We start from the raw sequence: 72,089 nt of genomic DNA, 5'->3' as shown, positions 1-72,089 counted from the left end.
TATGAATTTTGAAAATGTTCTCACACATCAATTCTGAAACTATTTCTTTCCATTTTATCTCTAAATTAGTTTCACTAATTCACTTTTGCATGTCTTTTGAATCCCGACTGTTCCTCCCCCCCCCCCCCGCAAAAACACATGAAATCGGGGCTCAATTGAGCCTACGAACTCGAAACAGTAGTTCCAGTGATGCTCCCAATGTCTATCTGATATCCGAGCTCGAAGACATATTCATCTGAATCAGGTATCGTTCGAAATGCCTCATCAAGGCTTGTTCGTAGATATTTTTAATCCAATTGGATACTTCTTTGAAATATCTGATGATCCAGTACATACTCTGGCAATCCTGTATTATCATGATCATGTCCAAATTTGATCCGTTCCTTGGTATGTTGCGAGCATACAGCATGCAAACATATCTCAGTGAATACACACATTTGGGGATTATTCCACTAGCAGAGCCTCTTCTCGTCCATGTTAGCATTACTTATTGCGCAGGTGCTAAGTTTGCCAAGCCACCTTATTCAGTCAACATCACGAGCGTTCAAGATTAGACAAAAGAAAAAGACTATACAAGGATCAAGAAAGTGTTGTTTGAAATAACACTTACCATGAACAAGAAGAGCCAACAACATGTGGTGGGGGCAAAAAAAAAAAGGCGTTCGTTCAATGCTACTACTAACTTGTGTTCTCAGCTCCTTGACTATCTCTAAATCATGTTTGTTTAGGTCCTGGGTCCAGCCCCAATCTTCCCGCCCCCATCCCAATGTATAGGAAATATAGCCACCTGGAACCATTTCATCATTGTTAGTTTAAGGTTACTCTCTATGGGAAAAAAAATTGATGTGTACAGACACACACGCACTTTAAAACCCCAATACTGCACCCTATAGAGGGAGGTGAGTCGTGGAATTTGCTTTTCTTCTTGTAGACACGGGGTTTTTGTGTGTGGGTAACCTACACGGCTACCTGTGTACCCCGAGACAAAGGTAAGGTTGTACAAGTTCGTGTTTGTACAAGTCATTATTCCGCCTCCCATCATGTTTGGTAGTTGAGCTGATAACGTATGTTTGCTCGGGACAAACACAAAGAAGTCCTTTGTCCTCATTTGATTTGTATTAAGCACGTCCTTCGTGTGAAAGACGTGGTATTATACGGTCCTGGGATGCCAACGAAATGAAAATTCCATCTTTTTTTTTTTTTTAAATTTTTGGAAAACCATTGCCAAAGACAGTCAATAAGAATGATTCAACATCACGAAGGAATGCATAAAATACGACGAAATTCGATACCATCATGATTTGAGAATGCGATTATTAGCGTATAAGAGCACGCGTCGAATGACCTGGCCAGGATCAAAGTTTTGGTCTCGAGTCCCAGCCTGGAGGGGGGGGGGGACGGGTGTGTCATTATTCGGCTTAAGGTAGAGATGGGCAAACTACGACCCATTTGGAGGTTCCATAGTGCCCGCCACAAATTTCAATGTAGTAGTACAAAAATTATCAATTTCAGTGAGGGATAGACGGCTTTTTCTTAGCCCAGGATATCAAGGAAACAGATATTTTCTGGTTACCACTGTGGTGGTCGAGTGGTCATGGTGACGTAGTCGCATCGCGGGGACCCGGGTTTGAGCCCCGCCGTCACCACAGTGGCAGTGTCGTCTTAACGCATGGGCCCACCCGGGGGCCTCAAGAGAAGAAGCAGTTGAATTTTCCAGGTAGGGCCTCAGAAAAATCACTTGGTCCGGGGACTCATGATGCTTTTAAGACAGCCCTGCACAGTGGTGATCGGCTGGCGTTGGTTTTCTGTGATTCCCAACTTCGAGGCACAAATGCGAGCCGATCTCTCGGTTAAAAAGGCATGCCACAGAGAGCAACAGGCCTACAAACAGTACAAATATTCAATCATTACACTTCACTCACTTCTCTTCTGAAACATAGATGGCAGCGCTGAAAAATCAGATACAACACTAGATACGCACTCAGACTGTTAGGCACACGCACACACGCTCACACTTCTGGCACAACTCACTAGGTAGTGAATTACCTGTGGCAATAGTCCTGAGTTGTGGTCGGTTTGAAAAAGAAAGAAAGATATTTTCTGGATATTATGCTGAAGGTGAACTCGGAAAGAAAAGCCATCTTGTCTCCACCGGGACTTTTCTTTCCGAGTTCACCTTAGCATAATATCCAGAAAATGTCTGTTTCTTGATTTGGGCTCAGAAAAAGCCATCTACCTCTCTCAACCGTCCCACCTGGGGGCCATTTCCTGAAGTTGAGAGAGCCTACTAATGCTTGTACTTCAGGCCACAGTGCGTGAATAAGGAAGGCAGGGTCGTGTTTCCAGTGGTGTAGGTGGTAGCATGCTTTGCCCGGTATACAATAGGGCCTGGGTTCGTGTCCCGGCGGAGACAAGATGGCTTTTCTTTCCGAGTTCATCTCAGATTACCCAGAAAATATCTGTTTAGTTGATATCAATTTTAGTGTTTAAAAAAAATTCATTTAAGGGGAAGATCCCCCCCCCCCTTTTTTGCACATGGAAAATATAGTTGTGAGAATTGGAATAGAAATTGATTCAAAAACGTTTGCATATGAAACCACTTGAGTGATCCATAAATATGCAGCGAGTCGCTTAAGCGATCTGCAAGTGTGTTCGGGCCGCTTGAGTGATCTGGTACGGGGTGGCGGGTTATTCAAGTGATCCGTATATATCCTGCGTGTCACTTAAGTGATGTGAAACTGCACCGCGGGTCATTTAAGTGATTTGAAACTACACCGCGGGTAGAGCATGTATGCCCTAAAACAGCGGTTCTTGACCTTAGTAAAAAAATTCTATGGTGGAGCCCCGTAGACCAATTTTTTAATTATTCATCAAAGTTACTGATTTTATTTTGAGTATTTAAAAATATTTATAATTATTTTTTTTTAATTTTGCTGTTTTTTTTTATTTTCCTCGAGCGGCTGCGGAGCCCCTGGAGAGTGCACAAGGAGCTCTAAGGGATCCGTGGAGCACCGGTTGAGAACCGCTGCCCTAGAACATCACATGTCTGGGAGGCTATGATTTTCAGCAGACCCTGCAAAGAACCAGGACATGTTGGCTGAAACTAGCCGGGCGGGGGGGGAGGGGGTTCTATTTATACAAATTTTTTCACTATAAATTTACTGAAAAATCAATTCAATAAGTAAAAAAGGGTTCCGCTCTTGGATGAGGGCGGAGCCCATTAAAAGATAGGCGGTCCATGAGAACAAAATATTATCCACGGGCACAAAAAGGGTAGGAAACACTGGTTATAGTTAATGCACCCGAAAAATTCACATCTCGGGACACTGACGTGTCACAGAGTCGTATCTCGAGCCAAAATCACATAAAAATATTTTTTTTATTATTATTATCACTATTATTATGAATGTATATTATATAAAGGAGATAACCCTATCTCACGCCTGAAGGGGCCGTAATGGCGCCGCCGCAACATTTTCCCTTTGACGCCCATTTCACCACGGCTTTCATTGGTCTCCACATTTTTTATTATTTTTTCACTATTATATATATATACGAATATATTTCATCTTAGAAACAGACTGTTGTGGTCCATCTCGCGGCGTCTTTTCTATTTGCCTTATCACTGATAACATCCGACGATAAGCAAAGCCGCAGGTGTTAGATCCTGATAATTCTCACCTTCTGAGCCCTAACGAGCCGCCAATAATTGTTCAAAGATGGCAAGAAAAAAAAAAAACAAAACAAGAAAGACTTGTTATGTAATATATATAAAAATGGAGGACGGGGAAGAAAGAGGGCCCGGGCTCTCTCTGATAAATGGAGCAGCAGGGCCGGATAGCAAGACAAGCGTATACGCGCATGAAACTAATGGCTCACCGGTCTCTTATCGTTTAACCAAAAACTTATCAACTTATCTCTAGAGATCTTAACGGGCAGCGGCGGCAATAAGATGGCGATTGGAGAGAGAGAGAAAAAAAGTACGACATCAATGTCTACATACGTGTAATAATAATAATAATAATAATGTTATTATTAATAACAATTTCTCCTCATTCCCACACTGTTTTCACAATATCTTACCGGTTGTCTTGACGAGTTATTAAATTAAGTTTCGTGTGTGTGTGTGTGTGGATAACTGTTATCATCATTAAAATTGCCCATTATCATCTTTATCGGAATTTTTGTATTTTAAACATTTCTGCTAGATTCAAAATAAATTTTTCATTTAAAAATATTGATTAATTGTTTTAATTCCATTAATTTATTAACAGGAATTTAATTTATTTATTTAGTTTATGGCTGAGAATAAAGTACTCATAGAAATGAGCAACTCCCGCTCTATAAGGAGTATTTTCACTATCTTCCAATTCTTTTCTTTGCTACTGGTGAAGGAACTTTATACAGTTCCGAAACGCGTATAAGCCATGGTTCCCTTTTTTCAATTTTGGGTCTACACACGTTGTTTTTTCCCCAGTATAAAGTACTCATAAACTGTAATAATTTTGTTTTGTTTTCTTGCAAGTTACGGTATTGATTAGGCCGCATTTTTCGATTTTTCCCGAAGGAATTAATTTCTCCTGCATTCCACACTTTTAGACAGGCATCTTCATCCCGTGGTTTGCAAACACCGTGGAGCTCCCTGAAACACCCATACTGCTCTACGCCCATATCTGATTTTGTGCTCGCGATCACTCGATCAGCATCCCGATTAAACACCTTGTACGCGAATTGCATTTAAGTATTAAAATTATTCTAATTTAATGCATTCGTACGTCGAACTTAAAGTAAGGGTGCTCTTATTTTGATGGTGGGTACAGGCAGTGCTCGTGACTAAAAAAAAAGTTGAAGACCGCAGGGCAGGGGTCTTCAAGTTTTTTTGTTTTTTTTTGCGGGCCAAATTAAAAACTTTTATAAAGCCCGCGGCATAACAAGTCAAACTGCGGCAATTAAAATTGGGGATTTATTTTATACTCATCGAGAGGTTAGTGCGCTAACCCATCGGTAGCAATTTTTTTCTGCGGTCATGTCACCGTTTTTGTTGTACCCCCAAAAATTCGAGTTAGCTAAGTTCGCCTATACATAAATTCACTAGGACTTGATATTATTTACAGCGGCTTCTCAACGGATATCCCAACGGGAGCCGTGTGTAGGGCCCAGAGTCAAATGGGGCCCCTTAATTTATTGAAAATTTTTTCTTATTAAAAAATATCAATTTTCATATAAACTGTGAAATTACTTGTTTCTTTAAATATAGAATCTGAAAATAATTTCTTTTATTGAATATTTATTTTCATTAATTCTGTAATTATTTCTCTCACTAATATCTTGAAATTATTATTTTTTTCAATTATTCTGAAATGGTTTGTTTTTCTTTAAATAATTCTGAAATAATTTGTTTGTCTTTGAATAAAATTTGAAAGGATTTTTTCTTCATTCTGAAACGATTTCTTTCTCTTTGAATAATTATGAATTATTCAAATTATAATTCATATAATAATTCATATAATAATTCATAGAATAATTCATATAGTAATTCATATAATAATTCATATAATAATTCATATAATAATTCATATAATAATTCATATAATTATTATTTTATCAGGTGTATATATTGTTTATAATTTGTGTTAATTGCATTTTTAATTGGGTTGCTGTATTTTTGAAATATATGACATCAATATTTTTATGGGTATCTTTTTCTCAGCCACCTCGTTGGGCATTTTGTCTGTTGTGGCGTTGTATTTGTATTTGTATTAAATGGTTTATTTTTCTTTGAATAATTCTGAAATAATTTCATTTTCTTTGAATAATTTTGAAATGATTTCATTTTCCTTGAATAATTCTGAACGGTTTCTTTTCTTTCAATAATGCTGAAATGGTTTTTCTTTTTTTGAATAATTGTGAAATGAATTCTTTTTCTTTGAATAAGAGATGGTTTCTTTTTCTTTCAATAAAACTGAAATGAATAAGAAAGTTTCTTTTTCCTTCAATAACACTGAAATGGTTTGTTTTTCTTTGAATAATTGTGAAAAGGTTTCTTTTTCTTTGAATAATTTTTAATTAATTCTGAATTTTCATCAATTATAAAACTATCTCCATGATTGGTGAAATAAATAGCTTTAAAATTAATTTCAAAAAACATGTTTAAATTAATGAGAGAGATAATTTTATAATTTATAAACATTTAGAATTAATAAAGAAAATTATTTTCAAAACGATGCAAAGAAATAATTTTAGAATTATTCAAAGAAAAATAAATAATTTCAAGAATTAATGACAGAGATAATTTCAGAATTTATTAGAGACATGATTTCATAATCAATGAGAGAGATAGTTAATCAGAGGAATAATTACGCTTACTTAACGAAAATTAACATTTTATAAAAGAAATAATTTGAGAATCTATGAAAATCCTCAAACAAAAAAAAGAAAGAAAGAAAGAAATCACAATAAATGTAAATTCATATTTATACTTTTTTTGCGGGAATTTTAATTTCCCGCATTTGAAAGAAAAAATTTCAACAAAACATTGAAGAGTGCGGCTGATCTGTTAAAACTAAAGTTTATGAAAAAAAAAAAAAACTAATCGAAATACATTCTTTTGTACTCCGCTGTTGCATACTGTTGATAAATTTTCGAAGTTAGTTTAATTGAATATTTTCCCCATGAAATTTATTTTGGAATTTTCGTCTCTAGGGATTTTGGTATTATCGGGATTTCACAGTCTTTTGGGATTTTGATGATGTCGTGATTTTTGTCGCGTCGCGTTGTAGGAATTGTGACTAGTCAGGATTTGTATGTGTAGGGATTTTGGTATCGTTGGAATTTAATCTGCAAGGATTTTGGTTTTTTTTCTGAATTTTGACTTGCCGGGATTTCTGTCTGTATTAATTTTGATAATGTCGGGATTTCGATCTGTAGGGATTTTGGTAATGTCGGGTTTTGTCGTAGTGAAGAATTTTGACTAGTGAAGATTTCTGTGTGAAGGAATTTTTTTACTGTCGGCGTTTCAGTCTGTCGGGATTTCGGTATTGTAATGATTTTGGCTGTTGGAATTATCACTCAGATCTGGGAAGAGATTATTCAGACTGGATCCGTGAGGCCATAAAAACGCCAATAGGATTTGCTACGAAACAGCCTCAGCCAATTTCACAAAAACAATCGATTTAAATCAAATTACCAGTAATTTCTCTTCACAAAAATGAAAGTACACGGCTTTAGAAGCTACTCAAACTAAAACTACTTCACTGAATCAGTCATTGACGATGGACAGACTATCATCCGTCTTTAACATCAGAGAAAAGCCCGATAAAATCCTTTCTGGACTAAGTATTCCCTTTCATCCGTGTCCTTTGATGGCCGGAAGGTTCATCCGCGGACAAACAAATAATAAAACATCCAAGATGTATATTTTCTTATCCCCCCGTCATCATATTAGTTACATCTGCAAATAATTACCCAAGTCTTGCTTGGCCCCCATCCATTCTTGGGAGGCAAAAACAACAAATAACATCTCGGTGGTTTTTTTTCTTTTTTTCACTAAAACATAAGAAAAGAAGTAAGTAAGAAAGCATCTAAGACGTTGGGGAGGGGGGGGGGCCCTCTATCCCAAAGGGTATTAGGGGGGGGGGGGCAAGAGCCAAAGTATTTAAGTATATATTATCGTCGGCCACCAGAAATCGTTAACGACGAAAATGAGAGGGACCGGCTGCTTAAAAATTGGCCAGCAAACGTGTTATTATGACGCGTCCAAACCCGATAAACGCTTCAATCTTATCGTTATTAGTTTTGGTTATCGAAACACCGCTTTGTTATCAACTCCTCACCGAAAAATTTTAATGATGTTTTCTTTTCTTTCTTCTTCTCGTTTTTATTCTTCTTGTTCTTACCTCGCGTATTATGCATTATATATAATATCTCCTCTATTTTTTATTTTATTTTGAAAGGTCGTGTAAAGAGATATGCACTTTGTTTTTTGATGCGCGCTTTGGGTCAGATGTCATATGTGACGTGGTTGGTGCTGGTGGTTTTTTTTTTTTTTTTTTGTCAAGTCCCCGAATGATGATTGGTTGGTGGTTGGTACATGGAAAAAAAAAAACATGTGGCTCTTTCATGGGAATTTCTTCTATTATTATTTTTGAGCCTGTCTTTAACTTTTCCATGAAAACATCAGAACAAAATACCCAGAGACGGAAAATAGATGAATTTTAACACGTTAATATAGCGCCACTAGCAAACAATGACTGAGTAAGTCAGCTGATAAATGATGACTGAGTGAGGCAGCTGGGAAACGTTGGCTGGGCAACGCCGTTTGGAAACAATCACTGAGTAACGCCGCTTGGAAACAATCACTGAGTAACGCCGCTTGGAAACAATCACTGAGTAACGCCGCTTGGAAACAATCACTAAGTAACGCCGCTTGGAAACAATCACTGAGTAACGCCGCTTGGAAACAATCACTGAGTAACGCCGCTTGGAAACAATCACGGAGTAACGCCGCTTGTAAACAATGGCTGAGAAAATTATGACTGAGTGAGGCAGCTGGCAAACGTTGGCTGGGTAACGCCGTTTGGAAACAATCGCTGAGTAACGCCGCTTGTAAACAATGGCTGAGAAAGGCAGCTGGTGTACGATGGACGAGTAACTTCGCTTATAATGGGCTGAATAAGGTCTGTAAACTATGGCTAAGTAAGCAGCTGGCAAACGGTGTCTGAATAACGTCACTTGTATACAATGACTGAGAAAGGCAGCAAGTTAACAATGGCTGAGAAAAGTAACTGGTAAACGATGGTTTAGTAAGGCAACTGGCAAACGATATGGCCGAGTAACACAGCTTACAAATAATTACTGAATAACATTACTTTTGAACAATGGCAGTTAAAGGCAGCTGGTGAACGATGGCCGTGTAACGTCATTTGTAAACAATGTCCGAGTAAAGCAGATGGCCAACGGTGGCTGAGTAACGCCGTTTGTACCCAATGGTTGAGTAAAGAAGCTGATAAACGATGGGTATATAAGGCAAGCTACTACTTCACCGCTAGTCAACTCCGGTCATATCGCCGTTTACTACCGATGGAATTCCGTCGGAAGTAAAAGCGCCATCTATCGGTGGTCACATCAGGTTGGCAGGGGTAAATAACTTGTTATCTATTTCCCTCACCCCCGATCGAACTCGCGGAGGTTAAAGAGCCTTCATAAACACCAGTCACTTACCACTTGTCCTTTCAAACCGAGCACAACTCAGGTCTATCACCACACACACATCCATGGGCTATTTACTACCTAGTGCCGGAAGTGTAACCGTGTGTGTGTACCTAACAGTCTGCGTATGTAGTGTTGTGTTTTATTTTTCAGTGCTGCCATCTTTATTTCAGAAGTGAAGTGAGTGATGTGTTATGATTGAATTACATTTGTCCTGTTTGTAAGTCTGTTGCTCTCTGTGGCGAGGCTTTTTAAGGGGGAGATGGGCTCGCATTCGCGCCTTGAAAAGTTGGGAACTACAGAAAACTTACTTCAACCAACCACCACTGTGGCAACGGTGGGGTTCGAACCCGGATCCTCGCGATGCGAGATAGTCATTATGACCACTCGACCACCACAGCGGCAGTCACTTACCAACCCTCCTGGGTAAATGGCTTACATCCCATAAGGGACAGAGCCTGGACTACGACTGGCCTTTAAGTCACTTACCACTGCACCATTAACGCGTGTATGTAAAACAACTGTAAAACCAGGCATGGCCGGCTCTGTCCCAGTGGAGGATGTAAGCTCTGTACCCTCGAGGGATTGCGCCATGCTGGGTATGTAAGACAACTGGCATCATTTAATCACGTACACCTGCTTCAAACAAACAAAGAGAAGTATGAATCTTCGACGTAACATTTTGATTAATACATACGTCTGTCTGCATAGGACGAAAATGTATTAAGATAACTGACAACACAATGCTAAGATCACTTGAATTGTAATAAAATGTCCGAATAGCAACGAATAAATGGTATAATAATAATTCGATACATTGAAGATAAAATGACTGTATTTAATTACTTCATTGACTGACACTTTGAAGGTGTTTGGTCAGTGAAACGGAACTCGTTCGTTGCAACATTTCACTTTAATGCGTGCACCAATGGAAAAAGTGGCCTCATTGTTTTATTGGTTACGTTTGATGGACATAATTTCGTTGTTTCTTAACTTGACAAGTTATTTCACGTTGTATTTCTTAATTTCTTTTTTCTCAACGTCTTTAAAATAACTGAAAAAGTATGCATTGAACATCAAGGGGACGGTTAAGCCACGATTGAAAATTGACCCAATAACCATGATTATAACAATGACAGAAGTGTTTTTTCATGTCATAGTTCGGATGTAGGGCATTGAATATACACAGTAATTGAATACGTGGGGTACTTGTTTATTGATTATCTGAAGTCGCAAACTACGTCGAATCCGAAAGAATTTGTTTAATCGAATTTTCTTTCTAACATTATGCACTTAAGGTTGCCTCGTGATCCACAATTTCACCTTTTTTTCTTCAGGGCTAAGTGAATTGTGCCGGAAGTGTGCATTGGCCTAACAGCCTGAGTGCGCATCTAGTATTTTGTGTGTAGTTATTGTCATCCTTTATATTTCAAGTTAAAAAACGAGTGAAGTTTGGCGATTGAATATCTGTGCAATTGTAGGCAATATGACTCGCATTTGTACTTCAAATTCGAAAAACCACAGAAAATAAACTTCAGCCGATCGTTGCTGTGCCTCTCGAGGAAGGAGGTGGGGGGGGGGGGAAGGTTCGAACCTGATGTCTTGATGCGAATCGATCATGATGCCCGCACGACCGCATAGCAACTCACAGGCACAAGGCCGGCAGGGTTAAACCAGGGAAGTCGTTGCAGTGAATATCTGTCGAACAATTCTCGCATACAATGAAAACCACTAAATGCATGTATTTAAAATTTTCATACACATTGTTGGTCCCTTTAAAAATCTGCCTGAAGTGGCGGGTTAAGCATCTTGGTGAGAACTCAGCTACTAACTACCTCGCCGCTCACAAAGAAAAAAGAAACTGATCAACTACAAAGAAGACTGACTGATAGCACAAGACCAATATAATGTCATGGAAATCGAACGATTTAAATTGAGGATGAAATCGATTATGAATTTTATCTGATTTATTATTGATTTCAATATGTGATTTAGGACTTTATACTCGAATTAAGATTTAATATGGAATATATAGGATTATATGTTTGATTTCCGATTATATACGTAGATTTGTGATCTCGCAATTGATTTTATAGTTGTTATAATTGTAATGTATATTTTGTAATGTATGCTTTTTTATGAATAAATTGCCAGAGGTATCCAGTCCGTGTGGACAATGAGCCGATATTGCGATATGGCGATGTGGCCTGGGTATCTTTCGGTTTGACGGTTACTGTCAGATCATCTTAGCAAATGGCAATCAATATAATCAAAACATACGTTTATACGACGTTTGGTTTCGGTCGCAATTAGCTCCTATACATTTTAACGTTAAAATAATTCATTTATTCGACGCAAAACCTCAATTATTCGACGAAAAGCATTTTTTTATTTAAAAAAAACTGGAAATTTTGGAAGAATTCGACGAGAATTTTAAATTTATGACAAAAGGTGATGTTGCAAAAAGAAATAAATATCCCCGATTCAACTTTAAAAACGATTATAAAGCAAAGAAACAAAACCAAAGACCCAGCTGCTGTTGGTTGCAAATCATCTACTGCCAAAAAAATTGAGAGTCCAAGATGGGAAATTTTTTCCCGAGAGTCGAGAAGATTTTTTTCGCATTTTTTTTCCAAATTTCATTTCTTTAAGTGATTTGAAATGCGCAATTCAATTTTTCCCCCTCAAATATGATTGAGATTATATTCTTTTATAACTGAATAATTAGAGATGCAATTAAACAATTAAACACATTAGAATTTTTTTATATTTTGTATGTCAAGGGAGGAGAAAGGGGAGTAAATTTTTTTAAAAAGTCTCAGTTATTCGACTTACACATTTATACGACGTTTTGACCCGGTCTCTTGAACGTCGTATAAACGAGAGGTTCCACTGTATAATCCAGTGGAGCGCAAACTTTTCTGTCCGTAGGCCAGATATGCGGTATTTCTGTCGCTCGCGGAATAGAAACTTTTGTGTATAGTGTGACCATATGACCTGTATTTTACGTGAGATTTTCGACGTCCCAAATTTTTTTATACAATTTACCTCTTATTATTTTCTGTTATTTTCAATGAGGCTTACTGGTACTTTTGAAATTAAGAATAAAGATTATTTTTTCAGGACGTACTCTACTCATAATTATCATAATATAATTAATATTATAGTCATATAACATATTTATGCCACATATTTGTCAATCATATACGTTTTGTTAGGGAAATTGCAAAGTTTCACCCATCGCGTCTTGTGGAAGCTCCCTACTTCCTGCCATTGGCGATGTTTCAACAATTTTAGCGATGGTTGCAACTTTACCTCCCTTTGACAATTTTTCTCGCTGTAATTGGAGAATTTACTTGCCTTTGAAAAATTTCTGACTATAATTAGCATTTAAACTTACATTTGACGGATTTTGGCGATAATTTGTGATATCCTGTATGGATCCCGATTTTATATTTTCCGTATTTTTATGAAATAGTCATGTGCGTATTGATAATTTTTCTACTGGAACACCTTTGAGGGGCCGGATGGAATACCATGGCTGGCCGTAGTTTGCCCATCACTAGTACAATCAATACATAATTACATTCAATAAATAATTCAATGGGATACAGATACAAAAGAAAATGAAGAATCAAGGAAACAAAGAAACAAAAACGGCCTCTTTACAAAGTCAAACAAGAGTAAAGAGTTAATTACAGACCTACAATAGGAGATAGAAACACAAAAAAAAGTGAATCGTTTATACACATCTGACAGCTCCGCACAAAAAACACCAATTCAAGATCAATCACGGCGATGATCGAAGAGCATTTTGTGTATTATCTTCATTATCTTCATCAGGAGAACGAACAAAAAAGAATCCGAGTCACGTCGGATTAACCGAGGATATACCAATATAAAAGGTCGCCACGATTTAAAGAAATATCTACGGTTTATAGCATTGATGATTCCCTTTTGAACGTCAATCTTTTCTTTTCCCTACCGTTAACATAGCTATAGGAGATGTGGAGGGCCCCCCCCCCCCCCAAACTGTCATTGGTAAGATGGATGACTGATAATGCTAGAAGCTAACACTGTACATAACTTATTACACGAGGGAGCTGAAAGAGGAGAGAAAAACCCTCAATGTTTGATCGCGTGTCCAAAGCCAATAAAGTGGCTATTGTACGTGTTGAAACCAGTGTCCGTTAAATGGTGGGTATATAAGTTGAATATCCATTATTTCATCTAAATCCTGTTGGAAATATTTTTTTTTTGGTTTCCGTTCGTATGAAGATTTTTAAAGAAGATAATCGTTCTGAGATGATTTTTTCCCAATGGAAAAGGTATCCAAGAGCCAGGGCCGTCCTTAAAAAGAACTTGGCCTAGTATAAAAACAATCGTGCGGGCCCCCTTCATGGTATACGAATAATTTTCTCTTATTTCTTATAGGTACAATGGAAATCCTCACTTCCCCCTAAAACTGCAAATTCCCATAACGGATATTTTTCTGTTAGCGGATACCTCCCGTTAAAGGACAGTTTTCTGAGTCCCGTGGAATAGGTCCCTAATTACAAACTGTTTCAACGTTTCTCACCCTGCCGGGGCCTAAAGAGCAGTGAAATGCAGATGGCGGCATTATAGCAATAATTGCACAGAAACAAACTTCATGTTAAGTTCACGACACGCACAGGCACATTCCAACATGCACCGATCCATTAAAAGTTCCGCGGAGGAATATGAATGAGATGAATGTCTGGTTTAGTTGTGGAATTATGTTTAATGGCATCAAAGATTAAGTGAAATTTTGTCGTTATAATAGAAGTTAACGTTTTTCAGACGTTTGAAATAGGATAAATATAATCAGATACGATCAAATTCTATACATGAAGTTGAAGTTATGATTAGAATGGCCATATTTTATCGAGAAAAACGCTGGAAATCGTGATCATTAAGGAAGACTGCTATATACCTTTGCACATTATTTTTCCAACTGCTTTTTTCCAATCAATTTTTACCGTAAAATTTCATTAAATTCATTTTTATCATGAAATATCATATAAATTTTAAATTACCTTTCTTTCTTACAATAATCATGAAATATGAATTTTTAAAAAGGCAAAAATGTCTCCAAGGCACAACGGAGTCTTGTACCTTGAGACATGGTAAAATTACAAACAAATAAAATAAAATACAAATGTTACAGGGAAAAATAATATAAGTATTTTTTAAAATATAAAATATCAAAATAATGGCACAAATATGATTATTTATATATACCTTTGTTTTATTTATATATTACAATGTTTCTAAATCTTTAGTTCCTTTTTATGTTCGCGATCACGAAATCGGACACGAAGCACTCTGGGTACTTCAGAGAGCACCGTGGTGCTCGCGAGCAACGGGTTAAATATGCCTGCCATAGACAAAGAGCTGAAACCACGTTCAGTTGTAAGGTTATGTATTTCTAATCTCTCGCACTGCAAAAACATCGGGTAAAAAGTGCAATTATAAAAGCCATTTCAAATGTTTCAAGGTTTGCCATGTTCAAGGGGTATATCGGTTTCCCCTACACATGGACATCACTAATTCTCGTCAAAAATACTTTCAGCGAAATAGCTTGTAAACAATGCGTAAAGTGCTGCAGCAAAAATTTGCGATGAATAAATTCGTTAGCGGACAAAATTTATGGTCCCATGGGCATGGCCTCCACATCCTAGAGCAGTATCCCTAGGCTGAGCTATTTTGCGGGCCCCCAGACCAGACTTTCATAGGCCCCCTTATGATGAATTTATAGCGTGAAAAAAAACAAAAAACGATGAGAATCATCGTGGGCGCCAGGGCTGGAGCCCAGTCAGCCCTACCCTTGTGGGGCCATGCCCATAGCTGTCCGTTATCAAGAGGTTCTACTATATACATATGCTTTGAACATTTTCCAAAAAACTTTGGGTCTGAAACTTTTCGATAGATGCTCTTAGTAGCCCCACCCATAGACTAAAGATACATATTATTATTACTCTGTGGCCCCCCAACCAGATTGTCATCAGTGTTGAGAAATGCTGGTTTAAGTTATACTCAGTTTATCACAAATTAAATCGACGATATCTTCCTTGTGGGGGATGAAATGTATCGTGGGGGGAAGCGTTAGCAATCACAGATACAGATAGAACAAATGATCCTGAGGGTTGGCTTAGTAAGGGAGCCAGTGCCGTCTTAACGCATGGGTCCACCCCGGCACGGCCCGGGAGCCTCAAGAGGGGGGCCTCATAAAAATAAGATCTGACTAAAATTTTCTAGATTTTACCAGGTAGGGCCTCAGAAAAATCACTTGGCACGGGGGCCCCATGATGCTCTTAAGACGGCCCAGAAGAGAACGCGCGATGAGACGAATAAGTTCGAGAAACGCTGCCGTAGTTGAAAAGCAGCCATCTTAATAATGGCGAAATTTTTTTTCTTTCTTTTTTAATTTAGGAGTGCGGATCCCCTCAAAATATGGGGTCCGATGCAGGCCCCATATTTTGCTACTTTTATACCTATAGCATACTCTCAAGGACGGCTCTGTCAAGAACGTTTATATATACAGGTGATTTTTCCTTGAAGAAGAAAATTTGTGTATTTTTCATAATTTCAATGTAAATGTGAAGGCGGTGGTGCCCTCTAGCGTTATCATTTTTCTTTCCTCTTTGGAAGTGGAATATTATTACGCCTGATGACCTAATATTATTGAGAAGTAAATTCTGATGACCGGGACATGAGCTTTGAGGATTGTGTGCGTATATATGATAATGATTATCCATGGAATTATCTAGATTCAAAATCAAACACTACAATAGATTCGGAACACACATGCAATTTTATGCGTCTTGCAGTCTGCTCAGAATATGCCATTATGCACGTGATTCTTCGCAAAAATCATGACTTAACGAGAGTGTGTTGTTTGTCTTTTTTTTCATTATTTTTCAACTATTTCTTGCATTAATTCTGGCCTTCCTCGATTAATTTTTAAATTAATATTTAATAATTTCTTCCATTAATTGTGACCATTTTCTATCTATTTTCAATGATTTCTTCTATTAATTCTATCATTTTTTCCCATTCATTTTTTCATTTTCCACTATTTCTTTCATTAATTTTTGGAATTTTTTCATTAATTTTAAAACTATCCATTTAATCAATTTTAAAATTATAATTTGTAATATTTGTTCATTTCTGTTATTTTGTTGATATTCTGCATACGCATTTTTCATAATTTTTGTGCATTCTGTAAGAATTTTATGCCGTCATGAATGCTGAAATCCCCACAATTAATTGATGACTCAAGCGGTCCAAAAAATGTCTTGCCCTGAGCCACCGAAATCGTCAAGATGCCTATAAAACCAGTAGCGCAACAGAAGGATTTACAACTACTATGTTCAAGTTGGATTTGTATAACCCAGGTCAGAAGAACTGCGACCCAAGTTTTGATTACGACCCATAGATTAAAAAACCCCTGCCTTAAATTATCAAACAATTGTATTTGGTAAATACTGTGCTCAAATGTCGAAATGTGATATAAGTCACTTTCTCAAAATTTCATAAGGACGAATTGGTAAATAAAATTTTGCAAAAATGTGATACTGTGGCTTTTTGACTTATTGCAATTTGCCTCCACCGAAAAAGATGGACGAAATTTCGTAACCTTCCATAATTGTCAGAAACATGACTCCAGAATACGGACCCAATTTTTTGGGAAAAGTGACTAGTGACATTTTGCCATCTGACAACAGAATTGATAGTCATTATTGACTTTTAACATCAGTACTGACCAAAATGTCCCCCCCCCCCCATTATAAGATCATCTGAAAATTTCTTGCCGTTTTAACTGCCAGAAGCAAAATAAAAGTATACAAATATCACATACCACCTTCAAAACGGCCCCACTTAATCGGATGACGGATAAACGGATACTCCGCTTAAATGGATGAAATCCTCTGGCACCAAAATTTCTCCCACAGAGGCAATGATAAAGTTCCTCGCTTAATATTATAATTTCAACGACTCTTCGCCGCGAAATCGAATACGATAAAACCTCTCATTTAAGGACACCGGTGGGATAAACAAATTCATCCATAAAAAGAGGGGTGACCGTTAATCGGGGGTTTGAAATGCATACGTTTGTTATACGACGTTATGCATTAACGTCAACTGTTAATGCACATCAACCACTATACACACATAATGTTTTTGTTGAATGAAACTTCTAGAATTGATGGGTGAGAGTAGGCCTATATATAAGTATTGGCCTCCACGTATTCAAGTTGTCTTCAATACGGACATTTAAATATTTTATTTTTGTTCTCTGTTGAGCCAATAGAGGACGCTAAGTTTCCTAATAAAAAGTGAAAATCTCAGGTATTGTTATCATTACAGCTCGTATTATGCGCTAAAAAAAGTGGCAAAACATGCACTAAAAAACGCCGAAGTAGGCACTAAAGATGCTGAAATATACCTTAAAAATGGAAAACAAGTACAATAAGAAAAAATATGCAAAAAAATGAAAAAAAAAATATGTATATTAAAAGCACTGAAGTATAAGGCCTAACCAGAGGTAGCCTAAAGGTAGGTTCAAGTGGAAGGTAGCTTAATCTAAGAGGAAAGAAAAATATGTGCAGTTAAAAATATGCATGCTAAAAAAAATGCGCAAAAAATGAAGAACACTTGTGTATTTAAAAGTGCAGAAATATTCACTTAAAAGTGCAGAAATATTCATTTAAAAATGCGTAAGAGAATATGCATTTATAAATGTCTAAAAATATGCCCTAAAATGAATAATATTCAATAGTTAAATATTTTCTCGAAAAAATTGAAGAAATTTGATTAAATTTGAAGAATGGAAGGATAAAAATAATCTTGCAAACATTAGTACAATGCCAGCAATAGACAAATGCAAAAAATATGCACTTTTGCAGATCCCGTCTGCCGACTGTAGATCCCATGGGCATCCAACACATTTCAGATCGACTTTTTAATTCAGCCCAATTACGATGAGTGCAGTCGGAAAGGCATTAAAATATACATAATCAGCCATTGGAAAATTTAAATCAAAGAATAACTGTCTCAGAGGAGAGAAATATAACAATCCGAAAATAACAATTCGAGTTTTTTTATACAAATACAACGCCACAACAGGCAAAGTGCCCAACGAGGTGGTTCAATTTTAACACTTCGGTACAGAATTAGTATATATTAGTAGGAGAGTTCCAAAATAAATCGAATCGCAATTTTTAGCATATTATGCACACAAAACGAGCGCCACCCGTTAATTCTATCTAAAATAAGAAAAATACAGAAAATTTTCCATATTACCAACAAGCTTATACTTTGAAATTATTGCTTTTTCAATAAAAAAACATGTTTCGATCGGTAATTAAATGTTCACAAGAGCCAGCAACAACTTGTACTTTTAACGTAATTAAAAGTTTCTCATTTTATCCTCTCTCTCTCTCTCTTCGGTACATATTGGATGAGCCAATCACAGGATGAATAAATAAATCACTCGGCAATTAGCAGTCAAAGCTACGGCACGCAAACCTCTATAAACAGATCATAAAGAAGAGAGAGAAAAAAGCGATATTTTTAAGGTGTAACAAATGCAAGCGAAGGTGTGATCAAAAGTTATAAGCAAAGGTAAGCCTTTAATGACACTCCTTAAAAAAAATTCAATTAGCCATCCCCTGATTTTTACGACATTTCGGGAAAATAGTCCCCAACCCTTTTTTTCTAGTATTTTTCCGATTTCAACAACCTCAATTGAGCCCTGATTGATGGCATTTTTAACTGAGCTTAACGATAATTGTGGGGTATCGCCCCTCATTAAGATCCCACAAGTGTTGTTATTATTGGCATTATTATCATCCTGAAATCAATTCTCTTCTTTAGCAATGCAAATGCATTTTTCGACAGCGTCTCGATAATGACAGCGGAATTTTGTACGTTGTAAAACACATTTCGGGGTGCAAAGAAAGATCGGTATTATGAATGAATATTACAGTGTTTTCAATCGACACGAATCCCCTTGATGAAAATCGGATCTGGGTCATAACTTCGACAGCTGCCATCTGGACATGGCCAAAATCCCGCAGCCGCAATCTCGACAATCCAAAATTCCAACAGTCAAAATCCAAGACACAATCTCGCAACAATCCCGACATGCCCAAGATTGCAAGCCGCAATCCTGACATGCCCGAAATTCCGACAGACCAAAATTCCAATAGCCCAAGTCCCGACAGAAATAATCCCATAATGCCGAAAATCCCTCAGCCAAAATCCCGACGGGCACAATCTTGCAACAATCTCGACACGACACGCCCCCAAAATCCCGACAAAGCAAAATTCCAACAGACAATCCCGATACCCGGTACAATCTCACCCCCGACAAGACCGAAATTCCGACATTTCTCACAATAAATTTAAGGGAAAATATTTTATTAACAGACTTTGAAAATTTATTAAAACGACGTGGCCTGAGCAGAATAAATGAAAATATTATGATCAAATAATTTTTTCCAATTACAAATTTTATTTCCAACAGATAAGTCGCAGTTTTTTCCTTCGAAAATTGTATTTATAGCCGTAGAAACCAAATTTGTTGCGGCACAAAATAACTTGATAAAAATGTGGCCTATCCGTTAGAAATTAAATTTGCAATTAAAATAATTATTTGATCGTGACATTTATTCATTCACCGCCGCTACATCCTACTGATAAATTTCCAAAGTCCACAATTAGTTAAATATTGTTTCATTAAACTTATTTTGAAATTCGATACATTTTGGTCCCACGGGATTTCGACGGAGTCAAGATTTTGGCTGCCGGGATAATGGCGGAACTCCACGGAAACAATAATAAACATTCCCAAGCACATCTTGAAACTCAATGTCCAAATTGAGAAACAATTGTTGATACTGAGAAACCATGGTGACTAAGCGCACGTCTTGAAACTCATTGTTGAGACCGACAAATCATTGTTGAAATTGAGAAACCATGGTGACTAGACACAGTTCTTGGAACTCATCGTTGAAACCGGAAAATTATTATTGAAACTGAGAAACCATGCGAATTATGCAGCCATCTTGAAACTCAATGTTGAAATCAAAAAATCATGGTGTCGAAGCACGCGTGTCCTGAAACTCCATGTTGAAACTGAGAAACCTCATTACTGAAACCAAGAAATTATGGTGTGTGACTAGGCGCACATCTTGAAACTCATTGTTGTGACCAAGAAATCATTGTTGAAATTCAGAAACCATGATGACTAAGCATACGTCTTGAAACTCATTATTGAAACCGGGAAACCATGGTGATTAAGCACACGTCTTGAAATTCATTGTTGAAACCGAGAAAACACGATGACTAGGCACACATGTTCAAACACTTTGTTGTAACCGAGAAACCATGGGAGACTGAGCGGGATCCGGAAATTTCGCCTCCGACATTTCGTCCCGGACATTTCGCGTACCCTGTCAGTATAAGTGACCAAGTGATTTGGTTGGTGACCATACACTTGAGTATAACTGAGCGTATGAGTGAGTGACTGTGTGAGCGACCGTAATTGACTGTGTGAGTGAATGACCAAGTGAGTGTACGATTGACTGTATAGGTCAGGGAAGCGCCCGAGTGGCGTGGTGGTAAGATACGCGTCTACCACTATGAAGGTTGCTGTTACTGTCCAGGGTTCGAACCGGAGGGAGGATATAGATAAGATATATTTTCCCTAACGAACTTAAGGCGACCACCAATAGACGGCGCCTTCATTTCCAACCCATCTCATTAATGGCAGTAAATTGCGATATGGTTGGAGTTTGGTAAAGTAGTGTATGAGTGGTGTGCGTGGCTATATGAATAGGAAAGTTGGTTACTGAATGACCAAATGAGTGATCACATGAGAAAGCGTGAGTGACTGTATGGTTGAGCGAAGACCATATCAATGATTGAGTGAGTGGTCGTAGGAGTGACCGCACGAATGACAACACTCGTGTGGTCCACACTTGCATACGATAAGGCCAAGTTGAAATGGCAGGGGCAAAATGTACTGGGGACGGAACGTGGAGCGGGGAACCGTTCCATGAACCAGACCTAAACAGACATCTTGAAACTCATTGTTAAAATGGAGAAATCATTATTTGAACTGAGGGAAAACGATTATTTATGAAAACGGGTGAAATGTCGGGGGCGAAATTTCCGTAAACCGGACCAAGCAAAAATCTTGAAACTCAGTGTTGAAACCAAGAAACCATTGTTGTCGTGCATTTCTCCTCCATTTCAGACATTTGCTGGAATAAAATTTTCGAAGTAGTCCATTTTTCGGGTACTGTTTGATAAATAATACACGCCTGTATATGCAAAATTCGGCCGAGATCCATCAAAAAGATTGTAGATTCATATCGAGAACAAACACACAGGAAATAGATTACAATACACACGGCAATATTTCCGGTTTTTTTACGATTTTTTAATATCAGTATTACATCTATTATTTATCTTCCATAATATTCAGAGAAAAAAAATAGAATTTTTTTTTCCTGTCTGTCTTGTATTGAATGTATAGCGGCAATTGTACGATACAGCGTTGCCTCTTCTTCTCCCTCATCTTTTTTTTTTTTGTTTGTGTGTGTGTTATAACCGTGTTTTCTCACTCCCACCCGTTGTATGTGGAGAGAGAGAGAGAGTGTTTGAGGTGAACACGGCCCCGTGTATTAGATGTATGAACATGGTCGATTAGTCGTCGGATCGTGCATTTCGGCAGATGATATCTACAAAAGCGGCATACAGAACCGTGTTATCTCCAACACCTGCATACAATGCATACACAGTCATCATCATCTCTCTATTGCGCAAACTCTGGTTCTTATAACCTTTAAGTAAAGTAGGCTTTTATCCTGCATCGGACCCTCCCATTTGCACCTTCTCTTTCCCCTCTTTCCCCTCTATTTCTTGTACTACTATTGTTATTATTACTGTTGTGGCCCCCATCTTGGTTTATTTCTTTCTTTTACTAATAGAATAATCATTGTATGGCTTTCTCGCCGATTTGTGTGGTTAGAATCCCTCCGTAAATATGAGAATTCGTTTATTTTGTAAAATTATTCATGACGCTTGTTCTCATAGTGTGGTCCGTGGATTCAGAGGCGTATTTATGGTTTTGCCGCGTGTGGGCTGGACGAATTTTGCCACCCCTTGTCCATTTTTTGACCACTCATTACTCGAATTTTAACCCCCCATCCCTGTAAATACGTCCGTGTCTTTTTTGGCCACTTACATGCTTGCGTACTCTCTAGGACATTCGCTTACTTGCGTACTCTCTAGGACATTCGCTTACTTGTGTACTCTCTTGGTCACTCGTGTGTTTGCGTAGTCTCTTGGTCACTCGCACGCTTGCGTACTCTCTTCGTCACTCGCATGTTTGCATACTCTCTTGATTACTCGCATGCTTGCGTACTCTCTTAGTTACTCGCATGCTGACGTAGGCTACTCTCTTGATTACTCGAATTCTGGCGTAGGCTACTCTCTAGGTCATCCGCTTGCTTGTGTCATAGTCACTCTCTTGCTCACGTACTGTCTTGGTCACTCGCACGTTTGCGTGCTCTCCAGGTCATTCTTTTGGTCGTTCACATGCTTACACACGCTCTGGGTCATTCTTTTTGCCGCTTATTGACTTGTTTCTTTGCTCTCTAGGTCACTCTCGTATTCACACGCTCTCTAGCTCAGTCGTTTGATCATTCAGATGCTCACACACTCTCTAAGTCACTCTTTAGGCCATTCACATGCTTGCAAACACTCTAGGTCACTCCCTGACTGGGAAGAGGCGGATTTATGGTAGTCTTTGAAAATTTTGTGGCCCTTCTCCCATTCTAATAATTTTCTTGGCTACTTTAAATTTGCCGTACGAGAAGAAAATGTGTTAGAACGGGAGCTCATGACCAGAAAAGAAATCAAGAAACACCGCCTTGAAGCCCTCTAATACCACCTCGAAGCTAAACCTAATATTATCACACCTTAACTGGAATTAAGGAAAAATGAATTAATGAAAATCAGGAATATTTTTACTGGTGACAGATCTTAATGACCGACTGAATAATCTCGGAATCTCCGGACCATTTTTAACTGTCCCTTTTCCAACATCTTACGTCTGCAAAAACTCATTTCGTGGAGAAATATTAAAGGGAGCGAAAACTGCCCACATCAAAATTAAATGGTGAGGAAAGAAACAAAATGTAATAGATAATTTAGAATGAATTAAAAAAAATTCATTGATTAGAAGGCCCCTGATTGGGGTCGGCGTTGACCAGGCCCCGTTTGACTCCCTCATCCTTATTACTATTGGAAATTTCCATTGAGGTATGATGCACAATCCTAAATTTTTTCCACCATTCAATTTCAGTTCTGTGTATGTGTAAACAGTTGAATCATTTGATCATTTTGGTCACACCACGGCCATTTTCTGCACACGGGGGCTAATTAGACCGGGACTTAAAATTCATTTGCCGATTCCGAACGGCGCCTTTTTTCTTAATACTCACCGAGAGGTTGGTGCGCTAACACCTCGGTGTGGGACTCCCTGCGGTAGCAATGTATTTTTGCGGTCATATCGCCGTTTCTGTTCACCTCTAAACATCCTTTGGTACTTTAGGCGAGTATCTTATCGACCTGGGCTGTTGCTTCCTGACCAGTTAAAAAATATCCCTCAAGTGCGTCGTTATCCCAGGGCTGTCATTTCAAATTTTTTCAGGGGGGGGGGGGCAAAGAGCATGTACTAAAGGTAATATATACGCATAACATATACCATTTGTAGTGTATTTTTAAAAGCCGGGGGAGGGGACGGGCCTGCGTTATCCCTTACTGCTAATTTCAAAATGTATCGTGGCTCCTTAAATCGGTTCCTTTGACACGGTGGTTGGGAATCACGGTTTTATTACTGCGTTTAAAAAATAAAAAAATAATTTAACAAAAACACGCCATGCTTTCTTGATCAGTCTCACGGCAATCAAAGGATGCCGCGGCACATCTTGTGCGAATTTTGTTGCCAAGGCTATTTAGCCCTCTCAACGGCATTGACGAGGTATATATATATCACCTTCTTAAAAGCCTTTCATCTTATCAATAACAAACCCAGATAGTTTGGAAAACTGATATCTCAACAGAACATATTTTCCCGTCCTTCTTGCTTTCACAGGGGATTTGGTTATTTCTGCTTTACAAATACAAATACAACGCCACAACAGGCAAAATGCCCAACGAGGTGGCTGAGAAAAGATGCCCATAACAAATATGGATGTGATATATTTCAAAAATACAGCAACCGAATTAAAAATGCAATTACAAACGATATAAAATATACACATGCTTTATAGCCATCTGGTGGCTCGTCGTCCATGAGCTATTAGCTGATCGGTTTCACCGTCCATTGCACGGTTCCGTTTGGCATATATACGCTCTAGCGAAGGAAAATCTCTATCTCCTCCGTAGCTTAGTGGTCAGAGCACTCGTCCGGCAATCGAGGGACCCGGGTTGGTTCGACTCCCGGTAGAGGCAGAGAAGAGTTTTTTCCTTCCTTAAAAAATTAACATCTCAAATAATAAATATCTTCACAACATCCAGTCTTCTGTATATCTTGTATTAACAAGTGGAGAGCAACATTCATGTCAGATATAAAATATATTGTTTGTAATGTTAACCTATACCGGATAAAGGGTCAAGTTGACGCATATTTAAAAAAATTAGAGTGCCTAAACCTACATTCACACAACTACAACAGAATATGTATTCAATTCTTTACAGTATACACAAATCACAACCATTTCCTTGAAACTTCAAAAACCAAATACAGCAGTATACGATATTTAACTTTGACCGCAGTTACGGATTGAATGGATATTCATATAATTCCGGTTCACAGTAGACAAAACCGGCACATTCTTTTGCCGATTGAATTAAATGATTAACCGAAGAACAAAAAAAAGGAATAATGATAGTAATGATTTCGAAACTTAATTAAGCACCGAATGAATCAGTGGCATCATTTCACACGGAACTTCCCTGTACTGTAACTGTTATTTTAAATGGAGCAGAACGATCTTTCTGAACGGCTATTCAGACGCATTATCATGGACAAAAAAAAAATATCATTATAATTATTTCTTTTTTTTTGTTTGTTTCGTTTAAATGTAAGTTCATTATTTTGTTGTTTCATTCAGTATCTTGTGTCTCTTTACACACACACACGCGTTTTTTTCTTTGTTTTAAGTTTTTTTTTTGCGCACGAATGGGTTCCCGATATCGTTATACGCACTGTATTACATTTTGTAGATATTTTTCTTCTTCGTCTTCAAAGAGAAGGAATTTTCGAATTTTTTTTGTTTCGTTTTTAGTGAATGGCTTTAGGAAGGAGGCACTAAAGTCTTTTTCTCTTTAGTCTTTTAATGATTCTTTTCATCGGTGACGTGGAACGTTCCGGGAACATCGCGCCAAGTTGTTTACGCATTACGAAATATTTGGAATATTTATAAGGGTTCCTTCTTTTTTTTTTTTTTGGATATAGACACACATTGTACATAAAAGAATTTAAGATTTGAATATATTAATATATATTTTTCTCTATAAGTGTAGTATTACGTATAGCATGCTCCTGGGATCACGTACGAATATTTTATGGTTGTTTAGATATTTCAATAGGCCTGTATTAGAGAAAAAATTCCCGGTGATCACTGCATTATTGGAGTATTGATAAGGTGGGTTGGGAATCGATTAAAATTTTTGTAATCAAAAAGTACCAGCTCTTTGGTTGGTCTATACCAGTGTTTCCCAAAGTGGGCAATATCGCCCCCTGGTGGGCGATGGAATGGTCCAAGGGGGTGATAGAACCTACTGATTTAACATAAGATCCTATGGGTTTACTTGAGTTGGGGGGGGGGCGATGAGAGGAAAAAATTTCTGATGAAGGGGGCGATGGAACAAAAAGTTTGGGACACTATGGTCTATACTGAGAATATACACACACACACAACAAATGATTAGATGAGGTAAAAATAAGATAGTGTAATGACAAGGGTGTTCTCCGATTCTTTGAATTGATGAGTAAAATGGCATATTCACGCAGTAAAGTTAATGAAAAATACATTCTCTAACATTTCATAAAAATTCATGAATTTAATACATCTTTCAGAAACAGAAAATTCAACAACAATAGTAATGAGAAGGTGAACGAAATTTTTTGAAGAGTGAAATTTCATCAAATTCAGTAAAAAATTAACACAAGACAACTTCCATTTCTTAGAAAACTGATCCTCTGGAGAGGTGGCTCCTTAACTTTTTAAAGATACAAACTAATGAGTGGAAAATTATTTCCAGACTTTATCGGGATGTGTTGCCTCGTGAACTTCATTTTCACTGCATGCAATCTATAAAAGCCATTTAAATAAACGAAAATCAACAATACTCGCATATGTGACCTTAAATAAGAAAACGAAGCCTATATAACGAGTTGTTTCGATCGATTATATCAAAGAATTTCTTTCCCCCCCATATGTTTTAAGTTTGTAGCACCATTGAAAATCATGTTAGAAATTCCAAATAGTACACCATAGCCCACTTGCCTGATCTGAAATCGATCTGACGACATCCCATAAGTATCACGATGCAGCGATGGCCGGAATCACTGTCCTAAAATTTTTTTTTAGTACAAATACAGTAGAACAGGGATCTTCAACATATGCTTTTGGCCGAGGCCCGCCAATCATTTGCAGAAAATAGTTGAAAACATTGAAAAACGATTAATTCTAGAGTTAATTCTAGAATGAGTAAAGAAATAATTCTAAAATGGAAGAAATAATTCTAAAATGGAAGAAATAAATAATTCTATAATGAATGAAAGAAAAAATTCTAAAATGAATGAAAGAAATAATTCTCTCTAAAATGAATGAAAGAAATAATTCTCTCTAAAATGAATGAAAGAAATAATTCTCTCTAAAATGAATGAAAGAAATAATTCTCTCTAAAATGAATGAAAGAAATAATTCTCTCTAAAATGAATGAAAGAAATAATTCTCTCTAAAATGAATGAAAGAAATAATTCTCTCTAAAATGTAAGAAAGAAATAATTCTATAATGAATGACAAAAAGAAATAATTCTATAATCAATGAAAGAAATAATTCTATAATCAATGAAAGAAAGAATTCTAAAATGAATGAAAGAAAGAATTCTAAAATGAATGAAAGAAAGAATTCTAAAATGAATGAAAGAAATAATTCTAGAATGAGTGAAAGAAATGATTCTAAATAAATGAATGAAGTAATTCTCTAGCATGAATGAAAATTAAAATGTTATTTGGGATTAGTGGACAAGAATTTTTGTCCCATGGGTGTCCGTTATTTAGAGGTTCCTCTATAATAGAGATTCTTAACTGATGGGTCGCGACCCAAACTAGAGTCACGGGGGCTTCCAAGATGGTTCGTTAAAATCCACTTGCAGGCAGGGATTCTTGAGCTATGTGTTGTGACCCAAACTTGATTCGCAGAGGCTTCAGAGAGAAGTCGTTCAAATCCACTAGCAGCCAGGGATTCTTGAGGTATGGGTCACGATTCCTATATGATTCGCAGGGGCTTCCGCGTGGAGTCATTCATATCCACTGGCAGTTACAGCCAGAGATTCTTGACCCAGAGATCTATGCGTCACGACCCAAACTTGACTCGCATGGATTTCCTAGATGAGTCGTAAAACTCCATTCACGGTCTTGTTATAAATGCACTTATTTGGTCACTGGGTTTCACTAATTTCGGAAAAACAAACAGTCCCATGGGTCGCGAAGCTGATCTTATTGTTGATTTTGGGTCGCGGCTAAAAAAAGGTTAAGAACCCCTGCTCTATAACTTAATAGAACATTATCTGATATGTCAGGCGGTCATGTCTGTCTGTCGGATATGTCAGGCAAACAGTTTGGTAACCATTGGCTCATGACGATATATCTTACAGATATATTTCATTAATTTCTTTAAATAATCAACGTTTCATGAAAAATGGTATCAGAGCGCTCTCATTTTAATTGAGAGCCCATTAGCGTAATCACAAAGTGATTAATTCAACAAAAATGCCGTCGATTCATCTCTCGTCGAGCTGATAAATTATTTGTCCAAGCAATTACTTACTCGTATTAGCTGTTCTTTCTGGGTGGTACGTGGTGGCACTCGTTTAATAATTCCAATAAGGATTATTACTATACTCTCGCTACCCTTTTTTTTTATTTTTATTATTATTGTTATTTCTCCATCGAGATGACATTACATCCGGGGCACGTTTTTTTTTAGATTGGGTTAAAGGCTGCAAAACCGCACCGTGAATGGCTAATTGGCCGTCTTCTCTTTCTTACGATAATTACGCTTGTGTATGTGTTATGATATGTACGTACGTACGTCCATTAAAACTATCTTCGTATTAATTTTTCTTTTCGCTTTTTTTTTTAGTTTTTTAATTAGCGGTCTCTCCCTAGAGGGCGTTTTTAACGTTCCTGAGAGAGAAAGAGAAACGAAAAGTTATATATTGTCGTATTTTAGCAGCGAGATATGCTTGGAATCTCGTATAGGTATAGTGCATATTGGCGTACGCGAAGGGGCGGTTTGGGGTTTTAAACCCCCACAAGCCAAGATTATAGTGTTATTTTGCAGGAAAAAAACGTAAAACACGACCCCTCAGAATGGGGAAAAAATCTGAAACCCCCCCCCCCTCGAGAAAATTCTGCGTGCGCCTATAATAGTGCAAATTCCAAATAACGTCAAGGATGAGAATCGTTGCTTATTCGGAGGTTTAGTATTAGCCTACTATCTATGAATCATGGATATAATCTGTGGTGTTTGGTCAAAACATGATAACTCCAAAATCACATTTTTGAAATACTGTATAAGCATTTCCATTGTCATTTAAAAATCAGAAATAAAGCATACACACAAATGCAAATGAAAATATTATACGTCAGAATATTGTTTAGCCGTTCGCACGTATTTGTGTATTTATCTCACTTCTAATTAGTTATAATTGGCAAGACTTACCAAGATCAAAAAGCCAAGTTTTGGAGATATCATGTTCTGACCAAACACCACAGTATATGGATTGCAACTTTTTAGGTCTTTAAATTGGTAATGCAATAAATTTTACAAGTAAATATGGAATCATGATGCAGTCGGTCCCGCTTGATCGGACATCAACGATTCCAGCACACAATATCCGATTACACGGGAAAGATTTAAATGTCATTATAAACGTTAGCATAGTTTGTATATTTGAAAACTGATGAAGGATCAATGTTAATAAATCGTCTCGAATAAATCGGACATCGAAAATGAAATGAATATTATATTTAATTACAATGATCACAATACCTAAGATTTTTACTTTTCATTAGAAAAGTTAGCGCCTTCTATTGGCTCAACAGAGAACAAAAATGAAATACTTAAATGTAAGAATTGAAGACGATTTGAATACTTTAGAGGACAAGCACCTACTCTCAAATGTATTTATCTCAAGACAGTAACATATTTTTCATTAATTGTGTTAATGTTTCTATTCAATAAAAACATTATGTGGATAGTGATTGATGTGCATTAACAGTTGACGTGTGAAGCGGCGAAAAGTCGTTGAATTATCATATTAAAGACGAAGATTCTATATAACTTTATATTCTTTAATATATGATATCTCGTTTTCCTGTGGAGGTGGCTGTTAATTCCCGGGGTAAAGATGTATTTCCAGCCGAATTTCTCTAAATTTTTCGCCGTCAAATGTCATCATCCCTATTCCCTTATACCAACCATGGCTTCGATTCACTAGTGCATTTAATTGGCAGAAAGGGATTATGAGCTCTTAAAATCTTATTTACGGTACCCCGATATACGAGTGAAGGTTTAAGATTCCTCGTACGAAGCCACTCCCCCTTTATGGAGTAAACAAGGGTACACTTTCAAGACGCCCGTCACCTCCAATAAATACCTATTCAGTCAACTTTAACATTCACTCTGTTGGAAAAATTTCGGTGCCGCGGAGGATTTAATCCATTTAAGCGGGCTATCCGATTGAGCGCGTGGTCGACTGTATCTCTGTAAGGCAGGCTTTGTTGGCTAACATGTTTTCTATCGGCCCTAATCGTCAGATGAATTGCCAATCCTTGATCACTCAAATTTCTGATTGCGCCTTTTGCGATACGATTTTTATACAACTTTCCATGACTATTTATTATCCGTGCCCGTTGCACTTTACTTTAACTTGATTAATTTGATTCTTCGATTTACATAATTTTTGATTTCCTTTCACTATATGTAATCTTTGACGAATCAATAAATTTTGGTTTTACCGGAGATGCCCTGTTCCCCCCCTCGGGGGGGGGGGCAAAGTGCTTGCGTTGCTTCTTGCGACAGAGCCTGGGTGTCTCGCGGTTTCTCCAGTTTCTCCAGATGAATTGCCAGAAAGCGCTGTCAACATTTGTTCAAATTTTGATAGCGGAAAGGGGGGAAGGAGAGAGAGAGAGAGCGACGATGTTTCCCCTCCCTTTTCCCTTCGTGTGGTAGTATAGGGATATTCATACAGTATACATTTAAATATTACAAAAAAGCCAGAGTATTTCTCTTCCTCTTTCGGTTATTTTTTTTAATATTATTCCCGCGGTTTAGCGGGGGGGGGGGGTGGCATATTTTGCTGGGGTTTAGAGATTTCCACTGTGGTAGTTCTAATGCGAATCAGTGAAATTTTAAAATCGCTCAAAGGGTTAAAAATGATCTCAAACACATGCGGGGGTGTCTGTACATCACCTGCCACCTGGGTGCAAAACCTTATATGCCGTCGCTAAGGACGACCTTTGTTGGAGGCTGAAAGTGCTTTAGCCAAGGGGGATTCCAAGATAACCCTGATTTGTTTATTCGTCCGGAGCCGCACACCATTGTTTAACCACCAAAATGGATTTGACCATATATGAAACTGTCCTGACCTTTTTTGGCTCAGAACTATATAACCGTTCTTGATTATGTCACATAACTTTTTCCACATCCTTTCAGGATTGAATTTTTTAAATCGATAGATATATATTTTTTGATAGAGTTGAACCTCGTTAACGTCAAAATACCTACTCCAAGGTTCCCAGGGCAGAAACTAGGGGAGGGCGAAGGGTTTCTGTTATTCCAAAAAGCCCTGTATAATTGAGAACCCAAATTCTTTCTTTGCCTTTACTTGACCACTCCCGAAAAATTACTGGTTAGGGCAACCAAAATGCAAACGCACACTTGCTCTGTGATAGAGTCTACTCTTGTTTTTGCTATTACGGCCCTAGGCCCTGCCCTTCGCCTCAAGTTTTCCTCAGTCTAAAATTTTTGTCATTGGGTTCAGCTATCCATTTTTAGTCAAATGGCTTGTAATGTTACATCGACTTGATAGCTGACTTCATGGGGAGAACGACGCGAGTGATTTGATACTTGCGAGCATGGGGCAAGGGGGCCACTACTATTAATATTTGCTAATTTTCCCGACACAACTCCGCCTCTTTTGAGTTAAACGGAAGTAAGTTGCTTTGCATCAGTCCAGGGCTGTGAGCGGTTCTATCTATCTATCAAGTTTTCCTCAACTTTTCTGTTGATAAGGTATGGCTTAAAAGAGTGACAGCGCGTGTTGTCGTTTGAATTTTTACTATTCCAAATTTTTGAACATTCATGTATCTACACTAAAGCTCAGACTGCCGCCCTTTACAACCTGCCACCAGAATGCGTCGCACCCCTTGCACCCTCTCTTAAGCCACCCCTGTACACATCACCGATTGAATTGAACAGAATTCCAACAGAAATCGATCATTTATAAAATCACCACCCATGTTTGTTATAAGTGTTTTGAAACGGTCGCTTCAATCGAAGCTAGAAAATTGGAATTGCTGAGAGTGAAATATTGATATAATTCAAACACACGGACATTTCCATGTAACTTACAAATAACCATTTCAAGAATAACATTGGAATCCAGGTGACGAAGTTATCAAGACGGAGCCATTGAGTGATTGGGTCAGGTTAGTGTTTGTTGGAAGGGGACGGAGACGGTACGTGTGTTTTAGTTCACTTTCATTGAGCATTTTACCAGCAGCACTGATGAAAGGTTGCAATCACTGGTCCGTGAACCACGTACGCACATATATGTAGACATACAGATGTGTTCTTTTCATTGCCGAAGTGGGTTTTATTCGTAAAAACCGTCCAACCATCACTTGGCGAGCCACAAGCTAACCACCAACCAACGCTCCGTGTCGTGAGAGTTGAACCGTAGGCGATGGCTGGTGATGATTGGTTGGATCTCCGTCGTCTTCTTCTTTATGCAACATTGAAAGCTTTAATTTACCCTTTTTTTTTGTATGTTTGCAACTAATGTTCGCTTCGCTGAAATAATGGCTTCCACACGAGTGCGAATAAATATTTTACTTTCGTGTCTTGCTACTGCGCTTTAACATTTGTTTTGTTCTTTGTAATCCACGTTCGATTGAAGCCTTTGTGGGAAATAGATAAATCGCCGATTTTTTTTTTCTCTCTCTCCTAATACCGTGCTTGTAGGCCTATATATGGAGCACTGGTGTCATGGCGGGTAAATTCAATTTACGGGATCAAAAAGACATGCTCCATAAAACGGGAGGTGGAGGGTGGATGGATGGTGGACCTGTCTGTGGCGTAGAAGTGGCAGGATGTGGATTCGAGAGCCGCCGTGTCACATTTGATGCCTGGGGTTTCTGGAAATTTCTCAATTAATTTATGTGACTGACAGGACAGTAAACTTAGGTGTGTGTATATAAGGTCGATGTTACAGGAAATATCCGAAATGTAATAAGTTTGAGTTTTTTGCTAAGTCATTTGGATCCGATGTAAACAAGAATACTTCTGGCTTTAGCCGGCCAATTCATGAACTGGCGGGACCCAGTGGCTTATATACGGGGGGGGGGGCTTAGTGGGCTAAGTGGGGCCTAATGGGAGGGGGGCTTAGTGCCCAGGGTGGATAATTTGAGGAATGGGTGGTCAAGAAAACTAGTAGAATAGGAGAAGGGCAGCAAAATTTGTATAACTCACAATAAATCCGCCTCTCCCCAGACAGCAAGGAACTAGATCAGTGAGTGACCAAAAGAGTGGCCAACAGAGTTTGCAAACACGTTAATGAGCAAAAGAGAAGAAAAGTTAGAGCGTAGTCAAGCATGTTAATGACCAAAAGATTGAGCAAGTGTGTGAGTGACCAGAACAGTGTGTAAGCATGTGAGTGACATAGGCAGAGATAAACATGAAATGTTGGGGTGGGGGCATGATGATAATGGTGCCATTCCATATAGGCCTATATACATATACCGGCTCCGTCGTTGAATTTGGGATGCTCCCCGTACCTCCGCATGATTTACTGATTCTTATTCCAGAATTAGTGCATGCAAAAAAATAATTTGCAGCCCCATGTTTGATTCGACGCCCCTGGCTTAGACCCCGCTAGCTCACTCGACAAGTCGTCCAACTGTTTCCAAAAAATTTTGAAAACCAAAAATTTTTCTCTGGGTGCCTATCTGTAGGGCCGGGTGTTGGGCATCATTATAAAAGATGCATGGCGATCATGGGCTTTTAATAAACAAACATAATTTACCACACCATGTATTTTCATGATGCACACCAGTTTGAAACATTCAACTAGTTTTATTTTGGAATCATAATAATTAGCTGGCTCTTATTTGAAAGATCGTCAAATTCATATAGTTTGTTAATATTGATAAAAAGAAATTGATAAAATCACACAAAAGGAAATATTTAGCAAGTTGGTCTTCAATATCCAATGACTTCCAGTTGATAGAGACGCTAAAATTCAGCGGAATGCTTGCGTTGCATCAGTTTCAATTTTTTCAGGATCGATGCAGAAAGTTAAATTAGCAAAATTAGGACAACACCTATTCCTTCCGCGTAAGTCGGTACGAATTCAGAGACAGCATCCAGCACGTCTGTACTAATTCTGTTTTAGATTTCGTATTAATAAGATGAAAATTTTGACATTCTGCGAATGATCAATTAAGAAAGACCTTGGTATTACGAGCTGTACATTTAAAAGACATTGGATCCAGGCGTTCCTAACTCTAAATTTTATTTAATTTTTAATTCGTAGTTAAATAGAATTTTATCGGAGTAGTTTTTAACGGAATTTATGTAGGCATTCGAGAGAAAAGTACAGTACCAACATTATTAAAAAAAAATGAAAAAAAAACTAGACAGTTACGCAGATAAATTTTTGAATTAGACTAAAAAAACAACTAGTAAGTAGATGGGTATTTTTTCCAACTAAACTGGCCAAAAAATACCAGATTTACTTGGAAAATAACTAAGCTGGCAACACTGTTTAGACATTAAATGACCCTTCTTTATGTTCTTTGAAAATTTTTTCCCACAATATCCAGCGAGAACGTGGTAAGCCATCAAAGAAATCCAATCACATTTCCTCTACAATGATTAATTACAAAAATCCGTATTGTTATTCAACAAGAGAAGGATCAAAGTCAATTCAATTCCTGTTTGGATAATGTCTCAATTTTCGTCATCTGACAACCAAGTCACAAAACACACAAGCATGTGTGACAAATCACGAAAAAAGCTCTATTATTCCCCCCCTTAATGATATTATAATTGAACTCCGTGGACACAACATGGACACGATACGTAACGTAATCTGTATATAATACGATGATAATTTCAAACTTAAGATTCCATAATCGTTATTGAATAAGAAGTTTCTGATCCCTTCGAAGGACAATCATCGCATGCGAATAGAAAAAGCATTGTTATCATACTGTTGTTGTACACTTCCTCTTTTTTTCCCCATGACTAATCCCTCCGACAATCATGAACGTCAAAAATTTGAAAATTGAACTTGCTAAACAGTCCCACAGATGGATGGATGGATCCACAGACATATATTGGAACGCGTACTTATCGGTACTCACGATCTATAACTTTCATCACTTCGTTTATGCCGAAGATACATCGTTAAGTAAGACGTTTTGGGAGAATGACAAGTGGAAAAAAAATATATATATATACATAGACAGTGTGTGTGTGGTGTGTGGGGCCACGACCTTGTCGTCAATCTCGAGCCCTGCTTACTAACTCACAATAGAGTTATTTTGTAAGTACATGATAGTCCTTTTCTAGTCCTTAAGCTTGTTTAACAAAACAGGGGACAAGCAAACGTTATCAGAATAAATAATATAATAATAATGTGATTTTCTTCTATGTTTTTGATATCCATTTAATCTCTCTTTGATGATGAAGAGAGATTCACTGAGTTGTGACGTGTCACATTTGGTAGCGCTGTAGTATGTGCGTACCATTTCCCACCCTGCTTTTTAAACTTTCATTATTCTGATATTTCCTGTTGTTGCTCATTGGTCGCAAGATGTTTGGAGGCACGTTCATGCCGCACCTCCTTGTCTGGTCATGCTGCTGCCATCTTTTCTTTATTTAGCATGAGCAAATCTTAGCCCCCCCCCCCACCCCCAAACCATGTTATACGTGTGTCGTGGTGCATGAAAAAAAAAAAAAATTGCGGTTGCTTGTATCTATCCGGCACCTTGATTTTTTTTTTTTTTAATGCTGGTCATGTACCAGAATGGCTTGTATGAGCGAAATTACTATTTCCTTCTTACCGTAACTGCTAATTTTAAGAAAAGGTAGACAATTTCTTTTTTCTACTTGTGTGTGTGTTTGTTACTAGACGGGAGGCCGTAGTTTCGAGAGAGAGAGAGAAGACTGGTTTTCAATCTTGATAGTTGGGGTGGTCCTTACAGTAGTGAACTACCCATGTTACATGACATTGTGTATAGATACTGTCTTTTTATTTTCATTTTTTTACTGTTATTTATGGTCTTTCCAGTTGTCGATTTTGACAAATTTGTGTTTGAACATCGCGAAGTTACAATTTTATTTTTATTTTTTTGCCATCATGTTTTAAAAACGATTGCTTTTGAAGAGAACAAAATTCGACAGATTATCTCTTAATTTAAAAAAAAAATGCAATTGAAAAATGCTTTGTGAATATTTTACTGCCTTCATTAATTGAATGAGTGTCTGGAAGAAGGGCATATCTTACATTTTGATATGAAAAACTCCACCGTAATGATTTTAGTGTCCAAAACTATTGTATAAGGGCATGCGGAACAAAGGTATATGTGATTTCCAAAGCGAAATGGGATGCCTATTAGTTTTTGGCGTTTTCTGTAAAATTTTAAAATTGTAACATATTCCCTTCTTCCAGGCACCCATACAATTGGAGATAGTACAAAATGACATCCAAGATGATAGCCAGATTATAATTTCCCGGGGAAATTCCTATTTAAAGTTTGCATTTCAAACCACTTCCTTAACTGTTACTGAACAGCACCTCCTAGAAATAGAAGGCCTCTGTACTGTTTGCCATAAACGTCATTCAGACTACCCAGCAAGTTTGCCGCATTTTGAAACACAGCATCCTATTTCGTTTCTTCTTATTTTGGTGTAGAATCTTCCTGATTGGCTCACAAATACCGCATATTGATTGGATGTGGGGACATAGAAATCACCAATTCTGAGCCCGATCATTTCTTTTCCTCACAACGATGATACTGGCACGAGCAGGGAATTTTTTTTCCCTGAATATTCTGAGGGAAAATGGATTACTTACTGACGTCACAAGCAGACTGCGGAGGCCTTCTATCTCTAGGAGGTGCTGGTTAGAATCCCTGTACCAACATTGTGCATTGTTTGAATATCCCTCCTCTCGTAATTCGCCCGTGAACTTCTCGTAATAAGGGGTCACTCAAGTATAACGTCAGCATTGATGGGGGGGGGGGGTTCGGTTTTGCCCGAACGCGTTTGTCATCGCCCACCCTTTCTCAAAATATGAGATATTTAATGGCATCTTACTGGGTCTACCTAAAACGAGAAGAACCTTTCGCTAGTTTATAGGCATCTGAACTAACATTCTTCCTATTGATAAGTCCTCTATAGAACCACTTTAGCGATCTCTAAATATCCCGCTGATCCTTCGAGTGAGCTGGAAATATGTCAGGGCTGCTCAAGTGTTCTAGAAATGTGTAGCGGGCCGCTTAAAGTGCTCTGAAACTGTGTCGCACTTCACTCAAATGATCTGTAACTAGGCCATTGATCAATTAAATAATCTGGGAATATCCCGCGGGTAAGTGGCCCGCAGTGCAGTTTTAAATTACTCAAGTGCCGCATTCCACATAAGTGATTTCTAAATGTGTCACAGACAACTTAAGTGTTCTGGAACTGTGTCGTGAATCCCTCAAGTGACCTGTATATGTGTCGCGGGTCACTTAAGTGGTCCGTAAACGTGCCACAGGTCTACTTGAGTGATCTGAGAATGTGTCACGGGTCACTCAAATACTCTGGAATCGCGCCACGTGTCGCTTAAGCGATCTGTAAATGGGCCGCTTAGTTCATTTTCACTAAAATTAGGTTGAGGTGGCGGACGACATCAGATATCCCGAGGACCACATTTGGCCCGTGGGCGATAAGTTTGTCATTTGTGGTTTAGAGAGTGGGTCGCAAAGAATTTCTCAAAGAAAAGTTTCGTGTTCTTAGCCTACAAATAGCATTGAAGTTAACAGAAATTTATTATAGCATATAAAAGTATTTTCTCCCCAAATAAAATTTGTTTTGAAATATTTTTTGTATCAAAAAAATTGTTTTTTGTTTAACATCGGGGGGGGGGGGGGGCATAGTGGGGCTCATGCACCCCCCCCCCCCCGCGTACGTATCTGATTTCAATATGCGTTTGGAGCTGGGGGGGAGGTGCTGACAAGGGGGGGGGAGGAGGTCTGAGTTTTGCTGACAAGGGGGGGGGGGTCAAAAATGGCAAAAAATCCACCGACGTAATACTTGAACGGCCCCTAAAGCCGTGGCTTATATAGATTCGAAATATAATTTTGAGATCTTGCAGCTAATTTAAGAGCCACGGCTTATATATATATTTTCTGACTTCGAGGGATTTTGATGAAGTCTCACAAAAGAATTGTACGTTCTTATGTATATTAAGATTTAAAAATATTTGTTTTTTACTCCAGTGAGAGTGCCTAATGTTTAAAATCAGCATTATTATATAACTCTAGAGGAAAACTAACAATAAGCCAAACGTACAAAATTATTTTTTGTCTTATGTTAGTGTTTCATCAGTTTTTGAATGAAAATTAAAAGCGGCTTATACAAAGCTGCGGCATTTTTACAAAATTTTTTGTAAAAATTTTGAAAACAAAAAAAATTTCTCCCGTGTGTTTTTCTGGATGCCTATTCACACAAGAGTATGTACCAGTTTCGCACATAATCTCAAACTAACGTTTTTAACAATTATTATATCTAACTTATAAAAATTACGTTTAATTTCAAAAAGAAAGGTTATTTTAAAGGCTCAAATTGGAGCCTTCCACCCCTTTTTAAGACCACCCCTCTACAGGGTGACTCAGAAAAGACGGGGAAAAAATTTGAGAGGGTGATAGTACACACCAATACAAGCAATTGTCATCAAAGATTGCAGGGTCTAACATGAAACGCAAACGCGCTAGCGCGTTTCGAAACGGCCGCTCCGCAAACGTTAAAACGCCATTCCTGTTGAAATTTATCGGGAGAAACAGAACACCATGCATGCAAATGTAACCTGGGGAAGAAGAAGAAGAAACCGTATGCAAATCTGCGTCGCAGTGAATAAAAGGCGCGGACGCCAGTGCTATGAAGTTGTTCCACTGTGCAACCGTTCTAACAGTTGCAACGTACGGGATAATGTGGCGCACTTTAGTAGTACTGAAAAAGCAGACATGCATTTCCGTTCCATCGGGTGATTCAAAAAAGATGGGAAAAACTTTAGGAGGTGGTAGTACACACGAAAACAAACAATTTTCATCAAAGAATGCATGGTCTAAAATGAAATGCGAACGTAGTACAGGGTGCAACATACTGATAATAAGTGCGTAAATGTTTCCGGATTGGACAACCGCCTGTGGCGAAAACGCTCACCATGCATTCGTGCTGCCTCTGTGGTACTTGCGCGTTTGCAGCTCCGTAAATGAAATGAATATCTGCTTTTTCGATATTGCTAAAGTGCGCCATTATCCCGTACCTTACAACTGTTAGAACGGTTGCACACTGGAACAGCTTCACAGGGCTGGCGTTCGCGCCTTTTATTCACTGCGACGCAGATTTGCATACGGTTTCTTCTTCTTCTTCCCCAGGTTACATTTGCATGCATGGTGTTCTGTTTCTCCCGATAAATTTCAACAGGAATGGCGTTTTAACGTTTGCGGAGTGGCCGTTTCGAAACGCGCTATCGCGTTTGCGTTTCATGTTAGACCATGAATTCTTTGATGACAATTGTTTGTATTGGTGTGTACTATCACCTCCTAAAGTTTTCTCATCTTTTCTGAATCACCCTGTACACTATGTCACTGAAAAAAATTTTTGTCCCACCGGTGTCTGCAGAAGAGGAGTTTTTACTGCGTATTAAGAAAGATATACTATGAAAAATATCTAATGTCGATTTAAAAGTGTTATGGTCATTGCGCGGTTGAAATCGGTGATTAATATAATAACAAGATCTCGAACGTTCAGGAACTGAAAATGGTCATTATAAACAGGCAAAAAGGCGCTAAAAATATCTAAAATAGGCATTAAAAAAAGGCGTTTATATATAATTAATGGAAAAAGGGAAAAGTTACAAAAACGAAACCTACAATATCAAGGGTCCGAAAACTAGCTAAAAACTGGTCGCACTCAACGAATCTGCTGTTTCAATAAGGGATTATAATAATTGGCGTGAAACAGGGTCGCACATCATGGGCCAAGTGATTTTTCTGAGGCCCTGCCTGGAAAATTCTAACCAGTTGCAATTTTTTGTAATGCCCCCTCTTCTCCTGGCCATGCCCGAGTGGGCCCATCCGTGTAGACAGCACTGTGTGGAAATAAAAATACATTATAGAAAATACTTTGATAATATATAAAAAAATAGTGGAAAAAAAGAGAGCTCCGATGAAAATGGTACAAGAAATGGGCAATTCGGAATTAGTTCATAATCACGAGTCAGAAAATAATCTCGAAAAAACAGTTGATCCGGCTTTAGTGAAAGTTGAAACCACGAAAATAAGCCTTACTAAGCGGGAAAACGTACAGTGGGAATGTAATAAGCGGGATCCAGTGTACGTAATGACGCCGAAAGAAAAGCTGTGAGAAGTCTTTTTGGAGAATCATCTAAGTAAAACCCGGTGCTTTTCGTCATTTTTGTAACAGCGTTAAAGATTCCGCTCATGAAAAGCAGAAAAAACATCGCATTAACCGATATTTCACTGTATCCGGTTCCTTCGTAGCTGGGCACAACGTAACAAAATAGCAAATTATTGAAAAATGTATTCGTCGAATAAACCAAACGATATAAATTTTTAAAAAAATATGGACAAAATGTATACGTGTAAAATTAGAAAATAATATTTAAGGTCAAAGATAGATGTCACTATAAAAAATTTATTTTGATAGGCAGAAAATCGAAACTTAAACTGCTTCGAAATGTAATAATATTTGTCCACAACAAAATAAAATAAAAATAAATTAACTGATATTTAACTGCATCAATTTTTTCTACGATTGAACTAAAAAAATAAATTTTATTATAATAATAATGAATTGTTGTGGCCAGTGTCACAGATGTACAGGAGTAGTGTTGCTGAAGGTATCGTCCCAAGAGATTGGAAACTTGCTAACGTTGTTCCGATATTTAAGAAGGATAGTAGAGAAGCGGTGTCAAATTATCGTCCAGTGAGTTTGACGAGCTCCATCTCGAAAATTTTGGAAATTATCATCAAAAGGCAGTTTGTGAAGTGGATAGACGAGAATAATGTATTGTCGGATAATCAGCATGGGTTCAGGAAGGGGAAGTCGTGTGTAACTAACCTCCTTTACTTCTATGATTACGTGACTAAGGCTTTGGGTAGGAGCAAAAATGTCGACGTTGTTTACCTTGATTTCCAGAAGGCATTCGATCGGGTCCAACATGGCAAACTCTTGAAGCGTTTACACGAGATTGGAATAGGGGGCAACTTGCTGAATTGGATAGAATCGGGGTTAAGCGATAGGTCGCAACGAGTTATGGTGAACGGGGAATTCTCTGGTTGGACAGACGTCACAAGTGGAGTTCCTCAGGGAAGTGTGTTTGGCCCCATACTTTTCTCACTTTTTATCGACAAACTCGATCAGGGTATCGATGGAATTACTAGCAAATTCGCAGATGATGTGAAGCTAATGGGGGTAATCGGAAATGAAAGCGATAGGGAGTTGCTCCAGAATAACTTAAACAGGATTGCAGCATGGGCAAATGAATGGAGTATGACGTTTAGCGTAGATAAGTGCATGGTCGCTCATTTTGGTTCGACCAACCCACGGTTCTCTTACGAGTTGAATGGTGTCACTATCCCGGATTCAACTAGGGTCACCGATTTGGGAATTCTCATTGACGAGCGACTTAGGTTTTCTGAACATTGTTCAGCGGGGCTCAAAAAAGCGAATAAAATGCTTGGTCTCATTTTCAAAAAGGTCTCTTCGCGTTCTCCAAAAGTCATTCTTCCGCTTGTCTGGAGGCTTAGTTCGTCCTGGACTGGAGTATGCTGTAAGGTTTTGGAGACCATACCTACAGAGGGACATAGACTTGGTTGAAGGGGTGCAGAGAAGAGCTACGCGTGTTCTTATTGGCACAAAGGGCTTGAGTTATGAAGAGAGACTTCATTTTTTGAATATGTTTACATTGGATGAACGCAGGTGTCGAGGAGATATGATCGAAGTGTTTAAAATTTTCAATGGGATGGATAGGATGGACCATGAACTTTTAGTACACCGCCAATCGACTGCTTTTACAAGGGGACACCAGTATCGATTGGTGAGGGACAATGCAAGGCTATGGTGTCGCAGGGAATTTTTCTCTGATAGGGTTGTTAATAAATGGAATAGCTTACCCCCGGAGGTAGTAAATTGTAACACAATTGACACGTTTAAAAAGAAATACGATAAACATGTTGGGGTAAATCGAGAAGCTATCCATACTTAGAATAAGACAACCATAAGTATTCTTTATGGGCAGTGTATAATATTTTATTATGTGCATATATTGTTTACAATTTTTGTTAATTGCATTTTTAATTGGGTTGCTATATTTTTGAAATATATGACAACCATATTTTTTGGGCCTCTTTTTCGCAGCCACCTCGTTGGGCATTTTGCCTGTTGTGGAGTGTGCATTAATTCAGAAATTAGTGTTTTAAGTCAACAACAGAGAACGCTAGTAAAAACATTTCTTCGGCACATGCATCGACAAACACATTTATCGCTCTTCCAATTTCTTAACCAAATTACACATATTTTTTGCATATGATTACATAAATAACGTTTGAGAAGTTTCGAAATCCTCCCCTCCCCTTTTCGTCACTCTGAGTGATGAAAATCAGACGGGACTATCGATCAGTTGGCGTGAATACGAAAATTGAAACCTTCCCATTTTGATAGCAATCGACCGAACACACACACACACAAGAGATTTCATCAATAAATTTATACTAAAGGTTGAAGATTTTAAACACAAAAATTATTTTTGAAGTTCTCAATACTAAAAATATCTAAGTTCTACAGAACAAGGCTTCTAATATTCGAGAATACACGTAAAACGTAAATCAATATCAAAATATGCATTTACGGGCAGGAAAAATAAAAAGAAAGTATTTTTACCAAAAAGTTTGAAAATAGTCAAAAAATGCATTTATAGCATTTTTACTGAACTTTCGGGCTCTAGTAATAAGAATTTGCTCACGTATCTTTTGTTCCTGCACGCAAGTTATCCCTCGTATAGGCTGCAATGGCTTCCGGTTCAAACGTTTCTCAAAAAACCATCAGAACAAACATTGTAAGCGCGGAAACGTTTAAAACAAGAAATCTCGATGAGTACATGTATTAGTAATAGTTGGAACCATGAAAATGAGTCGTACGAAGCGGGTAAACGTTCTAAGAGGAAAATAAACTTGATACACCGATACGAGGGACAGTCAGAAAGGTTTTTTTCCAGGTCTCAATAAGATGTCAGCATAAGAGCTATCAAGTTGATGCAGCGCATGTTTTGTGAGGTAAGAATTTCCACTTTAAGCAAACTAAAGGTTATTAAGAAGACAAAAAAGAAAGAATTTCAAAATGGCCACCTTGACTTTTCAGTCATAGCTTCCTCTGATTTGAAGCGGGGATTACAGTGCATGAAAAATAATGAAAATTTGATACTTTCATATTACATTGCTCCTTGCCCTGTGGCAAGGAGTCCTATTTTTGTGTGTGTGTGTGTGTGTGTGAATGCACATTTCTCCAAATTTAGTTCCCAACCGAACATACTACCCTGAGCAAGCTTAGCCCAAAATAAACATGCTTCTATCCCTGGCGTGCAATATTTGAATACTGGTATTGTGAATTTCAACATACTATGATAGATTCTGGTGATCGAGACATGCGAGAAACGACCAACTCAAAAGCCAATCATAATCATTGATGAAAATTTCAATGTTTCCTGCGATTAGATTCGGCAGACTCTGGGTAATGGATCATTTATAATGCTAAACGTTTTGCAGTATAGCATTCCAGAGTAAAGAAATTTCACGTCAAGATGTGGCATGAGATGTGTCATGAGAGATGCACAGAATTTGGTCCTTTGGTAGAGGAGACTGTGTTTCATAGACTAAAGATATTATTATTACTCTGTGCTGTGTTCGGAGAGGCGCCAGCAAGTGTTTTACATTAAGAACGAAGAATGTTCGAGAATTTTCTTCGAACCTTGCCAAGCTCGGGGTGATGGCCAATCACAGTATCGCTTATCTAGCTGCTATAAATGCTTGCGCATTTTGTAGGTCGGTAAGTCCGAGAGACATTTCTTTGAGTCGTTGTAAGTCAAGAGGCACATTCTAGAGTTTCCCCACTTGTGTTGCTTGCCATAGTATTTTGTGATAAAACGTTGTCAATTACAGAAACATAGCATTTCCTATGCGCACAGTGTTTCAATCAATCATACTGAGGTTAAAATTAAAAAAAAACCTGGCTTAAATCGTCAGTCTCTTATCCCAGAGTACCAAGAAATCTTGGTAGAACACTTTAGTAGTACCACTGATATACATACAGTAATACGTCATCTTGAACGGCTCGCAATGATCAAACTGGTTGAACTAGTTCTGAGAGGAATACAAAAACACAGCCATTTTGTTAGCAGTTTTTATTGTCTTTTTTTCTTCTGTAACACTTTAGTTAGTGCTTGTATTTATTCGAAGTCTAATGAAATTTGTTCACTATCGCTGTAATTTTAAACTTTAAAAAAAAATACACTGTTTCGAGCAATAATATCAAGAGCCTAAAAGAGGGGGGGGGGGGGAGGGCACCGCTACACCGGCCAGCCGTAGGATAATGGGATATTCTGCTTATAAAAGAGACTCATCGATGCCTTATTATCATCACATTATTATCCAACGGGTAAGGAGGACCTTCTAACGCATGTTTCTAGATCGCATCCGTCACTATCAGAACAGCCGCACCTCATTCTGTTCCTAAACGTCTGAATTATTAAATATTAACACACAGCAACAGCAAGAAAAGGCAAAATTTCCATATTTTTATATTAGGTTCCCCGAGTGTATACATATACACATAGAAGTGTCTATAATTACGTGTATTAATTTCACATAGGTGGGTCCTACCTTCCCAATAAGAAAATATACAACTAATTATCTTCAAACGGGCCGCCTCTCGCCGAATGTGTGTTTGTAATCTCTCTCTCAATCATGTTACACTCGCCAAAGGCCACAGAGAATAATTCTCGGATCCCATCCATCATTGGGCCCAAGAGAGGGACAAGCAACGTGTCTATTAAAAAAAAAAAAAAAGGCCGAAAATTAACAGTGTAAGGACGACGGCGAAAGCCTCAAGTCAAACAACAGATTTACTAAATCAAACACATCGTTTGTGGCTCGGGCCGTTGTGTTGACAAAAGGTGTTTCTATAGTCCTAATGGTTGCGGTTGTCTGTCATCTATCTCTCATTGGCTACTCACAAAAGACTACTCTTTCTCTCTCTTCTTGTTTCAATCTCAAATGTTACATCAATGAGCTTTTATAGCTTGAATCTTTTCTGTTCGGACATCGATTATCACAGAAATAATTTTCCGTATGATGGGGAAGGTAATTTTTGATATTATAACAACAAAAGTTTTGAACTGAATACATAATTTTTTTTAATATTAATTACGGATTTCTTCGAGATCTGAGTTCGAACCTATCTGCTGAACGCGTTTCAATTTAACCCGCAGATACATGTAAATACAGTAAACGTCCGAAAGGCACTAAAATCGTAGTAACTTGATATTTTAACGGTGCAGCTCTGCGAGCTTTTACAAGTCAAGTGAGTAGTACCTTTCGGTTCAACGGGTCTGAAGGCCTCCGCAGTCTTCTTGTGACGTCAGTAAGTACTCCATTTTCCCTCAAAATATTCAGGGGAAAAAAATTCCCTGCTTGTGCCAGTATCATCGTTGTGAGGAAAAGAAATGATCGGGCTCAGAATTGGCGATTTCTATGTCCCCACATCCAATCACTAAGCGGTATTTGTGAACCAATCAGGAAGATTCTACGCCAAAATAAGAAGAAACGTAATAGGATCCTGCGTTTCAAAATGTGGCAAACTTGCTGGGTAGTCTGAATGACGTTTATGGCAAACAGTGCAGAGGCCTTCTATCTCTAGGAGGTACTGTCTAGATTCGCATTTCACGGACATAATAATGTCTTAGTCTAGCCTAGAAAAGAGCTTAAACTGTATCCCCAGGCGAAGAAAAATCACAGTGATGTTTATGTCACAACAAGATGATTAAGTAGAAGCTTCAATGAATGACTATAGCTTTACATTTCTGAAGATGAGAATTCATAATTTCAGAGACATTAGTGGTAACATTCGTGCAAATGTCACCAATAATCTCATTGGGTGCATATGCTCGAAAGTGGCATGCTTTCGCTCTACTTAGCAGCATGTGTATCGCTGGCCTGAATCTACTTTCGACGATGATTAGCGATCGATCGCTGGCCAGGGCAAACTCAAGAGCATCGTGGGCCCCCTGGGCCAAGTGATTTTTCTGAGGCTCTACCAGGCAAATTCTCAAAAATTTCAACCAGATCTCATTTTTGTGAGGCCCCCATCCCCCAGCCGTGCCCGGGTGGGCCCATGCCTTAAGACGGCACTGTCGCTGGCTTGATGTTTTCGTCCGTGTTTGTCTCAATGAAATTCGTTCAGCGTCCACTTCATGTGCCACTTCACAATCTGAAATTTTTCAGATCTTCTTTCTAATTCCAAGCGGCATTCGTCAGTTAACCATTCAGCGCAATTTTTTTCGTGTTATTTGCAGAAACCGGTTTTTTAATAAGTTTATTAGACTACTCAGCAAACATAAACTTTTGGGAGCCCTCTTTTCGTTTTTGAAGAATTATTACAAAAATATCGTTATACAAAAATTATTTATGAATATTTTCACAAAATAGATTTTGAAATATCCTATGACCATCGCCCCCACATACTAGATTGAGACCGCTAAGGATGAGATCTTTGAGCCCCCTAATCAGACTTTTCACGGGCCCTTCTATAATGAATTTATAGCGTGAAAAAACAAAAAACGATGCAAGTTGTTTTGGGCGCCAGGGCTGGAGCCCTGTCAGCCCCGGTTTTCGGAGGAGAGGCAAAGCCTCTATGACAGTTTTCTTATTTTACAATCCATATCACATTATTGTATTAATTCTTCAATAATGGAATTCTTCAATAATGGAATTCTTCAATAATGGAATTATTCAATAATGGAATTATTCAAGAATGGAATGAGGAAGTATGGTGAGAAGGTCCAGAATAAGTTTTGGACAATAAAAATTTGGGAGTCCTGATCATATCCCCGTTTGCCCACGCAAAAATTGGGCACTTTTTATTATCTAACCAGCTCTAATTAACAAAATACGACCAAGGGGAACTGCCCAGATAGCCTTTTTCTCGAAAAATCAGATTATCCTGATGTAGATTCCCGTCAAAAATAACGCAAGTCAAGATTAAAAAGATAACAATACCCTCCTCTCATAAAAATCATGTGCAACATGAGATATAAGTATATATTTTCAATTATTTCGCTATTTATCGCGTCAGCGAGAACTCCCGAACAAGAACGATTTTTCACCGCCATTCCATAATGAATGTAACAGCACTTATACAGTACATCATCATGTCTTTGAAATATTAAAAGGGGATGTGTGTGTGTGTTATACGCACCGGACGTTGCCGTAAAACAAAACAAAAAAAACAGGGGGGTGATCGGACCCGTGATTTACGGCGTAAATGCGTTTTGCATTTTTGCTTTGATGGCACAATACATGATAGTGCAGAAGTCCACGATAACCATCTACAAAAGGATCACGTGCATAAGGTAGATGGATAGATACCTGCACACGGTGGCTTCTTCTTCTCTCTTTTTTGTCTTCAACCATTCTTTTATATTATTTTGTCGTGGTGTAATTTATCACGGGATAACCGTGATGGATGTGGAAACGTCGTCATCATCATCAGGAAGCCATGCATTCACACTGTGTATATACACGTTGTTACACTCTCGGTATCGCCAGTAGCCTCCAACCAATTTGTGCCCAGCCCTCGGCGTTCATTGAAGCGCTTCGAAACCCCTGATGTCATTGATTTACATACGGCCTGCATCTCTCTCTCTCTCTCTCTAGATGACGTCAACTCTCTTATGTTATTATTATTATTATTTTTTAGAAAATTATCGTTTTTTGAAATTGAAGATCAAATACACTATATGTTTTCCCTTTGCTGTTTGTTATTTCAAATCGATCGTAATTTTTATGACAAATAACATAACGTTTATGAGAAGAACTTTGTTCCGCTTGCGTAAGGATGGCGTGTTTCTTATCTTGTAGCGTGAGAAAATTTCTGATGGTCTGGTTTTTTTTTTCTTCCTTGCCGATTTGTGCGGATATTATGACTTATCTGGTACCGGGGCCATATTATCATCTTACGTATAAATCTTCCGTTGGTACGAGTAAGGGAGAAGTTTAGCTTCTCCCGTGATTGGTCTCAATGAGTTATGAAGGAAAGCAATAAGTCCTTTTATCGGAGGTCTTGGTGAAGTTCAATACAAAGATAGAATGACAATATTTTTCCATTTTTTTACATGACAATCCGGTGGGAATGATTGGACCTGAATCTTTCTTCAATTTCTTCTGTGTATGAAACGTTCGTAAAGCTTCAGCCGATGATTCGTGGTTGAGGTAAAGCAACTTCACCAACAGTGCTTCATCCACCAATGTCAAAATCACAATGAGAACGTTATGTAGGCGGCAGTAACAGGAAATGAGCTGGTAATCGCGTACGCCCTGCATTTTATGACTTTGATTTGCATAATTCCAGTGATTTTTTTAATACAGCGCTATCTGTCAACAAAAATTCTAACTAATTTTTTCTCTGTACTATAAAAAAAATTCTCCCCTTCTTGAGAATAACTTTTTTTGCAAACGCATTCAAATATACCAACTCATTCAATTTTTTAAATTATTATTTTTCAACTGAATTTTTTAAATGAAATTATTTTAAACTGAATTTTTAAGTTATTAAATTTACAAATACATGAGACATTTTACTCCTCCTCGTTATCTGTAGACCCAGTTTTGCATATATATGTAGGTAGAACGCTATCGCGTATACCGTATTTAATCACGCAATACATTTGGAATGAATATATACAGTATATACTCTGTTGTAACCATTATTTGGAGGGTTGCACACATATTTATTGATTATTAGCTCACATAATTGACGGATTCTGTAATTACATATGGAAATCATGAACCTAGCTAATAAAATGCAGTGTTTACTCGGCGTTCTTAAATTTTGATACTTCACCACCTTCGGACTAAGCTTAGCGCTGCAAATTCCAAATTTCTATGATAATTAATCCACAACTTATCGAATTTATATGTTATAAAATTATTTCAATCGATTTGATAGACAGTGACTCTGAAAGTACAGCATAGGCTGTAAATTTTATTGTCTTTCATTGACACACCTCTTATACAAGTACACTCATACACGCAACCAGGGCCGTAACAAGGATTTTTGTCGCCCGGGGTAAACATTATTTTGCCTCAACCACAACTTTAAAATTCGATAATTTTGTAATGGTGTTCTTCGTTCCCACCTAAAACTGTCACCCCCCTAAATTTTGCCACCAGGGGCAGTTGCCCCCTGCCCTTCTCTATAGTTATAGTTGGGGGCTGTGCACCCAACTATCACTTACAAACAATTTCTTATCTTCTTCATCCACCTCGTGCGGAGCAGCATCAAACAGGGAAAATAATGGGAGTCTATAGACTCGGTGCACCCTCAGGAAATGCATCTACTTCAGTCAGGGACAACCTGCACATGGTCCAAAAAAAAAACAAGTTAATTGTAATTTATGGGTGTATAAACCCTTCAAACATAAAACAGTAAAGAGACTGCGGTTTTGCGCTGTACACACACAAAAGAACACACACCAATACATTTTTCCAGGGTACAATGTCTCGACCACCATTAAATATCGGATAACGAAAAAAACATGCACATATTATAACAGGATCGAAAGAAACGTGCTTATCAGAGCCACATCAATGTGTTTTTGTGGTGTTTTTTTTTTGCATTTATATATTTATTGATGGATTTTGGGCGCGGCCATGTTTAATTAAATGGCCGTGCATTAAGAAAACTTTTTTGTTCATCTCAGATACACGCGTAGGTGTACATAATTAGAAAATCTGGGTTACTTATATTGTGGTCTGGATAGAGGTGTAAGAAAAATGAAATCGAGGTAAAAAAGGCCTTTGAGGTCATCGATAGACGTGATATGATATAATAAGAATAATATATTGATCAAAGAGAGTAAAGCTCGTTTAGAAGTAGAAAAATACGTTATATACGCGGCCAAAAAGAAGAGTCGCGGTATATTGTAGTGTATCTACCGGAAGAAGTTTTATGATCCCGGGTTATTTCTGTTGGGTTGGACCAGGGTCAGCAGCATATTTTTTCCCATATATTCTAGACGCCTTGGGTCAGCAGTACTTTGAGGGGACAAAATTAAGTATTTCTGAATTTATTAGTGTGACGCAATGGCGTACACGTAATGACCATCTTTGTCAACAATGGACGTTTTCTATTCTGAAGGTGATGGCAAAAATAGGGCCCTAAAACAGGGAAATCCCCCCCCCCCCCGAACTTCTTTATAACCTGATCATTTTCTTATTTGCGTGCCCTCACGCATGCTTTTTGAAGTATTATCTGAATGTACATGACTCGGGATTCCCCTTAGGTACCACGCCAGGGCTCCCCGATTCATTTTTTATTTTTACATACTAGTTGTTTATTTTGTAGTCTCGAATTTTTGTGTATTTTTTGACGCAAAAACATCACTTTGAATCTCGTATTTGAATGCATATCGTCAAAGGGTTCATTAGGTACTAGGTACCATAAAATAGGGACCCCCCAAACCCATTATATAATCTGATTCTCTTCGTTATACAGTATGTTTCCCCTTGCGAGCCGCTAAAAACGTCTTGGCACACAGCCCCATAATGACACAATTATTCAATCATAACACTTCACGCATAGTTAAAAAAATTGATGGCAGATGGCAGCAATACATATAACAAGCATTACACGGGAACAAACTTCACGCAAGATTCACTACACGTACATTCCAATGTACACCAATTCGTTAGAAGTTCCGCAGATGAATACGGAAGAGGTGCATGTGTGGTCTACTAGTAGTATGTCTGACATCGAACATGTTTTTTGTAATTCTGTATGAAAATGAACATACATGATTACATCACCACACACCAACTCCAACTACATAGCTATATTGCAATTTATTGCCATTAACGAGTTTGTTGGAAACTCTGGCGCCATCTATCAGTGGTCGCCTCAAGCTCGTGAGAAAGATATCTTGTTCTATATTCTTCCCCCTCCCCGATTCGGACCTGGGACCTGATGATAACCTTCACAGTGGTAGACGAGCATGTTACCACGACGTCACTCGGACGTGCCACATACATGACTAGGGGTCAACTAGATCCTATGATATAGGGACCACAATTTTTTTTTCCCTCGTAACTCAGAATTTTCGACCGTGCCTTCCACGGCAATGAGCTTATATCGCGCAAGTGATCGAGCCTGATTGTGCTCGGTCCGTTCTGTTCTGAAGGTTAGGGCATGTTCCAGGATCAATCTAGGATCCTGAACTCCGAGAAAATCGATTGAAAGAGGACATTGGGTACACACACAATCACAGACTTGGATACCAATTTATCTTGGGTGCAATTGGGTACATCATACGTATGTGTGGGCGCAAGCTCAGGTCGATAAGATACTCGCCTAAGGATGTTTAGATGTGTCGCGAGTTCGATACCCGGCTCGTCCTTGTCAGAAAACCTTCCTGACACAGGGGTACAACAAAAACGGCGACATGACCGCAGAAAAAATTGTTACCGCAGGGAGTTTCCCCATCGAGGGGTTAGCGCACCAACCTCTCGATGAGTATGAAAAAAACGAGCCTGCCGCTCGGAATCGGCAATAAATTGTAGGTCCCGGTCTAAAATTAGCCGTCGTGTGCAGAAAATGACCGTGGTGCGACAAAAACGATCAATTATCACACGTATATTACGAATCAAAAGTCCTCGTAAGTCGAATTTCCCAGATTACTACCACAACTCCACTCTATTGTACTTCACTATTGCAATACAATGAATGGAAGACATCAACCATTTATTTTCAATAGGCAAAAGAGCTACATAGACATACGTAATCTGTCAACGTATTCTTCAATATAATTATCCTCGAAGGGCTTCACAATGCAATCAGGGAACCCACTCGATCACTAGTCAACAAGCGTTGACATATATAAGCGCATGAGCTCATGGCATGGAAGGAGTGTGTGGCGTGTAGCCCTAAGAAAATTATATGTATAAAAGAAGAGAAGAACAACACAGACCTCGCTTTTTTTTTTAATAATATAAGACACCTACAATATAATAAATGGCACCCGAGCCGTGTAAATAAGCGCTTCCTGTATTCGATCGCTTACCTTTTTTCAACGTTGCGTATTTTTATCAGATCATCCGCCATCATGCTCTTAACCATTAGAAGCCAGAGAGGATTTATGAGCCGTGCGAAAATGGCCATTTATTTTTTTATTTTATCTTTTAGTATAAAGTTAAAGGTGGTGTCCGTATAATTGAAAAGGACATTGTATGTTGTTGTTGTAAAGCCAGCTGCCCCTTTTGTTTGCAACGTCCAAACTCATCAAGATTTAGCTCTTTTATATCCGTTAAATGTAATTAATTTCTTTTTAGTTTTGCAACTGTTGTGGACGTTGACGTTACTTGAGTTTATTTACCTTTTCCCCCGTAAACGTTTCAACAACGGAGTTGCGTCAGCCATTGGGGGGGACATTCGGACTGGGATCGTCTATAACAGCGCTTCTCAAGCTTTCTGAACACAAGGACCCCACTAAATGTTTTGAGATAATTTGATACACCCACTGACTTACAGTTATGCAAGCTAATTGCATGCGTCATTTTATGCGAAAAATGTCCATATACAATAAACGGGGATTATAATTAAAGTTCCCGTACTCTGTGAGTAGTTTTTCCTCTAAAACTGCTCATACGAATGCAGACAAATTTTTAGGATATCTTAATGAAACCATGGGAGAGAGATTCATGAAATATAAAAGAAATAGTTCAATTTTCAACCCCCAGGTGAAAAAGTGGCTCTTTTCTATTGAATTTCTCTCCCCCCCCCCCCCACGGACCCAGTATGGCGTATATACCAAGTTTCAATAGAATCCAGAACGGGTGCTAAATAAATCGAAGTAGTGCGAGTATACTGACGGGTGCTACATTGCTCTGAGCAGTGTCAGTACACTGGAACTACTCAAACTTATGTAGCGCCCGTTCTGGTAGACGTATTCCATTGAAACATATGTATCATGTGGAAAAAAAGGAAAACTCAATAAAAAATACTGTTTCACCTAGTTGTTGAAAATTGAACTTTTTTTCATAAATCTCTCTCACATTATTCTAGATATCTTGAAAATTTGACATTATTCGGATAAGCAGTTTTTAGAAAAACTACTCAAAGTACGGGAACTTTAATTATAGTCACCATGTATTTTTTGCATTTTTTATATTTTCTGTATACCGTATTCAATTTATTTCATTCTCTCAATACAACGATAATCCCTCTTATATTTAAATACAAATGAAAAATTTAAACATAGACAAAAAGAGACAAACAAACAAAGAGTCAGTGGAACAATGAGGAGATCTTCTCAAGGGGGAACCCCCCCCCCCCACATTGTCCCCCAAAAGCAAAAAAATGTTTCTGATAATGGTAAGAAAAGGGCATTATTTTGCCATCCGTTCCTTGACATTTTTTGACACTTGAAGAGAATAAGACATTATCTCAGGTATGTTTAATGTCTTATTCTCTCAACTTTTAATGGTACACATTTCATGAGGTAGTATCTTAAGCTTTTGTGTAACTGTTTTTTTACGTGTTTTTCTAGTGCATGTTTTTAGATATAAGGAATATGGCGCAAGAATATGGCGACTTCCTGCGCGACTCATGAAATAAACAAATCTAGATTTAAAGAAACATAGAAATGAATATATATATATTTCTTTTTTTAAAGGGTGCTAGGTATTTCGATTCCCCCCTTTGAACTTCAAGTTATTCATCTCTGCCTGTTTCTGCTTCAAAAAATGCTTAATTAAAGCTGTGGAATTTTTTCCATGTACTTTTTACGGGCCCATAATTAATTTTAAAGCAACCTAAACTATATGTGAATTTATGCAGTTGAATATCAAAAGACAATACGGAGACATTAATTTTCATGCTTGAGAAGATGTAAATAAAAAGTCTCTCAAAGAGGGGGATATCACGTGATCCAAAAAGCCTCATTGAAGAAAACCCGGGCAGCGCCGGGTATTATAGTGGTTATATAAAAATGCAATATGTATTCTAGACTGTTTTTTATTGAGAATGTTTAGTTAGCATAAAATTTAATTATTTCCATTTAGGTAGCATTACATTTTCAAGTCTACCTGCACAGACCACCTATCCCATATTCACGGGCCACCTCTGATCCCTAGACCATAAGTTGAAAAACACTCTAGTCTACAATATTTTACTTACACTCAGGACAGTCGTAGATCTAGACAATATATCGGGGCAGGCGATTAATTAAGTTCGTTGGATCGTTCCGTTTTACGGAACAGACCAATTTTACCTCATATCATGCGCAGACCAAGATTAAGACATTTGAAAGCCCTAAATACTTGGGTGATGTCCCCCCCCCCCCCTCCTCCTGACTGTGCTGATTAAATATTGAGCATTATATACTCCAATGTTTCTCAGCCGACCACCAACTGTGCGGTCGATGGGGTTCGAACCCAGGTTCTGGCAATACGAATTCAGTCACAATGATCACACGACCGCACAGCGACAATGCTTTATTTCTGATTTCAATGTTACCAGAGACGGCCTTCCCTATGGGTACGACCCCTTCCATGGATAAGAAAAAAAAAGGATTGAGAAACACTGCTCTGGATCAGGACTGTCTTAAGGGCACCATGGACCTCCCAGGGCAAAGTGATTTTTCTGAAGTCCCACCCGGCTGAAATTTTCCGGCCACCAATTTACATGCTTGCTCCCGAAAATTTTAACCGGATTTCATTTTCATGAGTCCCCCAAGAGGCGTGCTCGGGAGGGCCCCTGCGTTAAAAGACGACACTGCTCTGGATCAAGCATATGGTCATTACCATTGACAGGCTGGATTATTCTTCCCAAAACAGGGATCGATTTTTCATTGAAAATACTGTGATAGAATCGGGTAAAGGGTTGCCAAATCTCCGAATCACTATGAGAATTTCCAACAGATTTCCCAAAGCGTTTCAACAATTAGACAGACGTCCATGCCTTTAAATGTCTGAGTTATAGTTCTACAAACATCGACCAATCTAATTCCTAATTTAGAGAAGTTTGCGGTGCCTGTGTTCGCAACTCATCCGAAAGTGGATTCGACCCCACCTCATTCATAGGTGCTGCTAAATTTCTCTCCAACCACCTCCCCCCCTCGCCCCTTGAGGAGACACTTCTTCATACTCAGCCCCATAGAAAGAAGACTAACCAGGTGCAAAAATGATTTATCGCAAAATAACGCCCATTAATCAATTTCTCAACGTGCCCTTAAGGTTAACCGATGTTATTTGCCTTCAAAAAAAGGTTAGTTAAATAATTGCGATGTATTAGCCGATTTTTGTCTGATGCTGTGCCTCCTTCACTCCTCGTGGTGGTGATGATGATGATGGCGGTGGTAATAATGCTACATAATAATAATTATGAGGTGTGAGTGTGGAGAAGAATAAAATAATTCTTATTTTTATTCTTTCTTTCCGCTTTCTTCATTTGTATTTTTGACATTATGACTGAAGGGTGCATTAAATAATAGTTATAATATTATGGGAAATATATAAATTCCTTTGTATTCGGAAACATAGTGGCTAATTTGTGACTTTGAGTGATTCCATCCCGCGTGGAGGTGATTGATTACGAGCTCGGTGAAATCTAGCGAGACCGTACGGGTCATTTCCATAAAGCTCATGCCTGGAGAAAAAAATTATATAGTGGGCACAACATATATGAATCTTAGAGGATAGATGTATTGATGATACTGATCTCGTGTGATGGGGAGGAGTTGCGATCGAATGTCACAGAATCACGCTATGTCCGAGCAGCGCAACATAAATCGACTCATTCATCTGTATGAAGAGAGGATTACTGTTATTAAATAGCAATAAGAAATTTATACGCGTTTATTCATTGTCAGAAATGACCACTTGTAGATTCTGGAATTGAATCCATATTATTTTATTTATTACATATTATGTTATTTATTTCCATCACGCCTACTGAGAGTGTGTTGTTTGTTACTGTACATAGTTGATTCAGCCAAGCCCAAGAGGCCTGTATACTAGACTATATGGCAAGACCAGGTATTATTATACCTAGTCTTACTATGTAAATTTTAAGTTAAATTCTTACGAAATTTTAAGTTTTGTGCAACCTAATTTTTCCGATGGATTTCTTGAATGGACATTGTCGTGATACGGAAGGGAATTATGTATATGTTACGATAACATCCCTAAGACTGGTAAAATCTAGGTTTTACCAAGGAGAGTTGGTGAAAGCCCGAAATACGCTTGTAAACGTTTTCATTTCAGGCATTTACCAAGTCAAAGCCCGTTTTTAATGAATGAATCAATCATCATGAACTTCTTTGTTAATTAATAATTATACATAACAATTTAATAATTATAGTTATTTAATAACTGTACGTAATTAATGTTAAACAAGTAAATTAACTGCCATGAACTTATTCGTTTCTGACACTAATTAAACAATTTTTAAAATTATTTACTCCTGACGCTGATTAAGCAATCATTAGTTATTATTAATTACCTAATTAATCTACTCCGATCATCACGACCATCAATGGTCAATTTGTTCATTGAAAACGGGTTTTAACTGTTCGAATTAATTGATTTTCTTCGAACAGTATGAAGTTTAAATTAATTAATTGATGAGAATCGGTCATTTTTTTGTTAGCTTCCGGAAGTATTGAGTTCTAGGCTGTTGATTAATTCAATAGTTAATAATTAAGTTATTGTAATTATCAAACTATAATAATAATTACATAATTGTAATTATTAATTAATTAAGGAGAGTCAGGAAATAATAAGTTCATAATGGTTAATTCATCCATTAAAAACGTACTTTGACTTAGTAAAAGTTCGAAATGAAAACGTTTATAAAACGTTTATTTGGTTGTTTTATTTATTTTATAGTTTTATTTATTACAACCGTATTTCGGGCTTTTACCGTAGCATACGTGAGCTATAAAAATGCGCTTTACAAAGTTTTATAATCCGGAATGTATGTGTAGGACCGGGAAAGTAGCTGAATTACTTACTATATTGCTGGTTTTTTTTCTACAGCTCTCTTAACCCCTGAACAAGATTTGATTGTCGGATTTTGGGAGGATCATCGTTCGGACAACCAAGTTCTATGACTTTCCAACATCCTGAATCAGCTGGAAATAGCACAAATTTCATGCGGTCGGTTAGGCTACACTACTTCACCAATTCTGGCCGTATCGCTGTATTGCAATTTACTGCCATTAACGAATTGATTTGGAAATGAAGGCGTCATCTATCGGTGGTCGCCTCAAGCTCGTTAAGGAAAGTGCGTTATCTGTATTCTCTCCTGGGTTTGAGTTTGAGACCGTGACAACAACCTTCACGGTGGTAGACTAGCATCTTACGGGGTGCACTGGGTTAGGTTACAACATTGTTAATTTAGAGTTTAAATTTTAGACGATATACTACGACAGCAGCGGGTGAAGAAAGCAAAACTATTACTAAGGAGTTAATCAAATAGTAAGTGACTCGGAAATATCTTTTTAACAACTGAAAAAATTTTGAACATTCAAGAGAATTTCACCGCCAGAACGTAGTTAATACCTCATGGATCTCCCGATGAACTGCAGAGGTTTTTGAAATTATGAGGGGGGCTATCATTTTGTGTTTCAAAATTCATGGTTTGGTGGAATGCGTGTTAAAGCAGCCGTACAAAACTCCATTTCTGTGGAAGGAATTGTAAGAAAACACCCACGGAAGTCCCCAAATCCAAGGCTGGACAAATCCCAGTAAATTTGCATGCTCGAATCAATAGTTTTTATGCCAACATCGGGCATGTGGTTGAAAAAAAATGAATACTCCACCAAAAAATTTTATATGCCCTGGACATGTCGGGCAATTAGATTTGTCCAGTCCTGCTGGAATCCATATTCAACGATTCAAATTGTTTGTTTTTTTTCGAAGACTGAACATGGAGCTCACATAACATTCAGTTAATGCGCACAATGCCAAGATCACACACAGGAATTAGCTTCAAATCAATATACTCGACTATGCGTCTCAGCTGACTACATTTCAGTAATCCTCACCTCTAAAAGCTACAGGATAAACTAAGGACTTAGCCTGTTGAAAGCGTAACGTCCGTATTCGACGAATTAAAATGTTTTTGGTCCATACGCTGGAAGCTGTTTACTGATAACATCGCGTGACTCAATTCATAAATAGCAATAAAGGTTGACAGCCACGAAGAAAGGTCATTAGTGATTTTAAAAAGTAATTGCTGAAACATACACGGGTATGTTGTGCTTGCATTACATAAAAAAAAAACAATAAACTATTATTTTAAATGCGTTTGTAATTAATTCCACAAGTAGTAATAGTATTTGTGTTATGTATCATGCAGCGTATCGATGAGAGTCTAATTCAAAACCCACCGAATACTATCCCTTCAATTGTTTGGATCTGGATCCCGATTTAAATGTGTTAAAGTGATATTTATAGAACAACCATGTTGACCTGTTGCTCCACTGTGCTTCCTGAAGCCCCAAGAGTGATCAATGCTCATGTAAGATTTCGTGCTCGCTAGCACTTGATCTACTCTTCAGTTGAATACCCTGTGAAAATTGCATTCAAGAATTCTTTCTTTCAAACGGAGCACAACTCAGGGCTATCGCCATGGGGTATTTACTACCTAGTGAGTTGCGCCGGAAATGTAAGTGTGTATACCTAACAGTCTGAGTGCGTATCTAGTGTCGTGTCTGATTTTTTCAGTGCTGCCAGCTATATTTCAGAAGCAATGAAGTGTAATGATTGAATATTTGTACTGTTTGTAGGCCTGTTGCTCTCTGTGGCGAGACTTTTTAAGGGAGAGATCGGTTCGCATTTGTGCCTTGAACTTAGGAACCACAGAAAACCAACTACAGCCGACCACCACCGTGGTGAAAGTGGGGCTCAAACCCAGGGTCCCCGATGTGGGTTTGTACCTATGAACACTCGACCAGCGGCCATTCAAGAATTACGATTATGCAGATTTCAAGCATCTGTATGCAAACGTTGCCGTGAAGCATACTTGCTCAACTCATGCCTCACGGCCCTTATGTGGCCCGCGACCTCAAACCCTAATTTTGTGAAAATGAACTAAGCGGCACACAGATCACTTAAGTGACACGCAGCATATTCACAGATGATCACTCAAGTGGTCCACGACACAATTCCAGATTATTTTAGTGGCCCGCAGCACATTTACAGAGAGCAACAGGCCTTTAAAGTTGCAATTATTCATTCATTACACTCACTATGAGTTGAGAAAAACTTATAGTTTAGAAAAAACTGATTGCAGATGGCAGCACTACCCATAACAAGCATTACACAGAAACAAACTTCGTGTAAGGTTCACTATACGTACACTCACATGTTCGAATTCGTTAGAAGTTCCGCAGAGGAATACGGACAAGGTGCATGTCTGATTTAGTAGTAGCACATTTGCACTGCGGCACATTCATAGATAACTTTAGTAGCCCGGGACAAGTCTTTAAACCCAATGAAGTGGTGGCCCAGACTCTCCTAAAAGTTGAACACCCTTGCTGTAATATAACATTATCGGCTGGCATAGGCAGTGCTCGCGACTCGAAAAAAGGTTGAAGTTCCTTTGTCACAGAAGTATGGACGGCCTCGCAGCCGGTCCAGTGATGTTTTAGTCACAAATTCATCTTAAGCATCCACCCTCAAGTTCATACCGAGTAATAGATTTCTAGAGCTATCGCTTTTCTGGTTTCTTACTTGAAGTGAAATTTCGTACGTGTGCGCGCGTAGAATCATAATATGAATGACCCACAACGTTTCTTCAAAAACAATAGCCTCGAAGAAAAATACACAAGAAACAGAAGCGAACTCGGAAAAGAAAAAGAATCATACTCAATTTCGAGCGAAGAACCAAACTACTCTTTGTTTTATTTAACACATGGCGTTTCTGTGTATGTATTCTAAAAAACTATAACTACCCCCGGGGTGTAAAAGATCACACGTACGTGGTATTTGAAGGTAGGAAAATAAAAAAAAATATCGCGTACATCATAAACGAGTAATTACGGACCCATTTCCTGTCAGAAAAAAAGAAGGACCCCCGCGAAATCCTAATATTTGGCCTGTAGCGTATATTATACAAGAACCAAGAGAACCAAAAAAAGAAGTAAAAGGTGTCGAAGATAACACCTTTCGCGGTCAGGAACAAAGGTACATACGTATAGATGATTACCGACTCCCCAAGGGCCTAACCTATGTTGTTCGGGGGAAAATAAAAAAAAAAAGGTCCGATTCCCGTAGGCTAAAATAAACGCCGTAAGTTTTTAACACCTGGCTCAGGTGAGAACTAATAAGTCCGACCCTCCCAGGACTTGCTGAAGTATTATATACTCACTTGTATACATGTAGAAAAGGGCACATGGCCCTTCATATATATATCTATACAAGAAGAGAGGAAATGAACATGACAAGAGAGACTCTTTTAATATCAATCTCGGGGTAGGTGAAAAAGGCCTTGTCCCATGTTTTGATGGCTTTAAAATGATACCGATGAATGTTTCTCGTGGCCGGATGGATTTTTAGGTGTAGAGAAATAGCTGATGGGGTTTTTTTTTTTAATGCTAAAAAATCTTTCTCGTTGCTAAATTATATACAATTGGTGATGAAAGAAATTTCTGTACGTGATGAGAAAACCTGAAATCATCGAAAGGTAATCCTAAAAATAAAAATGTGTAATAAAAATGATGAAGCAGTTGGATGTTGAAGCGGCTGTCAATCCGCTGTCCGTTTCTAGGATAGGCAGTGAATAGCCGGTGGAATCTGTTTTCAGGTGCTTTTATAAGGAATTGGACAACTACCCCCCGATCTTACCACGTGTATCGTCAGTGATGATTGGAATGGTTACTTGGAAAGTTTTCCGTCGAGAAATACGAAAATATTTCAAGTTCTTGGGAAGAGTTTCGGCACGTCGTTCATCAATGACAAATGACTTCTTTTATATATTAATTATTATGGCTGCGAATTTTATGACCTAAAAATCGACAGAATATGCTCCTTAAAAAATGCATTCAGCGCTAAAAAAAACCCAAAAATATGTTGTAAAAATCTAAAAATATACTTTCTCAAATAGGCTGACCAGTGCCGTAACTAGGCAGGTGCTACAGGTGCACCCGCACACGACCCACTTGGAAGGGGTGCCGAGAATGGACCTAAATGCAAATTATTGCACAGGGCACAGGAATGGCTAGTTACGGCATTGAGGATGATTATATTTCTCCAAGGAAAATACGGAAATTACAAGAAATCGCCAATCATTGTCAAAAATGATGCCAAAAAGTACACAAATAAAATTGCCGATAGCTGCTAATATCACCGAAAAACTGCCAATCAACTCCAAAAACGATGTCGAAGGTATAAGTGAGATTATCATCTAAATTCACTAATTGCGGGAAATAAAGCTAGGGAAGAGAGATCCTGGAGATGAAAATCTCTCTTCATAGTTACGCAGAAATACGCGAAATAATGCTTCAAAATGTCTAAATATACCTTAATTTTTTAAGATTATGAAAACTAAAGTTACTGAAAACCATGAAAAAAATGCCTTAAAATTACTGAAAATCATGAAAAATGCGCTATCGTGTAAAAGTGGTGAAGAAATATGCAAAGTCGCAGAAACTAGCGGCATTAATTATATTCCATATACGGTTCATAAATGCATTTGGACTCGATACAAGAAGCTTAAAAAAAACTAGCATTTGCTCGTATTAGCCATTCCCGTAAAATAATTATAAAAACAGAAATGAAATAATTAGTTAAAGCACAATTTTTGTAACCCTGTGGTCGCACATATATTTGAATATACACATGATGAAAATGAAAACTCATTTCCTCAATTTTTATGGCATTTCGGAAAGTACATCTTTTAGTATCATTTCATTACAAAAATGTGGCTGTACAAGTTCAATACTTTTTAACCTAGAAAGAATTGATTTCTTGTCTGGTATCATTTTTTGGGAGAATATAGATACAGAGATATACAGAGATTTATAAAATCGCACCAAATGGAAGGAAACGGAAATAAAATTCAAGGCAAAAACTACTCAACTGTGCTAAGCAAAAATTTAATCAGTTCGTAGATAACGTTAAAATCAAGAGATGAAACTGTATATTTTGCCCTTTATTAACCATTTGAGCTAATTTGCAAATCCACTCTGATCAATTAAATTGCTGTATTGATGATTTTTCAATTGCAAATGTGTTAATAGCACCAATTTACATTCGTTTTGGTAAAGGGAAAATTCTTCAATACGTTTTTATTGAAAATTGTGGTTCAACCGTTATAGTAACAATATTCATTAACACACACTATGTATGGTAAACGGATCATTTACATGAAAATATATTGCAGGAGAAAATGCATAAAATTTCGTGCGTGAAATTATATTGTAGAATGATTTATTTTTCAATTAGCGCATGCTGAAGGAGTCTCCCTATTACTATAGAATGAATTCAATATCATGTATGAACAATAATGTCCGCTCAGGAAAAAAATTAAATCACAAGGAACGTTGGTCCAATGTAAATGAAAGAATTTCTTCACACTGAGAAGCATGTTAACCCCATCATCAAAAATATTGTCAATCTAGATGGCTTTAGAACATGGGTTTCTAGCTGCTGTTCCGTGGAACCCTAGGGTTTCGTGGCAGCTTTGTTTTTTTTTTTTGGGTTTCGAGTGATCAAACGCCACAGAATCCTTAAAAATCCTGGAACCCGGAGAGCTTTAAAAGAAGAAAATTACCTTGTTACTATATATAATACTCGCAAAGCTGTTCTGTATTTTGAGTGTTAACCAGACAGTGTCTCTCTTAAAAAACTGAGAAGAACGGCATATAAATCAGGGAAAGAAGCGTTGTTCGTTAGTTTATGCGGTTTTTCCCTCAACTTTCTCTCGATTTTTGAATTCAAAATATCTCTGCAAATAAGAAACGTGCTTTTTTTTTTTTGCCTCAGGAGAGACAGAGCAACAAGTTTTTAATTGGGTTTTTGAGGACGGGTGTTCGTATAAAAAGATGAATTTTTTTTTATAGCAATACAACCCTTTGCAACATGGCGGACGTATCTGAGATCTACATGTTATTTGGATACTTTTCTAATAAGAAGTATGCCTCAAGAATAAACGGTTTGCCAGTAAAATGGGGAGAATTGAGGGATAATTTTGAATATACAGTATATGTAAGAAATATTACTAAACTATAGAACTACTGCTGTTACCTATATCACATAAAAAAAAAACAAATGTTGTGATTCTTCAAATAAAATTGAGACGGCTTTTGACTAATGTGCCGCATAGAAAAAGTCGATATAGTATGATATTGATAAATATTTTTTGAGCAATAAATATTAGTTGAATTGTCAAGTTCTGCTTCAAAATCTTAACAGTTGATGTTTGTATGCGGCAAACTAATGTTACAATTGTAATCGATAAGTATATAGCCTAGAGTTGAATCGTTAAGGGCCGTATCCACCGATATAGTTTAAACTGTAGCCACAATTTTTGGATAAGAGATCAACATAGATTGACTAAAAACCTGAATTTAATCAGTGTCCATCTGTTATCTAAAAATTGTGACTACAGTTGTAACCACGTCGGAGAATACGGCCCTTAACCAATCAATCGAAGAATCACAGTTGTATTCTTATTTGATAGGTGACAGCATTAGTTCCAGTTCAATGATGGTCTACATCAGTGATCCCCTACGTGGGTGTTAACGCCCCCTTGGGGGCGATGGAAAGTTCCAGGAGGGCTGTAGAAGCTACGGGTATAACATAGGATACTATGGGTTAGATTGCGTTGGGAGGCGATGGGAGAAAAAAAATTCTCAAGAAGGGGGCGATGGGACCAAAAACGTTGGGAACCTATGGTCTACATTCTACATCATAGTTTCCCCAACCTTTTTTCTCCCATCGCCCCCCAACGAAATGTAACCCATAGGATCCTATGTTATACCCGTAGCTTCTACCCCCCCCCCCCCACTTCCGGAACATTCCATCGCCCACGTTGGGAATCACTGGTCTACATGCAATACGTAACATGGCGTATGACATTTTTCTGGCGAACCGTTGGTCCTAGAGACATACGTCCAATTAGAAAAAGTGTCCAAATAACGTGTAGTACTCAGATATGTCATTGATATATTTACAAGGGGTTGTATAGTTATTAAAATAAAAAAAAATTAACTTTTATACTGTCCCCGTGTACACAAAATCCTAATTAGAAAGTTGGCACCCTGTCTCTCTTGATGCCAACTAAAATAATTCCGCGTTTCTAAGTGCAATATTCACTGAGATATTCGAATTCGAAAAACGGGGGAAAGTTAGGGAAAAAACATTAAATGCAAAAAACCCGTTTACCCTGGTTTTCCCACTCTTTCATTTTGAGACTGCAGTAGGGATATTATAATTATTATTTTATTTTTTATAAATATTCAAATCTTTGTTTTTGAGTTACGTAGACAGCCCTATAACTATCAAGGGTTCCGCGAAACTTTCCGTTGGAAATTGGAAACACCTGCTTTAAAAGATGCTGTTATTAGCCGTGATACATATCGACTGTATACGTACTGTATATTGCTTCTGTATCCACCTCGCTAAGGCAAAACATTTTCTACATTTAAATGTTTAAATTAATTAATTAACTTACAAGACGCGGCAAATCTTCTCGTTGTTAAATTATATACAATTGGTGATGAAAAAACTTTTACACACGATGAGAAAACCCGAAGTCATCGAAAGGTAATCCTAAAAAAATAACAATAAAATATGATGAAGCTGTTGAATGTTGAAGCGGCTGTCAATCTGCTGTCCGTTTCTAAGATAGGCAGTGAATAGCCGGTAAAATCTGTTTTCAGGTATTTTTATAAGCCATTGTGAACAACTGCCTGATCTTATCACATGCATCGTATAAATGATGATTAGAAAGACCATTACTTCTAAAAGCTTCCGTCGAGAAATAGGAAAATATTTCGAGCTCTTTGGGAAAAGAGTCGGCGCATCCTTCATCAATGACAAATGACTTCTTTTATATATTAATTATATTCTATGAATGGCTCATAAATGCATTCAAACTCACTTGGTAAATATGAGAAGCTCATAAAACTAGCTATTTACTCATATTAGCAAAAAAAAATAATCTACAACGGCGATGGAAACCAGCAAAGTAGTAAAGCAAGTGCGAAAATAATTGATTGGTTCGATATACGAAGGAATGCTTAAGCTTTCTAAGTAAGAGGGCCACGGAAAAAAAAAATCATCTTTGCGCATTTTCTGCAGCAAGCATCGCTATGAATACGCAAACAGTGTGCACTTTTGTAGGAATAGCAAGCGTATTGCAAGTTTCTTGGACTACGCAAACTCCCGTCACATTCTTAGGAATTCGTAAGTCATATTTATAGGAGTACGCAAGCCTCCTGGATATTTCTAGGAGTACGTAAGCCTCCTGGATATTTCTAAGAACACGCCAGTATACTGCATATCTCTAAGGATACGCTAGTACCCTACAAATTTCTAGGAATACGCTTGTATCCTACACATTCGAGGAATATGCAAACCTTCTGCAAATATCTATGAATACACAAGTGCCCTGCATGTGTTTAGGAATACACAAGTGCTATGCAAATTTTTAGGCATACGCAAGTGCCCTGCAAAGTTTTAGGGATGTGTGCAAGCCCTTGTACATTTTAACAATACGCAAACTTACAAATCTCCTGCACGTTTCTAAGACTACGCAATCATCCTACATATTTCTAGAATTACGCAAGCCTCCTACAAATTTCTAGGAATATGCAAGTCTCCAGCACATTTCTAGGAATACACAATACATCTCTAGGTTACGCACATCTACACATTTATTGAGGTAAGTAGACCTCCTACTCATTTCTATGGGTAAGGATGTATCCGACTCAATTCTAGAGGTATGCACACCTTTCCACTCATATCTAGGGTTACGCATTGTAGGTGTAGGAAAATCTCGCACATTTCCACAGGTAGGCAAGCCTCTCTTTGATTGAGTGATTACAATAAATTTTGATAGCGAATAGTGTCACACTAATATGACATAATTTATACTTAACTATCCAAGGAAGGTTCACCGTGATTGGCATGGCCTATTCTTCGTATGTTCGGGCCCTGGACAAACAGGAATTCTCATATAGGCCCCACCTTTCCAGTTATAAAATTCTTTGAAGCATAGTAACAGAGGATTATTGCGAAACAATGTACTTACTATGAAAACAAATTCTGAAGTATGAGATGGCCTTTGCTTATTTTGCCCCTTCATAAACTCAAAAATTTAACAAAATGAGAAATTGGCAATATTTTACAAAAAAAGGGGGGGGGGGAAGACAACCAATTTCAGGGATCCTCGAAAATTCGTGGACCCTGGGCACATGCCTCGTTTACCTACGTGAGAAACAGGTACCGATGACCACCTCATGCTTTGCCGTATCCGAAATAAGAAAATGATTTCAAGGAAACAAAAATTCCAAATTGCGACAGACATATTACAAAAATAGTCATTTAATGCAAGAATCGTGTTAAAACCTATATAACTATATCCATATGACGGATATCCTCCATCAATCGGCTATCCATTGACCACTAGTTTCCTCTCGATCGTCCCCGTAATAATTCGTATTGAGAGAAAAAAAAGACTGGTATAATACATGTATGTGACTCCCAACAGAATATGCGTCACGATAACACCATAAAAATACGAAAAAAAAAATGGCCATAATACTTTATACGATACGCAAAGAGTTGATAACGTAATACGAGCCAACATTTCGGTATTTTTATGAGCTCATTAATTTTAAATCCACTACGAATATACATTCGTGTGATACAGACCTATATTTAGATATACATTTTACATACACTGTATACGGTCATGGCACAAAACAAAAATATTATATGTTCGGAAGAATTTGAATATAAATTACGATTGGCAACCGTGGAAAACAATAATCTTTGGCCTATCGCGTGATGACGTCGCCGTCCATCCCATTTTTATGACTGTCGCTTATCACGGAACCGATGCAATCCGTGCTCTGGATACTAGGCTACGTTTTTATGCAAATAAGGTTGGACATTTCGAAATTGAATAATAGCCCGTATGTTATAGTACACACTATGTAATTCCACGTACATAATGAATAACTGTGAGGAAAAAGAAATAATATAGTGATATGATTATTGGTTAGAGAGTAATATGGGCGCACCAGATGTGACGTTAATTAATATTATTAGCAGTACCGGCCATACACGTTATAGTACTGTGGGAAATGCACGTAATATATGTACTCCCCACTAATTCCTATGAGGAGGGGGAGGGAATCCACAGCCGTAATAACTTCATTAGGAGGAAGAATGAAAATTATATATTTTTGTACGTTATAACGCTTTTTCTGATGTATAGACAGTCGCCATATTGACGATAAAATGTGACTATAACATTTTGGAATCATAGGTCCGGTGAAGGTTAGTCATGTTTGAAATAAGCCGCACACATCCGTTGATGGGGCGCAAAACGTGGGCGCAGTTAAATGGGGCGTCAGCGTACGTTACTGAATAAATTTTCTCTTAGGATCTGTCCCTAATGTGGTGCTGAGTATGCACGAGACGTCTTTTTGTTATTATTGTTATTATTATTTTATTTCCCCCCCCCCCCCAGCTCAGACTGACTTTACGTTATGCCGAAGTAATTCACTTAAATGGGCTTTGCTTTACTCATTATTGTTTCTTTCTTCGACGAATTCTGTGCTTTCGGCGTTTGTGTAATACATATAATATGTATAATATATATATATGTGTGTGTGTGTGTATAATATAATAATATGACACGTTTGACTGCAGGCATTCTTTAGTGAAGGAGAAATATCACGTGTCTTTGCTGCTTGTGCTATCTCTTCCGTTTATTTATGGGCTTTTTTTTAGGTATACACAATTTGAAACGCTCCAAGGGTCATAAGATGCGCCATGTTTGATCTTGAATCTTTATGTCGATGTTTAAGATGGATGTGTATTTTCCACGAAGTACTTGAATATTGATTTCTTTTCTCTTGATATATCCTGATCGATATATCCTGTATCTGTTTTTTTCCCCCACCCGGAGATGTGATACTCTCGAATTTTTCCAGGGTTCACATCCTGTAGTCATCCTCTAGAATGGAATTCTCGTAGTCAGCGAGTTAATTTCCCAGTAAATTTATGTGTAACGAAAATCGCAAAAAACATATATCCCGGTCACATACTAACAGACTTTACATTGATACGGATAAGGGAGAAATTTAGCGTACCGTCACACATTGGTCTTAATGAGTGACGAAGGAGATCTATCAGGCAGAATTCTTAGCAATATCAGGAAGAAGGTGGTAGGGTTTGGTAACAGATCCGACCGAACGGTGCATTTCCGCACATTGGGTCTTTGTAACACTTCCGCAAAACATGGGCCCCTCATGTAGAACATGGTTAGACTAATTCAACTTAATTTGCTATAAACGAAGAAGCATTGCCATCCGATTCCCATTATTCATTGCATAAAGTTTCAGTAAAAAAAGCATTGTTGTAACATCTACAGCCAAAATTTCGTAATATCTTTAGATTGGGCGAAAAATTCCCTTTTCTCAAGTGCGTGTACGTCAGCGAATTACAATTGTTCGGAATAGAAACAATTAACAGTAAATTTATTTGTTGTAATAAAAACAGACTAAAGGAATGACAGATAATATCAATTAAACTATTTAAAAACAAATGTTAAATCGTTTTGGATAATCATTCGATGGTGCGTATTGTAACTCCAATTCTGTGGGGGAAAAAACACTTCAATTATACTTGGAGAGGGAGAAAAATTGAATTTTAAAATTAAATTTCAAATTGCTTTTTAGAGAAATAAAATTAGCAGAGTATTATTACCTTAGATTATACCTCGGCAATATTCCTTTGAAGATAAAACAAAAAAAAAAGAACATTAGTTTAAATTTTTTTGACACAGCCAGCAAGAAAATTCCATCGGAAATGATCGAAAGAACTGATACTCTGCACGTGTGTACTGTCTTATTGGCATACTTGTACCCAGTGCCGTTTTGAAGCATGGGACCGGGGAATCAAGTACATAAGGGGGGCCTCGTGATGATGAGATTCGGTGTTATGATTTTCTAAAGAAATAATTGAAAAATTTATAAGCAGGTACTTTCAGGCAATTAGGAAACCCAGACTATAACTTTGCCCGGGATCCCCATTTTGCTGTTAAGACGGCCCTGCCTGTATCTTCCTAATGCTTACTACAGACTTTCCCAACTTCAACCATTTCAGTTTCAGATTCAATACCCGCGCATCTAAAAAGAAAAAAAAAAAATTATAAGCGTCATCTGCTGTTGACTTGAAACACTAATTTCTGAATTGATGTACATTTTAGTGACATGTTTATTTGTATTTTAGTACGTTTATATTCTTTTGGATAAATTAATATTTTAAGTTATTATTCTGATAAAATTTATTACAGTAGAGCTTCATTGTAGAGAAATTTGATGCAGTCAAATATCGGTTATATAACATAATATTTTTAATTTTTTTCTGGTTTAAAAAATTTTCAAAATAGTTTTATTTTCGAAAATAAATTAGTCTCGCTTACTAGCGTCATCTATCGTTGAATTTAAATGATACTTTTTGATTTCATACATATAAATGTTGACCGTGTTTCATTACATTTTATAGTAATTTCTCAATAATTTACAGAATACTTGATTGTTTTGACAAGTTGTGCTCCCTTATACAATATTTGGATATAGGAAAATATCGGTTAATACGATATTTCTTCAGTTTTCATCAGCCTGAACCATTAAGATAGAAAAAGTACATGGCTATCCATTGTATTTTCGTTGTTATTTATCATGTTTTGCTTATAGGAACCAGATTTGAGCATATCTGTATGAAGGTTTTTGCTGATGGGAAGGAAGAAAATCGCGAAAAAGTTTTTTTTTTGTGGAATAAAAGCCTATATATAAAGAATATATATATATATAAAGAATAAAAGATCTATCATATTGATTGAATTTTTCAAGTTTTATAAAATAATTTTTAAAACTTGTATAGTGTATGTAATGCCGTAAAATAGTGTACACTATAAAAGTTCTTTCACAAAGATCTTTTATAAAATGTCTCTTTTAAGACAACAAATGAACCATATTACACTGTATGAAAGATTTATAAAATATTTTCAATGTTTTGGTCATTCTGCGTTGTTACCGATAGTAGCTATGGATGAAGTACTTTCACCAATTTGCTGTAGCAAATTTATCATTTGCATTCATTGTAAAGGCTTCCATTTCGCAAGCTTGTGTAGATGGATTGCTCATGGAGAAATTCAAATCTCTGATATTCATGTACTAAGATCTTTGTAGGTTCCACTGGTCACCTATCACTCATTTTTTATTTATTTCATCGAATCACAAAGTAGGCTACATATAAGTAGTTGAAACTGCATGATAGAAAGGAACCAACATAAATCTCTTATCAAGCACTATCATATTTCTTTGTCAAACTTACTTCACGAAAGATTTTTGTCAAAGAACTTTTATAGCATAGTACTGGATTTTAGCAAATTCAAAGATAAAAAACACATCCAATGTACGTAATCAAAACTTCAAAATCATTGCTTTCCGTATTGCAAAAATATATATATATATTATCCTCTCGAATTATGGACATTATGTGATCAGAGGGTGAAAGTGTATCATCCACCACTGAAAAGCGAAGACATACCAGCAGGACATACTACCTAATTGGAGAACTCGTTAGGATTCAGTCGAGCATATACGTTTGTCCAGACAATATCATTCCATTCTGGCCAACATGCCATTCACAAGACATCCTTTTTGTATACCACTTGACCCACTCACATAAACTATTGAATCGACTTAAATCTCTCATTGGGACTAACGTTTTCTTTACCCTTACATTTTATTTTTTACGTTATGATACTCAAGCATCACGCATTAAAACTTCCTCCATCTTCTCCTGAGGAAGTTAACCCTTCAATTTACCACTGGATGACTCTTCTGATTGGTTACGTACCGCCACCATCTGTGTATACGTAAAGCGTGGTTCGAATATTTTTGGATGAGAGTTCAAATAGTCATCGTAAGGAACTGATGCGTTGCCATATCTCGTTATAGAAATAAATACATGCACACATATACTCTTATATATATGAGGACAGGGAGAATTGCTGAAGCATTTATTTCTATGTCTAGTAAGGAAAAGAAAAACAATCATCAGGAAATAGTATAGATCTTACAAAGGAAATGATTGTGCTCAGAAAAAGAAATTAGGACGCACAGGTTACAAGCGGGCACGATTTGCCCCGTTTTATTACTGATTTATTCAAATTTATTGTGTTATATGTCCCGAAATTACACCTTTACTACTTTTATGCAACAACAACAAAAATTGGGGTTTTTTTTTGTTTTTTTCAATCGGTTTCATTGAAACATAAATTTCACTAGAGATATTGGAATTAAATTTTACTGCCATGTTTGAATAATGGAAGAAAATCATGGAGAATGTATTACCTATGTTTCAAGTAAATATTACATCATAACGGTTGCTTATATGATGGGAGTAGTGGAATTTTATGAGGTATGTTCAAAAATTCTACGGTAGGTTATGCTATTA

This window comes from Pholcus phalangioides, unplaced genomic scaffold (assembly GCF_987345545.1).
Source record: "Pholcus phalangioides strain wild (caught in Gottingen) unplaced genomic scaffold, Ppha-v1.0 ptg000013l_1, whole genome shotgun sequence".
Taxonomy (NCBI): Eukaryota; Metazoa; Arthropoda; class Arachnida; order Araneae; family Pholcidae; genus Pholcus; species Pholcus phalangioides.
The sequence above is the reverse complement of the archived record's forward strand: the minus strand, read 5'-3'. Positions refer to the sequence as shown.